We start from the raw sequence: 72,089 nt of genomic DNA on the forward strand, positions 1-72,089 counted from the left end.
AGAGAACGGAGTAATGTGAGAGTGCTGAGAGAATGGAGTAATGTGAGAGAGAACAGAGTACAGTGAGAGTGCTGAGAGAATGGAGTAATGTGAGAGAGAACAGAGTACAGTGAGAGTGCTGAGAGAATGGAGTAATGTGAGAGAGAACAGAGTACAGTGAGAGTGCTGAGAGAACGGAGTAATGTGAGAGCGGAGTACTGCAATAGTGCCAATAGAGAGAGCGGAGTACTGTGAGAGTGCTAATATAGAGAGCGGAGTACTGTGAGAGTGCTAATATAGAGAGTAGAGTAGTGTGAGAGTGCTTATAGCAAGTACTGTGAGAGTGCTAATATAGAGAGTGGAGTACTGCGAGAGTGCTGAGAGAGTGGAGTGCTGTAAGAGTGCTAATATAGAGAGGGGAATACTGTGAGTGCTAATATAGAGAGCGGAGTGCGGTGAGAATGGAGTGCTGTGAAAGTGCTGAGAGCAGAGTACTGTGAGAGCGGATTACTTTGACAGTGCTGAGAGCGGAGTGCTGAGAAAGCAGAGTACTGTAGGGGGTTACAGAAACTGTCCTGAACCTCCAAACTTGCCCTGGTTTAGTGTGTGTATTTGTACAATTGTGTATATATTGTTGGCTCGTAATGATGTGTGCAAAATCTGTTATGTAGATATGTATATGATTAGGGAAAGTGTAGTGTACAAGTTTGGTCACTAGATGGGGGTATTATAGGTGCTTAGTGTAGGACAAGAGTTCATTTGTGTAAATGGTTAACTGTAGGAGGGGTTAGCTGGGTGTAAGGTAGAATCAGGGCTAGGTAGCCTGAAGTGCTCGGGCGGGCTAAATGCCCGAGCTACTCAGCGCCTCGCAACGTTTAAGTTGGAACCAAGCCACCCAGAGTCAGTGGGACAGCATAGCCCCAGATATAGCAGCGACAGCATCTACAGGAACTTGGGATAGAGGAGAAGTTACCGCAGCACAGCAGGGCAGGTCGCTCACCATGTGGCAGATCATTGCTTGGGCTGATGCCCTCAGAACAAGGGAGCTGTGAGAGTGCTGATAGAGAGCGGAGTACTGTGAGAGTGCTAATAGAGGGAGCAGAGTACTGCGAGAGGGCTAATAGAGAGTAGAGTACTGTGAGAGGGCTAATAGAGAGAGCAGAGTACTGTGAGAGTGCTAACAGAGAGGCTCTGGATGGATGGAGTTAACTGGCCTCACTCAGCTAATTTGCTAATAAAATTTTTTAGGTTTCAGTAACCAAATGAGTCTCCCGCTGTCTATCCTTGTGTCACTCTCTGAGATTTCACTTGTCCAAGCTGTCTCCTCTGTGGATGTCTCATGTATGGAGGCCCCTATCACTAGTCGTGGGCTGACTCCAGGGGCTTCTGTGCAGTTATTGACATTTCTTGTTCCTCTGTCCTCTGACGGTGTGAGCCGTCCTTCTCCTTGTGCGTCTCTGCTGGATAATCTCTTTAGTGTAATCTGGTGGCTTTTGCTGCTGTCGTCCGCCCTCCACACTCACAATCCAGTGTGTTCGCTATGAGGCACGAGACGCGTCACACATCATGTACAGATCTAAGTACGATATGAACGCCCAAGAAAGTGCACCACAAATCAGATGACAAATGTACCTCTAAAGTAAGAGGGTCCTCTGTCCCTGAGCTATTTCCTAATTATATGTAGCTGGAGAAAATGTGAGCCAACAGCTATGGCTACCACAAGAATAGTTACCCAACAAGTAATCCTGATCCTGAGTTACATCCTGTATTATACTCCAGAGCTGCATTCACTATTCTGCTGGTGCAGTCACTGTCTACATACATTACATTACTGATCTTGAGTTACATCCTGTATTATTATACTCCACAGCTGCACGCACTATTCTGCTGGTGCAGTCACTGTGTACATACATTACTGATCCTGAGTTACATCCTGTATTATTATACTCCAGAGCTGCACTCACTATTCTGCTGGTGCAGTCACTGTGTACATACATTACTGATCCTGAGTTACATCCTGTATTATTATACTCCAGAGCTGCACTCACTATTCTGCTGGTGCAGTCACTGTGTACATACATTACTGATCCTGAGTTACATCCTGTATTATACTCCAGAGCTGCACTCACTATTCTGCTGGTGCAGTTGTGGTATTTGCAGGTACGCAGGATGCAGTGACGAGTCGCGAGACAATTTGGTGCCTTCTAAAATAACGTTTATAAGACTAGAGGTAACTTTCCTCCGTCACGGCCTGATCACCAACAGGGGTAAAACGGGTTGCCCTCGCAGGGGCTCTAAACAAGTAAACACAAATAGGTAGAACATGACTACTCCCGGCAATAGCCGGTCACTATAGGGCCGCGGTATGGCTGACTACGGGTGCTTAATGGTAAAGTCAACTTAGCTGTCCAGACGTCCCTCGCCGTTCGGGTTGGTAGTCTTTCGGCGTAGAAGTTGCTGAGGCGTTGACGGAGTCTTCGCGCCCTCCCGCGTGCTGGTGATACCGGAGCCCCACAGGCCCCGGCGGAGTCCTTGGACGGGTGGTCCGCAGACCCCGGCCTGGGGCAAGCAGTAGCGATGAGTGGTGGCGAATGACAGGCCACCTGTGCAGCTAGCGGCTGCGACGGGGAGTCCGCAGTCAGCCGGGTCCCGGCCCCTGCTGCGGACCGGAGCGGGACAGTGGTGACCGCCGACGGCACGGTACTTGCTGGGGCCACGCGCGAATATGGGGCGGCTGCGGGCGGCGAGGAACAGGCCGCAGCCGCAGGCTGAGGGGTGGCGGCAGCGGCCGCAGGTAGGCTACAGCTACGGGCTGAGACGAGGCGGCAGTGGCCGCGGGTTGAACTGAGGCAGCAGTGGCCGCGGGCTGGAACGGGGCAGCAAGTCTCGGCCGGTCGCCTTGGCACTGTCCCACTGGAGTCCTCTGTGCGCGTCCTCTCTGGCACTGGTGGGTCGGTCTAGCTTCCAGTCGCTCCCACGCTCTCCTGCAGTCTCTGTCCCGGTCTGCTGACTCATCGCCTGGGGAATTCCCCGCCTCTTTTATACTGGTCCCTCCCCCAGCCCATCTGTCTGTCAGAACGGTCCGTCCCCGAATTCTGTCCTCCGGGGACAGTTTCCCCCGGAACCCAGATGACGGCTCCTTTGGTTCCTGCCCGGATACTCGACGGGGGCCGTTCCTCCCACACTCCCCCACCCTGTATGCTCGCCAGTCCTCGGGCGAGGGTTTTTGTAGACTTGGGTTAGTCTTTTGAGAAGATAGTCCTTGCCGCCATACGAACTGGTCCTGTTTGTAACGTTCAGGGGGTTTTCCAGCTGTTGACCGCTCGGAGCGTCGAAGCTCGGGTGTAGTGGAGTCCTCTGGGGTGGTGGCGGGTGGTCGACTAGTTGATTCTGGTGGAATTTCCGGGTCTACTGTAGTGCCACTACTGGGGCGCCCCGCAGATGTGACGGGGAAGTCCTCTTCGTCATCCATGTCCCAGACCGTAGGCAGCGGGTCAAGGACCTGGAGGGTCGGTTCGGGCCGTGGGGGATCGGTAGACGTACATGGTCGCAACATGTTACGGTGCACAACCAGAGTGAGAGGTGCGTCGTTTCCTTCAGATTGTATTTCGTACACAGGCCTGTCGGGGCTCACTCGGCGCAACACCCGGTACGGGTTCGCCTCCCACTGGGGTTCTAACTTGTTTTGGGGGCGTTGATCAAGTACGAGTACCCGATCCCCAGCTTGAAAGTCAATGGGTGGGGGCAGTGATCCCCTTGGTGTTCTAAATCCTGGAGCTTCGTGTGGACGATACTGTGGAGGGTCTACAGCCGATGTCGGTGGCTTCGAACCCACTAGGATACCCCGGTCCAGGGTTGTGGTTCCTCAGGGTTCAATTCCACCTCCGTAATTCCTTTGCCTTCTCGTCCGAATAGCAATGAGTAGGGGGTGTAACCAGTCACTCGATGCACCCGATTGTTATATACCCACACTAGCTCGGGGACATATTCAGGCCAGCGGGCCTTGCGGTCGCTCTCAAGGGTGCGCAGCATTTGGATTAGTGTACGATTGAATCGCTCGCAGGCTCCGTTCCCCTGCGGGTGGTATGGCGTAGTCCGCGATTTATCGATACCGTAAAGATGGTGTAGCTCTTCCATGACTTTTCCTAGGAAGCACGCTCCTTGATCCGAATGTATTCGTTGCGGACAGCCGTACACTTGAATAAAGTTCTTACAAATCGCATAAGCGGCCGACTCCGCTGTTTTGTCTCGGGTGGGGGTGACCACGGTGAACTTGGTGAAATGGTCCACCATAACGAAACAATGTTCATACCCCTGATAGGCAGGACCTATGGTCAGATAATCCACCGAAAGAAGCTCCAGAGGGGCTGATGTGACAATCTTTTTCACCGGGGCTCGCTGCGCAGGGGGTTTAGCGAGCTCGCACAGGCGGCAGGTTCGACAAGCTTCTTCTACGGCATCGTGCAAGCGTGGGTGGTACACCGTCTGCTGCAGCCATTGTAAAGTCTTTTGAGCACCAAAGTGAGCCCCTTTTTCATGGGCATCCCGGGCCAGTTGGTTGAGATGAGCTCCGGGCACAATGACATGTCATATCGTAGCTGACGTGGTTCGTGACATGGCCTTTCAATATAAAAGTCCCTTTTTGATGACTAGTTTTTCCCACTGCCGCAGCATCAGCAACATATCTTGGGTCAAATTTTGTCTCTGCGAGCCCGTGGGCAATTTACCAGTGGCCACCCATCGGCACAGGAGTAAAATTTCTGTATCCTCTTGTTGCTGCTGGATCCAGTTGTCGCGGGGTTGTCCCAGGATGTCCTTCTAGGAGTCCTGGATGAGGCACTTCTTGCGTGTTGACTGTAAGCGCGGCGGTGGTGAGGGCGAACGGCGTCTCATCTGCTTCCAATTTGTCGTCTCGGTTCCTTCCTGGGGTGCTGTGTCGGATTCTGGAGAGCGTGTCGGCGTGCACGTTTTCAGCTCCCCGTTTGTAGATGATCTTATAATTGAATTTGGCCATCCGAGCCACCCACCGCTGCTCGAGGGCCCCCAGTTTGGCATTCTCCAAATGGGCTAACGGGTTGTTATCGGTCCGCACAACTACTTCGGAGCCCGCCAGATACTCTGCGAATCGCTCCGTCATTGCCCACACTACCGCGAGGAGCTCAAGCTTAAAGGAGCTGTAATTGTCCGGGTTGCACTCTGAGTCGTGCAGCGACCGGCTACCATATGCGATCACTTTTTCCCGGCCATCCTGCACCTGTGACAACACAGCTCCTAGTCCCTGGAGGCTCCCGTCGGTATGCAGGATGAACGGTTGTGAAAAATCCGCATATGCCAGTACCGGGGCGTCCGAGAGAGCAGCTTTGAGGTCTTGAAACGCATCCTCTTGCAGTTGCTGCCACTGGATCTTCCGTCCATTCGCCCCGGCGGGAGTCCCCTTCAGCAGGTCTTGCAGGGCTCAGGCTCGGCGTGCAAAATTCTTCACGAACCGACGGTAGTAGCTGGCCAACCCCAAGAAGGCCCGCACATCCTTCACTGTCTCGGGGGTAGGCCACCCCTGGATGGCAGCGACCTTTTCCAGGGATGGTCAAACGCCCTCTGCCGAGACGGTATGCCCCAGGTACTCGATCTGGGTGCGGAACAGGTGGCATTTCTGGGGCTTTACCTTTAACCCGTACTTCTGCAGTCGGCCGAGCACCTGCCCCAACCGCCTCAGGTAGTCCTCGAACGTGGCGGATTAGATAATGATATCGTCCAGGTATATCAATGTGGCTTCAAAGTTGAGGTCTCCTGTACACCGCTCCATCAACCGCTGAAAAGTTCCGGGGACATTGGCGAGCCCAAACGGCATCCGATTGAACTCGAACAGACCCATAGGAAGGATGAATGCCGTCTTGGCTCTGTCTTCCTCCGACATCGGCACTTGCCAGTAGCCGCTGGCCAGGTCAAAGGTCGAAAAGTATGTTGCGTTCCCCAGGGCGGACAGAGACTCTTCTATGCGGGGCAGTGGATACGAATCCTTGATGGTGCAGGCGTTCAACTTCCGGTAATCCACGCAAAAACATAGAGTGCCATCTTTCTTCCGAACCAGGACAAAAGGGGCCGCCCAAGGGCTTTGGCTCTCTCGTATGACCCCCTTCCGGAGCATTTGGGCTAATAGAATTTTCACGTCCTGATATAGCTGCGGTGGTATTTGCCAATACCGCTCCCGGATGGGGGCCGCTCCTGCCGTGGGGAACCCATGCGTGATGGCCGTGGTACATCCAAAGTCGTCCTCGTGGCTGGCGAAGACACTGTAATATTGCCCAAGGAGTGTCTCTACTTGGAGAAGCTGGGCTGGCGCTAGGCCGGAAAGTTCAGCACGCATTCTCTCCAGAATGACTTGACCTTTTTCTTGGGCCGCGGACGCGGCAGCCTGTTGGGTTCGTACCGTTACTGCCCAGGGATCTTCGGGTTGCACCTACAACTGGACTGCGGGGTCCGGCAGCAGCTCCTCCAATGGCCTTACTAGTTTGGCCATTTCGGCCTGGGGCTTCAGGGTGATATCCTGATCTTCCAGGTTGACACAACGTACCAAGACGGTCCCCTCCCGCACTGTGGCCAGAGAGCAGGCCAACAGGATGCCAGGGTGCAGGCGCTCTGAGTAACATGGTTCCACCTGCACCTCCACGCCCTCCAGTGGTATCGGGGCACGGATCGGCAGAGCCACCACCATCTGCGCCGGAGGAAGCACGAGCGGGGGGCCCGCCGGCGCGATGACCTTGCCCAGCGCCTCACCCTCCTGACACTCCTGGAGCACTCGTGCCTCCCACACCAACCGCTGGAAGACCTGCCCCTGGGCCGTGCGAGAACCCCAATGACAGAGTCTCCTGAGTGGAATCGTTGAGGAGTAGATTGCCGAACTCCCACAGTACATTCATGCCCAAGATGATCGGATGACGGTCGTTAGTCTCTCCTTGAGTCAGGACCACTCCCCGGCGACCGAGGGATTTACCACACAATGTCATCTGAAGCCACACCACCCCGTCGACAGGTACCGGCAGTTGGTTTGCGGCCACTAGTCGTATCATGGGTCCCCACTGTGGCCTTGCTGCTTCCGGGAAATGCTGCCGGAAGTACGTTGCCGGCATGGTCGTCACCTGCGACCCCGTATCCACTAGGCACCGCACTGCGCGACCCTCAACTTCGGCCCATACTGTTGGGCACTTAGCGACCAGTTCTTCGGGACTTCCACCACCCCTCGTTGTGGCTTCTGGCTCCGAACGGCGTCCCCCATGCCCGGAGCCCTCTAGTTTAATGTCCGCCGGGGTGGGTATCTCCCACCCTGCGGACACTCCCGTGCGAAGTGGTCCAGTTCTCCACACTCATAGCACCGGGGCGGTGAGGCTCGGCCACCCTGGGTATTGCGAGGCCCCCAGGGCCCGGAATTGTAGCCAGGTCGGCCGGGCGCGGGCTCCGTTCTTTTCTTCATTTCGGCTAGCTCGCCCCGGATACTCTTCAGTTCTTGTCTCATTTCCTCAATCCATTGAGGTTCTTCGACAACGCTCACGGAGGACTCCATGCTCCGGGCCTTTCCCACAGGAGCCGTCATCCCCTGCTCTTGCTCTTGCACCCGGGCCTGACTCCTCACTTCGGAGAAGGCTAAACGTGGGTTCACTCGGACCTGCATGCTTAATTAGTGGGTCCCGAAGTCCAGTAACTAGGAGGTCACGCAGGGTAATGTCGATGGGCCCTACCCCTTTTCCGTCCTTCCTTTCTATGGCGGTGTGTAGCTCCTGGAGGTCGTTCATATATTGAGTGATGGTCTCCCCCTCCCCCTGCATCCGACTGACAACCGGGTTCTCAACTCTCCCACTTCCGTGGGTCTCTTCCAGGATCTGTAGGACACTGGCGAAGGTGTTACGACGCCCCGGGGGTCTCAACATTACCGACTTCCGGGCCTCCCCATCTAGCGCCATAAGGGCCACCTCAGCCTCTAAATCGGGGGTCATGGGGTGCATGCGGAAAAGGCCCTGCATACGTTCCGTCCAGCTCCACAACAGCGTATCGGAGCCAGAAACCCGGAGCAGGTTACTCAGCATAGCCCCTAGGGAGATTCTGGAGCGGGGACCCCTGTCATCCACCCTGCTCGCAGCCCCACTCTGATCAGGTGCACCACCGTCTGCGCTCGGAGACTGCATCCTGCCGACTATGCCAAATGTGGTATTTGCAGGTACGCAGGATGCAGTGACATGTCGCGAGACAATTTGGTGCTTTCTAAAATAACGTTTATAAGACTAGAGGGAACTTTCCTCAGTCATGGCCTGAACACCAACAGGGGTAACATGGGATGACCTCGCAGGGGCACTAAACAAGTAAACACAGATAGGTAGAACACGACTACTCCCGGCAATAGCCGGTCACTATGGGGCCGCGGTATGGCCGACTACGGGTCCTTAATGGTAAAGTCAACTCGCCGTTCGGTTGGTAGTCTTTCGGCATTGTAGTTGCTGGGCCCAGTTGCTAAGGCGTTGACGGTCTTTGCGCCCTCCGGCGCGCTGGTGATACATGAGCCCCACAGGCCCCGGCGGAGTCCTTGGACGGGTGGGCCGCAGGCCCCGGCCTGGAGCAAGCGGTAGCGATGAGTGGTGGCAAATGAGAGGCCGCCTGCGCAGCTAGCGGCTGCAACGGGGAGTCCGCGGTCAGCCAGGTCCCGGCCCCTGCTGCGGACCGGAGCGGGACAGTGGTGGCCGTCGACGGCACGGTACTTGCCACGGCCACGGGTGAGTGTGGGGCGGCTGCGGGCGGCGGGGAACAGGCCGCAGCCGCAGGCTGAGGGGAGGCGGCAGCGGCCACGGGTGACCGCGGGTAGGCTACAGCCCCGGGCTGAGTCGATGCAGCAGCGGCCGCAGGTTGAACTGAGGCCGCAGTGGCCACGGGCTGGAGCAGGGCAGCAAGTCTCAGCCGATCGCCTTGGCACCGTCTCACTGGAGTCCTCTGTGCACGTCCTCTCTGGGACTGGTGGGTCGCTCTAGCTTCCAGTCGCTCCCACACTCTCCTGCAGTCTGTGTCCCGGTCTGCTGACTCATCGCCCGGGGAATTCCCCTCCTCTTTTATACTGGTCCCTCCCCCAGCCCATCTGTCTGTCAGAACGGTCTGTCCCCGAATTCTGTCCCCCGGGGACAGTTTCCCCCGGAACCCAGATGACGGCTCCTTTGGTTCCGGCCCGGGCACTCGATGAGGGCCGTTCCTCCCACACAGTTACTGTGTACATACATTACATTACTGATCCTGAGTTACATCCTGTATTATACCCCAGAGCTGCACTCACTATTCTGCTGGTGCAGTCACTGTGTACATACATTACATTACTGATCCTGAGTTACAGCCTGTATTATACTCCAGAGCTGCACTCACTATTCTGCTGGTGCAGTCACTGTGTACATACATTACATTACTGATCCTGAGTTACATCCTGTATTATACTCCAGAGCTGCACTCACTATTCTGCTGGTCGAATCACTTTGCACATATATTACTAACCTTATTCGTCAAAACCAGTCAAAAAACTAATGGGGGAAGGGCACAATTATCTGATGTAAACATAACAGTCCTGAGAATACAAATCCGCATGCTTTGTGCTTACACTGACAAGTAGGGACTGCACAATTGTGAATGCAGCTCTGGAGTATAATACAGCCTGTATTTCATTCCATATTGTGCTGACAGTTCTTCTAGACGCATCAGGTGATTGGGGTTTTGCCCACATCTCTGCAGGGCATCGTCATTATTGACACTAATAATACCATTATGTTGGGGTGTGAATATTTACGCAATGCCCTTAACCTTTACTTTCATTACATTTCAGTTTGAAGAATCTACATCCCGGCGTGAGAAAGAAAAGGATCCATTGATGAAACAGGTTTTCCTCCTTTTCTGACAGGTCTTACTCGGTCTGAAGAACCAGTTATTTCTGTCCTGCTGCAACCCCACAGAAAACACATTTTGAGGAATTTTCTAAAGGGCGTCCAGTGTCAGAGATCTGAGATTTACCTCTATATTAGTATTGATTAGGATGCTGAAAACCCCTGTATAGCGCTTCTAGGAGCACACTATACTGCGTGTCAAAGAGGCAGACCTTGGTAATAACTGAAGAGAGGGTAGAAGAGCAAAACAGCACCACTCTTGTCTATAGGCTCGGTCTGGTAGTGCAGGTTTAGTTCCAAAAGGGTTTTCTTTCCAAAATAGTAATTTATCTTTTATCAATATTTATTCTTTATCAATAGGGTAAAAGATAAAGGACTGATCACTGTGGGTTGTGAGCGCCCTCTTCTGTATGTGGTCACTAATGGCTGGTGATATGGAGGTTTGCTATTAGGGAATTAGTGATGCCAGGAAGAGTTTGCAGAAGAGAAGCAGAATAGGGCACTGACAATAGGGGAGTGTGGGGGTGCTATTAGGGAAGCCATGATGCCAGGAAGAGTTTGCAGAGGAGAGGCAGAACAGGGCACTGATAATAGGGGAGTGTGGGGGTGCTATTAGGGAAGCCATGATGCCAGGAAGAGTTTGCAGAGGAGAAGAGGCAGAATAGGACACTGATAATAGGGGAGTGTTGATGTGGGGTACGCTGTTAGGGAAGCCATGATGCCAGGAAGAGTTTGCATAGGAGAGGCAGAATACAGCACTGACAATATGGGAGTGGGGGGTGCAGTTAGGGAAGCCATGATGCCAGGAAGAGTTTGCAGAGGAGAGGCAGAACAGGGCACTGATAATAGGGGAGTGTGGGGGTGCTATTAGGGAAGCCATGATGTCTGGAAGAGTTTGCAGAGGAGAGGTGACAGGACAGGGCACTGATAATAGGGGAGTGTGGGGGTGCTATTAGGGAAGCCATGATGCCAGGAAGAGTTTGCAGAGGAGAGGCAGAACAGGGCACTGATAATAGGGGAGTGTGGGGGGTGCTATTAGGGAAGCCATGATGTCAGGAAGAGTTTGCAGAGGAGAGGTGACAGGACAGGGCACTGATAATAGGGGAGTGTGGGGGTGCTATTAGGGAAGCCATGATGCCAGGAAGAGTTTGCAGAGGAGAGGCAGAACAGGGCACTGATAATAGGGGAGTGTGGGGGGTGCTATTAGGGAAGCCATGATGTCAGGAAGAGTTTGCAGAGGAGAGGTGACAGGACAGGGTTGCTAGTTGGTAGAGATGTAGGACAATCAGTGCTATTATTGGCGGTAGCGCCAGGAAGCGCTTGTAGAGGAGAGGTAGGACAGAGCAGGCAATCCTGGGGTTATGGAGTATTATCTGCTTTGCTCAGGATAACAGCAGGTTCAACAGATGCAGCTCAAGAGGATTTACCAGAAGCTAAATTCAGAAAGCAGAGATCGCAGCGCCGCAGACGTGTTCTCCGGAGCGGTCCAGTAATAGCCGTATCTTCTGTCACATCCTGGTCCAGACCCACCAGAGCCGCAATCTCACCGCATCACCTAATGATCAGTGCTGATCGATCCCGATCGTGGTGCAGAGACAGGAGGATCGCCTCCATTATCACTGATATGACAGGCAGAGGCCTGGGGGCACGGAGTATAATCCGGAACATTCATTTTCTATTAATGGAGCATTTCATTGTGTCTTTACTACAGGGTCATGAGATTAGTGACAACCCACAAAGCTACATAAAGTAGCGTCATACAAAGCCCTGGCCATCGCTCCCAGAACTAACAATGGGGTCTGTATGGATCCGTAACATCAGCATGAGACAATAGCTATAGGGCGCCGCATCCCGGAACTGATCATTGAGGGCCCCAAGACCCCTAATAAGTAGACAAAAATTATGGGATGAGCAAACGGAAATATCTCCCTAGGTGCAAAAAATCCATCTTTGCATCTATTTATTATCAATCACAAATGATACGGGGTCCTATAAGAGATTTTGCTTTGGTTCCAGGGATAGTTCGATCTGATGATAGCTTTACTCCTTATTGGCTTTTTGAAGCAGCATCATCATAGAGTCCCCTGGAATGGCTTCCAATGTCACCACACTAAGAAATAATTTGTGGAATCACCGGCCCTCAAAGGTGTTTGAGACGATCCGGAGGATTTTGTAGACACAGGTTTAGCACACAGCTCCAAACATTGCTGAGCCCTATTCCACAACTATTTTAAGTCAGAACATGGTAAGAACCACTCAACTTAGTAAAGAGAATCATCACACCATCATTACTTTAAGGCATGAAGGTCAATCAATCTGGAAAATTGCTAGAGCCTTGAAGGTATCCTCAACTGCAGTCAAGAAAACCATCAATTGCTATGGTGAAACAGATTTTCATGAAGACCATCCCAGGAAAGGATGAACAAGAGTTACCTCTGCTGCAGAGGATAAGTTCATCAGAGTTACCATTCTCATAAACCAAAAATTGACAGCACCTTAGATAACAACCTTCATAAATGATGCAGAGACATCAAGTGGCAGACACAACTCAGCAGCAGTTGTCCAGATGAGAATCAGGCCTTTATGGTCAAATTGCTGCAAAGAAGCCACTACTGAGGACCACAGACAAGAAGAAGAGACTTTTATATGACAAATTAACAGAAGGACCGAACATTTAATTAGTGGAAATCTGTAATGTGATTCAATGAGTGACAATTAGAATTTTCTTGCAAGTCTTTTGAAAGATGCAGAAACGTTGAGTGTATGGTTTGCACATGTGTGGTGCTCGCAGAGGTGGAGGTATGATGGTGCGGGGTTCTTTGCTAGTAACACTGTTGGAGATTTACAGTGGATATAAAAAGTTTACACACTGCTGCTACAGTCTACACACTTTTAATGTCATCCAAAATCTGAACATTTAAATTGAAAAACAATCTGAATTTTTTTCCGGTAGAAACAAAAAATAGAACTAAAATAATGAGGTTGCATAACATCTGCTCATCCTTACACTAATACTTTGTTGAAGAACCCTTTGAATTTGACAGCATTCAGTCTCTTTGTGTCGGAGTCTATCAGTAAGACACGTCTAGAATTGACAATCTTTGCTCCCTCTTCCTTGCAGTAGCTCCTGGTGGGGGCACCTCCTGGGTACAGCGCCCTCTTCAGGTCAACCACAGATTTTCTATTGGACTCATGTCTGGGCTCTGGGTGAGCCATTCCAAAACTTTGATCTTATTCTGTTGAAGTCATTATTTTGATGATTTGGAGGTCGCTTAGGGTCGTTGTCGGGAAGGTGAAATTCCTCTTCATTTTGATCTTCAGCTCTTTAGCAGAGGCCTGAAGAGTCTGATCCAAAATTGACTGACATTTGGAACTGTTCATAATTTCCTCCATCTTGACTAAAGCACCAGTTCCAGCTTCTGAAGAACTGCCCAAAAGGATAATGCTGGCTCCACCATGCTTCGCTTTAGGTATAGCGTTCTTTTCCAAAAAGTTCTATCATCAGACCAGAACACGTTTTCCCACATGCTTTTGCAGACTTGATGTAGGCTTTGACAAAATATAGCCAATCTTGAATGTTTTCCTTTGTAAGAAAAGGCTTCTGTCTTGCCACCTTATCACACAGATCGGACATATGAAGAATATGGGAGTTTGTTGTCACATGCAGGACACAACCAGAAATTCCTGGGGCTCCCTTGCTATAAGCTTCTTGGCAGCCTACAGGCCAATTTTCCTCTTCACTGTTCATCAGTTTTTGAGGGACGTCCAGTTCTTGGTAATGTCACTGTTGTACCAAATTTAAGCCATTTTTTGTGACGTCTTCACAGTGTCCATGATAGGTCTAATGCCTTGGATTTTTTTTGTACCCTTCCCTTTTCCTGACTGATGACTTTCCACAATGAGATCCCTTTGCTGTGTTGCCAGCTGTTTGCAGTCCAAGGCTTTTGCTGTAAAATGCAACTGAGAAAATGTCAGGAAAATCCTCCTAGAACAGCGACAATTTCTTTGGGGTTCATCAAAATCCATGTAAATGACGACAGCCGTGCACTGACTACTATGTAACATGAGGGTAAATGTGATTGGCTGATTCTGAACATAACTCCATCCCCAATTATATGAGACGGTGTTCACACTTCATCAACCACATTATTTTAGGTTTGTTATTTTTATTTTCCCTCTCTAAAAGACTTCAGTTTGATTCTCAGTGGATTTGTACAGATTATGGGCAGCATGTTCTGAAATGATGCTTCTTGATACTATTCTTTTATATGTCATAAACCCGGCATTTTCATAGGGGTGTGTAGACTTTTTATATCCACTGTACAGTACACACATACATACACTAATCACCTACATACACACACGCTCGCACACGCAGCCTTTGATTTCCTGGCTCCTGTTCTCCCATTTGCAAACTGCTTTGCATTTAAGCATTTAACTCCAAATCGGCTTTTAGCCTCATTCCTTCTCCTCCTCCAACACCAGCCCCCTCCGTCTGTCTCCCCCTCCCCGGGAGGACTCTCTCATACCTCCACAATCCACAGGGCAGGTGGGAGAACTAGATTACCAGGAGAAAGGGAAGGGAAGAGAGTGGAGGGGAGCGATCCCACTACTTCGGAGTAAAGGGAGACCCCCTCTAATAAGGTGTAAGGGTCTGACGCGCAGACCCAAAGTGGAGAAAGGAACAGAGAAGAATTGAGGCATCAAACAGGAGTAAAAGAGAAGACAACTGGGAAGAAAGAAGCAGAGACATAGGAAGAGAAGGACCACCTGCGAGGAGGACCACTCCAAAAGTTTCATGATAGAGGAGTAGAAGAAGAGCAGAGTCAGAGCCACAGAGAGAAGAGGGATCCTGCAGCCACAGGTAAGATGTTCTGAAGACATCTGATAAGACGGGTCATATATGGAAGAGGGGACAGATATAGAGGACAGCTACTAATGGAAAGGGGGACATTACTGTAAGTGATATCTGTAATTTGTATGTAACCCCTTCTCAAGTACAGCACCATGGAATCAATGGCGCTATATAAATAAATAATAATAATGTGTATTACAACCACAAATATGATCATCACTACACCTCTCAACATGATCGGACCACTGGGTGAGACCAAACAATACTCAATACATAGAAGACTACAACCCTCACCATGACCATATTTCTGGTCCCGATCATAGTATAATCATATTATTGACCTACTTTATCTCTGCACGTACAGTACTACACCTCCCAACATGACCGACCCTCTGGGTGTCATTAAAATGACATTTCTATTATACTCTATACAAAGAGCACTACTACTCCCAATGGGAACAAACTACTGCACAGGACCATTATATATTCCATTGTATTTAATATATAAAATACCACAGCCCCCCAACATGACCCGACCACTGGGTAAGATTATAATGATATTCTATTATTCTCTATACGAAGAGCACTACAACCCCCAACATGACCCGACCACTGGGTAAGATCATGATGATATTCTATTATTCTCTATGCATAGAATACTACAACCCCCAACATGACCCGACCACTGGGTAAGATTATAATGATATTCTATTATTCTGTATACGAAGAGCACTACAACCCCCAACATGACCCGACCACTGGGTAAGATCATAATGATATTCTACTATTCTCTATGCATAGAATACTACAACCCCCAACAAGACCCGACCACCGGACATGATCACAATGATATTCTATTATTCTGTATGCATAGAATACTACAACCCCCAACAAGACCCGACCACCGGACATGATCACAATGATATTCTATTATTCTCTATGCATAGAATACTACAACCCCCAACAAGACCCGACCACCGGACATGATCACAATGATATTCTATTATTCTCTATGCATAGAATACTACAACCCCCAACAAGACCCGACCACCGGACATGATCACAATGATATTCTATTATTCTCTATGCATAGAATACTACAACCCCCAACAAGACCCGACCACCGGACATGATCACAATGATATTCTATTATTCTCTATGCATAGAATACTACAACCCCCAACATGACCCGACCACCGGACATGATCACAATGATATTCTATTATTCTCTATGTATAGAATACTACAACCCCCAACAAGACCCGACCACCGGACATGATCACAATGATATTCTATTATTCTCTATGCATAGAATACTACAACCCCCAACAAGACCCGACCACCGGACATGATCACAATGATATTCTATTATTCTCTATGTATAGAATACTACAACCCCCAACAAGACCCGACCACCGGACATGATCACAATGATATTCTATTATTCTCTATGCATAGAATACTACAACCCCCAACAAGACCCGACCACCGGACATGATCACAATGATATTCTATTATTCTCTATGCATAGAATACTACAACCCCCAACATAACCCGACCGCCTCACATAATTATAATAATATTTTATTAATTATACTCTCTGCATGAAAGACTATAATAGATGTCATCATTATAGTAATGCTCCACTGAACCAGTCCTGACATTAGCAGCCATTTTTGGTCCCAGTGAGCGTCGTATACACACATTTTCGGCCCAGTATATTTGTGTACTGCGCTACGGAGCACGTTGGCGCCATATAATAATGGCTGTAGTGATGTATCACCGTTCCTGGATGCGTTCTTGCCTCTGTTATATTCCATTGTATTTAATATATAAAATACCACAACCCCCAACATGACCCGACCACTGGGTAAGATTATAATGTTATTCTATTATTCTCTATGCATAGAATACTACAACCCCCAACAAGACCCGACCACCGGACATGATCATAATGATATTCTATTATTCTCTATGCATAGAATACTACAACCCCCAACAAGACCCGACCACCGGACATGATCACAATGATATTCTATTATTCTCTATGCATAGAATACTACAACCCCCAACATGACCCGACCGCCTCACATAATTATATTTTATTAATTATACTCTATGCATAAAAGTCTATAATAGACGTCATCATTATAGTAATGCTCCTCTGAACCAGTCCTGACATTAGCAGCCATTTTTGGTCCCAGTGAGGGTCGTATACACACATTTTCGGCCCAGTATATTTGTGTACTGCGCTACGGAGCACATTGGAGCCATATAATAATGGCTGTAGTGATGTATCACCGTTCCTGGATGCGTTCTTGCCTCTGTTAATTTCCTATGCATTGGTCATGGGGATTATCGCTGCACCCCTTGCCTCTGCTTTGCATGTGCGGTGTGTTATGGCGGCGTTTACCTGCTGCCTGTTGCAACGTATTTGTATATTTTTTACTTGTCGTATTATTAGCGCACCAAGACAACGTCGGTGTAGAACTCATACAGTACAATGGCCGGACTCGTTCATCCATACTGGTGATGTCAGCGGTATACAATATGCGTAAATATTGCTGTCGCTTGTGTTGATAGAGCTCCATACTCAAACACAAGCTAAAACCGCAAATATTTGCTGGAGATCCCTGCCCTCCGGAGCCTACAGTCTGGAAAATAGCTACATCATCCCAAGTGACGGTGCTCACCTTTAAGAGCTGCGTGGATTTTCTTGACCCTTTTGCTATATACAGGATATACATTTTTTTCATGCACTTAAAGGTTAATTCCATTTTTACCAATTTTTTTACGGTTGTAATCTTTACATCGTACCAAGTTACTTTGTAATTACATCACTGTGCTGTTTTTGCACAGATTTTGTGTTATTTCGAGTCTTTTTAGCCACTTGCGTACGGATCTGCTGGCAGCCATTGAAAGTAGACACTCTTCTAGCTCTGCCCCTCTGGCAGTCATGTGACCTAACAACTGTGTAACTGCCACCCGAGCTCCCACAATGCACTGCTTCCTAGAAATTAAAGGGAAAATCCTGAATTTTGCTTTACACCTGAATAAAGGCGAAAATATTATATAATTAGATTGTGAGCCCCATCGGGGACGGTGCCAATAATGTCTGTAAGGCGCTGTGGAATTAATAGCGCTATATAAATGAGTAAAATAAATAAATTCAGGGTCAGAGCAGGAAAGATATAAGTGACACGGCTTAAAATTAGTGATCTAAGGGCGTAACAGTAGCACTTAATGCCCCCACAATCCTCTTAAATGGCGTAAAGTCAGTCAGCTGATCATTACTGACCAATTAGCTGAGAGAAATGCATTTGCATACTCCACATGCTTCCTTTCAGTGCCGCCCTTTTGTCATATTATTAAGATTTTGGAAAAGTCTAATTGACATCCAGTAGGGCAAAGCCACCATTACTGTCCCATACAGGCTAAATCGGATTACACAGGCCAACCCGGTATTACTCAAAGTGAGGCAAACGGAAGCGATTTTGGAAGTCGCCCTTCTTTATAGCAACCAATCACAGCACAGCTTTCTTTTTACCAGAGCTGTTGAAAAGATGAAAGCTGCGCCGTGATTGGTCGCTATGGGCAAATTGAGCCATGTCCATTTCCTGGTTAGTCTTACCTTCATATATAGTGAAGCAGACATTTATATCCCACTGCTACAGACTAGTATACAGATACAGACACATATACCGTAGCTTAAAATATACATATATCATATATATAGACTGTTTTCTCTTCAAAATCACAATTTCCCAGTTAGACCCAATTCAGACATGGATAAATTACTGTCCGATCATGGACCGCGATGTTCGGCCTGGCCGTGCGTCTCAGAACTCGACAGCCGGAGAACCACGGCCGACCTGAAGATCATGGTCCCTGCTCGGATTGTGCTTTGCGGGTGTCTAAATTGGGCCATATGCTCACAACAAGCTGAGCTCTAGGCTGCTGTTTGCGTCATGTCCTGACAGACTGTATTAGCTAGCCCTGGCAAAATTGTGAAAAGCAAGAAAAATCTAGTGATCCGGAGGAGCCGCTGTTTGTCAGAATCCATCATGTCAGACTGAGGCTTCTTTTACACTTCCTGTGATTTTTGCGGCCCGTTTTTGCCTCCGCCGTTTTTCCCTGTTTTAACAAGTTGGTGGGAAAAAATACGGCGTTCCTCAGATACGGTGTACCACAAAAACAAGCACCATTGACATCTATTCCGGTTGATATTTTTTCACGGCTGTATATACGGCCCTCGCGGATAGACGGCGCTCCGATTAATTTTTTGCGGGCCGTTTTTTGCTGCCCCATAGAAATCTATTGGGGCCGCAAAAACGGCCCGCAAAACCACGGCAAGTGTAAAAGAACCCTGAGGAGGAGGAAGGCATGATACAGGGTGCTGTGTGCCAGGACCTCACACTGTTCTCTATAGCATTTATATCACCTGTGAAGAGGAACCTGCAAACAGCGCCCTATATCTCAGCTTCCAGCATAGAAATTGGATAAAGCGGTTACCTCATGAAGACAACCCCTGGCCATATGCTCTATATTGGTATACGGACATGGTAGAAGGGAGACCCTGGCTTGGGACCCCACTGCTATAGGCCAGGACATAAAGCGGAGCCATACAAGCAGCTTTCATCCTTGCATTACATAGACGTCCATACGTATAAATGGCCCTATGTAATTTATTATTTCACCTGATGGTTTGTGTTTTGAAAAGGGACGCACCGTCTTTCTGCCCATGCCCTATGCTGAGGACGGCGCTTTCCCTCCATTTTTCTCCATAAATTTAGCACAACTTTGTCTTCTAGAACTAGAGTCCCTCCATGCTGTGTTGTTACAGATCTACCTGAGTTGAGACTGTCAGATGCACAGTGCTTTCTCTGTATTGCGATCGTTACGATTTTACATAGGACTGCTGTTAACTCCTTACGTCACACAGCCTCGGAGCAGCAAGTGACAAATCGAGCTCTGCTACCTCGCTATCTGCCCCTGATCCTCCCTCCTGTCCCCTATTCCTCCGCTGCAGATTAGTCTTTGTCTCACTGTTGTGTGACGTCTGGCATCGCATACACGTCTTCATATCACACCAGTTCCTACATTTGCAGCTTTAGGAAATTGCGAAATTCATTTATCTGCTTAAAGAGGCAGAGAGGCCACCATCTGTCGGGTCTTGTGAGCGTCACAGAGAAAGTTTATAGAGCCGGCGACACTGGAGAAATCGCAGATTTTTTTTTTTTTTTAAATAAGCTGCTTCCAAATGGGGGGGGAAGAGGCGGCGACATGGGAGGAAAACGGCAACGGTGGCAAAATTGTTATATGAAAATCACGAGTGATTGACAGGAGAGGGATTTAGTAATTAATGGAGGATTTACGCAGTTATCCGGGAGCAACTGATGCCATCCGAACAGCCACTTCCAGGAAAAATTAAGAAGAGAAATTAAGAGGCTCAAAAAACAAAAGATTAAACGGGTTGTGTTTACTAGAGGGGCAAGCATGGGATGGGTCTACACACCATTTTAGGGATTATATTATTATATTATTGTATTATATCCCAGAGCTGCACTCACTATTCTGCTGGTGCAGTCACTGTGTACATACAATACATTACTGATCCTGAGTTACATCCTGTATTATACCCCAGAGCTGCACTCACTATTCTGCTGGTGCAGTCACTGTGTACATACATTACTGATCCTGAGTTACATCCTGTATTATACCCCAGAGCTGCACTCACTATTCTGCTGGTGCAGTCACTATGTACATACATTACTGATCCTGAGTTACATCCTGTATTATATCCCAGAGCTGCACTCACTATTCTGCTGGTGCAGTCACTGTGTACATACAATACATTACTGATCCTGAGTTACATCCTGTATTATACCCCAGAGCTGCACTCACTATTCTGCTGGTGCAGTCACTGTGTACATACATTACATTACTGATCTTGAGTTACATCCTGTATTATACCCCAGAGCTGCACTCACTATTCTGCTGGTGCAGTCACTGTGTACATACAATACATTACTGATCCTGAGTTACACCCTGTATTATACTCTAGAGCTGCACTCACTATTCTGCTGGTGCAGTCACTGTGGACAAACATTACTTATCCTGTACTGATCCTGAGTTTCATCCTGTATTATACTCCAGAGCTGCACTCACTATTCTGCTGGTGCAATCACTGTGTACAAACAGTTATGCTCCAAAGTTTAAGTACCACCACAGAATTTTTGCTTTCTTGGCCTTATATCAGAGAATATGAATGATAACACCAAAACTTTTTCTCCACTCATGTTTAGTGGTTGGGTGAAGCCATTTATTGTCAGCCTACTGTGTTTTCCCTTTTTAAATCATTATGACAACCCAAAACATCCAAATAACACTGATAAAAAGTTTACATAACCCATTTCTTAATACCATGTATTGCCCCCTCTAACATCAATGACGCTGTCTCTTGACGTGTTTTGTGGTAGTTGTGGATGAGGTTATTTTCTCAGATAGTAAAGCCGCCCACTCTTCTTGACAAAAAAACTCCAGTTCCTGTAAATTCCTGGGTTGTCTAGCATGAACTGCGTTCTTGAGATCTCCCCAGAATGGCTCAATGATATGGAGGTCAGGAGACTGAGATGGCCACTCCAGAACCTTCACTTTGTTCTGCTGTAGCCAATGACAGGTCAGCTTGGCCTTGTGTTTTGGATCGTTGTCATGTTGGAACATCCAAGTACGTCCCATGCGCAGCTTCCAGGCAAATTGCAAATTGATGATGATGATGATTGCAAATTTGCCTCCAGTATTTGCTGATAACATGATGCATTCTTTCCTTCAACTTTGACCAAGTTTCCTGTGCCACACATCCCCAAAACATCAGCGATCCACTTCCATGCTTTACAGTAGGAATGGTGTTCCTTTCACCATAGTTCTTTTTAGCCTCTCTCCAAATGTAATGTTTATGGTTGTGGCCAAAAGGTTCAATTTTGGTCTCATCACTGCAAATTACCTTGTTCCAGAAGTTTTGAGGCTTGTGTCTGTGCTGTTTTGTGTATTGTAGGTGAGATACTTTGTGGCATTTGTGCACTAATGACTTTCTTCTGGCAACTCGATCATGCAGCCCATTTTTCTTCAAGTGCCTCCTTATTGTGCATCTTGAAACAGCCACACCGCTAGTTTTCAGAGAGTTCAGTATTTCAGCTGATGTTATTTGTGGGTTTTTCTTTGCATCCCGAACAATTTTCCTGGCATTTGTGGATGTCCGTGGCTTTTGTTTTTACAGAGCCCCTGATTTTCCATTTGTTAATCACAGTTTGAACGCTGTTGACTGGCATTATCAATTCCTTTGATATATTTTTGTATTCCTTACCTATTTTATACAGTTCAACTACCTTTTCCCATAGATCCATTGACAATTCTTTTGCTTTCCCCATGACTCACAATCCAGAAATGTCAGTGGCTTGATGAAAGATGCAAGAGTCTATCTGGATCCCAAAAACTCACTCAGCTTTTATGCACACACAAACACACACACACACGCAAACAGGTCACATGTGAGGATGTTACCTTTAGTAGCTATTCAAACCCATTTGTGTCAACTTCTGTGCATGTTATCAGGCCAAATCACCAGGGTATGTAAACTTTTGATCAGGGTCATTTGGATGTTTTGGGTTGTCAGTATGATTTAAAAAGAGAAAACACAGTAGTTTGACAATAAATGGCTTCACCCAACCACTAACCATGAGTGGAGAAAAAGTTTTGGTGTTATCACTCATATTCTGTGAAAAAATGCCAAGAAAGCAAAAATTCTGCTGGGGTATGTAAACTTTTGAGCACAACTGTACATTACTTATCCTGTCCTCAGTTACGTCCATTATTATACTCCAGAGCTGCACTCACTGTCTCTCATCAGAGCTTGCATCATAGATTAGCATTCGTAGCAGTGTAGAAAATAGTTAGGAAGTCAATTTAGCAAACAGCGTCTTATATCTCAGCTTCCTGATCTGTGATTTCCATGTCAAGGAATGGGATATCTGAGAGTTACTCTCATTTGATAGATATTGCAATAAATGAACCAATGACTTTACTCAAAAGTTATATTTTGTTACCCCTGAAAACCATCCACTAGATGTCTCCCTTTTGTGTAATTTGCTGGCCACTGCCTGTTGCGAAGTGTAATCCAACAACAGCGAAAACACCAAGACAGATTACAGGAAATGAGGCCGGATCTTTATCTCTCTACAGGAAGTGGGGATGGACATTTCTTTCTCTCTGCTCCTGCTCTTATGCAAATATATGACATCAAGTGAAGGGAAATGACATTCCAGCACCCATAGTGCTGGCAGAATACTGATGAAAAAGAACTACCCATTCAAAATGAGAGGGTGCCAAACCAGAAAGCACAAGAATCGTGAGAGTTCCCATACATATTAGACTGGAATGTGCTTAAACATTTACGCTTGTGATGAATGAGGGTAGGTGCGCTTTACCGCACTGATTGGTATTGCAGACATACGGTATTACATTTATTAGTAAAAAAAACCCTTTAACACCTTTCTGCCATGAAACATACTGGTACAGCACCATCTTTATACGCACAGTGATATCCACCTTGTAGCTGAAATTCAGACGATCGCAAGTTCAGGTCCTCTGAAAGGACTAAAATATAAAGTAAAATAATAAAAACATTTAAAAAAAAAAAACAATTTGAATCACCCCTCCGACACGCACATCTTTTACCCAATTAATATTAAAGAGGAAAATAGACGTTTGGTATCGTTACGTCCGTAAAAGTCTGATCTATCAAAATGTAATTTGACACAAATGGTGAACACCATAATATCAACAAAAGTTACAGGAAAATTACTGATTTCAGGCAATGGAGACACAAAACAAACTTTTTTTGTTAAGAAAATTCCACATTTTTTTGTACCACTTACTGTAAGTGAAATAAAAAAAAACAAAACTATACAAGTGTGAAATCAACGCAATCGGACAGACATGGAGAATCATGTTGCAAGTCCTTTATAGCACAAAATGGTAAAAAAAGAAAAAAAAATGATAGTGGAATCAGATGTTTTGTTATTTTTTTTATTTTTTATTTTACTGCTCTTTATTTTTTTCCCCCATTTTCCAGTACATTGAATGGTAAAATTAATGATTCCATTGAAAACTCAACTAGTCCTGCAAAGGAAAAAAAAAAAAATCCCTCATCCGACTATTTTGGACAAAAAAATAAAAACTTATGAAGCAAGGGGAAGAAAAAAAAAAAAAAAAAAGAGGCTCAAAGGTCATGAATGGGTTAAGTTTTGGCGCATATCTTGCTTTTAGGGATGCATTTAATGTAAAGGATAAAATTACTATTATGCTTGTGAAGTTGAGGGTGAGGTGGCCAGAGGGCCGATGGAGCCGGTCCCGGTCATGACTATTATTCCATACGGACCCCTCCCTATTCCATTATGTACTGGGTGCACGGCTTCGGCTATTTATAGTGCCGTTCAATGCAGTCTATTGTTCTCTGCTATCAGCTATTTAGGGTAGAGAGATGCTGACCATTGCACATCAGTGCAGATTCAGACATTTGTTTTCAGTCTGTGAGGATTCATAAATCTGCATGTGAGATGTAGACACAAAACCGACATTTGCTATCAAGACAGATAACCTGGAGCAATAATAAAGGATTGCAAAAGTTTCCATACCTTTTAGGGTGTGTGCACAAGGTGCGGATTCTGCTGCGGAACCGCAGAGGATTTGCCTCTGCTCCATTGTACTGGTGTCAAAACACGGGGCAAACCGCAGGCAAATCCGTAGGTAAAACGCAGGTCATTTTACATGTGGATTTACCTGCAAATCCGCTTGAAAAAATCTGCAGCACAATCCGCACTGTGTGCACTCACCCTTATAGGGTAGAAAGTGATTGCAAATCATTAGGTTGGTTCATCACTTCTCAATTTATTAGGGTACAACTTTCAGGACCCCGCCAATCCTTATAACAGAAGGTGTTACATTGGGAATGGATACCCCACACAGCGGTCGGCCGGAAGCATACCAGTGCAATAGGTGTGCCAAAGGGATGCCAGGCTCTTCTTTCTCTGGATCTCCACATATCCTCGTGCACAGATTAGGAAAGAAATAAGGAGAAAGAGACTCAACCGTTTCCAACCTCTGCTCATCTTTGACCTTATGGGACAGAAGGGCGATTTGACCCTTGAACAAGTACCCCACTCACTATTAGAAATAGGTAGTTTCATGCCACCCATGCAGAAGCGGACCGTGCCAAGCTAGGCTAACCTGTCACCAGTGGCCCCATAGAACATGGGTACATAAGTTCTGGCTGCCAAATGGACCAGAACGGTCCTTGCATGATTTGTCTCTGTGGGAACAGAAAGTGTCTCTTGTGCCTGGAGCTCAAATTCAATGGGTAAACTAGGCAAATCCAGGAGGCTTTAAAGTGCACGATTTGCATAGTATTAATGGAGCGACCCGTCGTTGCGTGCAGTCCTCTCCTGCTTATTTTACTCGCTTTGACTGAAAAGGATGAACTGGGGCTGTGAGTCCATAAATGAAGCTGTAGTAGACATCAAGATGGTCTAGACCCCCACTGATCACACACTGGTGGGCTAGGATAGATCATTGACATGCCATATATCTACGAAGCCATAGATGATGGTCTCAGAAGATCCCAAGACCTAAGAAAATAGAGGATCCACTGAATGTTTACCTGGACCTTGTTCGACAGTATCCAAACAGTAATGTCCTCCCCAATGTGGGTGCCCAATATTAGAAATCTCCTGATAATGGCTGTCTATTGTTCTTGTTGAGTCAAGGTCTCGATCTGCTGGAGCCAAGTTTTTTCATAGATAACTTAGATGACCAAATGTGTAAACTGCACTGGGTCCTCAAGATAAGGGGACCACAAATACCTTACTAGTCAAATACTGGACTTACCCATGGGATGGTTTTCTAGCAGCCCAATTTTTTTCACATTGAGTGTGGTAAAAAAAAAAGGCAAGGAGTAAGGCATTAAATCAATGGACTAATAAAGCACCAGACACCAGGGATTAAGTCACTAAATTATAGGACATCAGGGACTAGGGCACTAAACCAATAGACCGGCAAGCCCTTGCACATCAGGGTCTGAGGCACTAAAATACTAGGTATCAGGGACTCAGGAATTAAATCATTGGGAAAACATACCAATGGATAGCAGGGATAAAGGCATTAACCAACTAGACTTCAGGAACTAGGTAGCTAAACAAATGGGGTAGTGAACCATCGAACACACCGGCACTAAACCACTGGACACCAGAGTATAAGGCTAGAAACCAGGGACTAAGGCAGTATTAAACCAATGGGCTAGCAAACAACTGGACACTAAGGACTAAGATACTAAACTACGTAGCACCAGGGTCTATGGCACCAAAAAAAAGGGTAACACATCACTGGACACCTTTGACTAAAGCATTAAGCCACTAGACAGCAGGGACTAGAGCACTAGCAAACAAGACACCAGGAACAAGCAGGCTCGGACTGGCCCACAGGAGAACAGAAGAATCCTCCGGTGGGCCCCTGTGCAGCAGTGGGACACCACCTTCACGAATGAGCAGTTCTTGGACTAATGCACTTGAGTCAGCATGGGTTTGTAACTAATAAGTCATGTCAGACTAACTTAATTTCCTTCTATGACGGTATCACTGATTGGGTGGATCAAGGAAATGCTGTAGATATAGTATATCTTGACTTCAGCAAAGCATTTGACAAAGTCTCTCATACAATCCTTATTGAAAAAATGACTAAGTATGGAATGGACAAGGCAACTGTTAGGTGGATTCATAACTGGCTTAGTGATCGGACCCAAAGAGTGGTCGTAAATGGCTGCACATCCAGTTGGAAGAATGTCTCAAGTGGGGTACCACAGGGCTCTGTCCTGGGCCCTGTATTGTTCAACATCTTTATCAACGATTTAGATGAAGGAATTGAGGGTAAACTGATTAAATTTGCTGATGACACAAAGCTAGGAGGGATAGCTAATACTAGAGAAGAGAGAGAGAGGATTCAAAAAGATTTAAATAAACTGGAGAAGTGGGCAGCAACTAACAGAATGGTTTTTAACAGGGAGAAATGCAAAGTACTACATCTGGGCAATAAAAATGGAAAAAGCATATATAGAATGGGAGGAATAGGGCTAAGTGACAGCACATGTGAAAAAGACTTGGGTATACTAATAGATCACAGACTGAATATGAGTCAACAGTGTGATGCAGCAGCAAAAAAGGCAAATGCAATTCTAGGATGTATTAACAGAAGCATACAGTCTAGATCACGTGAAGTCATTATTTCCCTCTACTCCTCTTTGGTCAGACCTCATCTGGAATATTGTGTCCAGTTTTGGGCACCACATTTTAAAAAAAGACATCAACAAACTGGAGCAAGTTCAGAAAAGAGCGACCAGAATGGTGACCGGTCTGCAAACCCTGTCTTATGAGGAAAGGTTGCAGGATTTGGGAATGTTTAGTTTGCAAAAGAGAAGACTGAGAGGAGACTTAATAGCTGTCTACAAATATCTAAAGGGCTGTCACATTGTAGAAGGATCAACTTTATTCTCATTTGCACAAGGAAAGACTAGAAGCAATGGGATGAAACTGAATGGGAGGAGACACAGATTAGATATTAGAAAAAACTTTTTGACAGTTAGAGTGATCAATGAGTGGAACAGGCTGCCACGAGAAGTGGTGAGTTCTCCTTCAATGGAAGTCTTCAAACAGAGGCTGGACAGACATCTGACTGGGATGATTTAGCGAATCCTGCTTTGAGCAGGGGGTTGGACCAGATGGCCCAGGAGGTCCCTTCCAACTCTACGATTCTATGATTCTATGATTCTATGATTCACTTCATAAAAATAAAGGCAGCATTTTATTTATTCAACAATCACAACAATCAACCCATTTTATTGCTGTAGAAATTTGTAAATGAAGATAAAGTCATATTTGTATGCAGCTAAAAAGTGGGGCCCTGGAGTTGATGTTACTGGTGGGCCCTTAGCACTCCAGTCAGACATTGGGAACTAGTATATTAAACTAACGGATACCAGAAACTGGGCATTAATGTAATAAAAAACAGGGACTAGGGCATTAAACCAACAGAAACCAGTAACAGGGCACAATATACAACCTCAAATGCCACTGGGCCACTGTGTAAAATGTAAAGAAAACAAGAAGGCAATAGTCTGGAAATCTCTTATCGCCATATCTTATTCACTACAGAAAATAGAACAGATCAGAAGATGAATGTTGGACATTTCATTTTTTTAAAAATAGCTAATTTAGAAATTGATGGCAGGGACAAATCTCAGAAAAGTTGGGAGAGTGCTAATAAAAGGCTGGAAAAGTAATAAAAAACATCCAGAGGGTCAATTTATAACTACCGTAAATGAAATGACTGCATAAAAAGAGAATGGTAGAGAGGCAGAGTCTCACAAAAGCAAAGATGGTCAGAGGTCAACAAGTAGCTTATATCAGCACAATCCAGGCAAAGATCATTAATGATGGGCTGAAAGAAAATGGAAAATTGTCCTGTGGTTGGATCAAAATGTGAAATTCTTCATACAATGAAACGGTGCCCAGTGGCCTCAGGAAAAGAAGGACTATCCAGCTTGTTATCAGCGCACAGTGCCTGTATCTCTGATGTATGGGGGCATTAGTGCCTATAGCAGGGGAAGAGCACACATGAAAGGCGCCATCACTGCTGAGCATTATATAGTGGTGATAGACCAACATCTGCTTCATCCAACATGGAAGGACTTGAATATTTCAGCAGAACTGACTGCCTCCATTACAGAAGAGTTTGGGTGATGAACCTGCCGCCTGCAGTCTGGACCTTTCAAACTGAAAACATATGGGGCATTATAAAATTAAAAATCTGGCAAAGACCCCAAACTGTGGAGCAGCGAGAATCCGACCTCAGACAAGAATGGGACGTTTCTCTCCAGCACTGTATCTTCTTACTTCCAGGATGTCTAGGGACTGTTGTAAAAAGAAGAGGGGACGCTACACAAATGAAATGGAGAAATGTCCACCATTCACCTTCTGATTTCTCCTGTGTTCTGATGTGACTAAAATATGGCCAAAAGAGATTTCCAGATCACTGCACTCTTGTTTTCGTTATATTTTTTCAGAGCGTCCCAACGTTTTTTGGAATTGCGGTTGCGTTAAACCAATGGATACCATGGGCTAGGACACTAAACCACTGACTTAAAAAAACACTGCACAACAGATACTAGGGCACAAAACCTATAGACCTTGGGGTAACAGGGGCACTAACCACTAAATATCAAAGATGAGAGCAAAAATAATCCTGGGCCCATACAACAGGGATTTGTGCACCCATAAATGATCTGCTAGGGAGCGTCAGCTGCTAGATAGAAGGGTACCAGATCTTCTGTCTCTGGGTTGGGTCCACCAGATATCTGTGTAATGGAACTGATGAGAGACTGTTACTTTCTCGCCGTGGCTGGCTGACACCACTTTCCCTGATCTCCGAATATTCTCAGTCTCCTTCCCTGTTTGTGTCTGCAGAGTTGTCAAGATGGGGGAGCTTGAGGAGCTACGTCAGGAAGCAGAAGCGCTGAAGAAGCAGATTGCGGTAGGTCCCCCTCCTCTTCCCAGCCTACGTCGCTTTTGGGTTTTTTAATCAATTTTTATTTAAAGCTGTGAAGATGCCTCCATACGCATTAGAGATTTGGCCGGAGCTGTATTAGCCGTGTACGGGCTCCTTAAGAGCAATGTGTTGTCAGAAAATTACCTATGGTTTAAATCACGTTCTTGTGTTATGTGTATTTTTAAAAATTGTTGGCAATGCATTTTTCTATATCATGAACTTTGTTAAAATACTAAGTTAGTAATCTTGCAATTTGCACATTGGCCACTAGGGCTTTTTTTTTTTTTTTTAGACTTTTACTTCCTGTCCTTTCAAAAAGAGTTTCCAGGAGGCTTCTTATCATCAGAGGCAGGATTACAATGACAGGTATTACCTCTATACACAACTGATAACACAGGATCCACCAGTGTATAATAATAATAATAATAATAATAATAATAATAATAATAATAATAAATACAGTGGGTACGGAAAGTACTCAGACCCCTTTAAATTTTTCACTCTTTGTTTCATTGCAGCCATTTGGTTAATGCAAAAAAGTTATGTTTTTTCTCATTAATGTACACTCTGCACCCCATCTTGACTGAAAAAAAACAGAACTGTAGAAATTTTTGCTAATTTATTAAAAAAAGAAAAACTGCAATATCACATGGTCTTAAGTATTCAGACCCTTTGCCCAGACACTCATATGTAAGGGTACCGTTACACCTAGCGATGCACCAGCGATCCCGACCAGCGATATGACGCGGTCAGGATCGCTGGTACATCGCTAAGTGGTCGCTAGTGAGCTGCCACACAGGCAGATCTCACCAGCGACATCGCTGGGGTCGGGGGTCACTACTTACCTGTCAGACGCGGCGATCCTGCATCCTTCCTCCCGGCTCCACGCGTCGCTCGTCGGCGCCACAGGAAGCCCAGCAGGAAGTGGCCGACGAGGAATGGTCCAGGAGCTTCTCGCTTGATCAGCGATAACCAGCGGGGGAGTCGGTCGGAGGTAAATATCACATGCAGCGATATCGCTAGCAATATCGCTGCAACGTCACTAAATCGGCGACTTTACAGCGATATTGCTAGTGATATCGCAGTGTGTAACGGGGGCTTTAGTCACATGCTATCCATTTCCTTGTGATCCTCCTTGAGATGGTTCTACTCCTTCATTGGAGTCCAGCTGTGTGTAATTAAACTGATAGGACTTGATTTGTAAAGGCGCACACCTGTCTATATAAGACCTCACAGCTCACAGTGCATGTCACACCAAATGAGAATCATGAGGTCAAAGGAACTGGCCAAGGAGCTCAGAGACAGCATTGTGGCAAGGCACAGATCTGGCCAAGGTTACAAAAGAATTTCTGCAGTACTCAAGGTTTCTAAGAGCACAGTGGCCTCCATAATCCTTAAATGGAAGAAGTTTGGGACCAGCAGAAGTCTTCCTAGACCTGGCCGTCCAGCCAAACTGAGCAATCGTGGGAGAAGAGCCTTGGTGAGAGAGGTAAAGAAGAAACCCAAGATCACTGTGGCTGAGCTCCACAGATGTAGTAGGGAGATGGGAGAAAGTTCCACAAAATCAACTATCACTGCAGCCCTCCACCAGTCGGGCCTTTATGGCAGAGTGACCCGACGGAAGCCTCTCCTCAGTGCCGGACATATGAAAGCCCGCATATGTGGCGCCCCTGAGGATTCAGTTGCCACAGAGGTACTGCACCTCCTCCTGACGTGTGGTGCCACACCATCCAGGTAGGTTGGAGGCTCCTGACCACGCTCCAACACCTCCATCCCACACAACACAGTAGTTCAGCAAAGCCACAAGGTTTCGTGGTGCTTGGAACACGAAACGTGCTGGGAGGCGGGTGGAGTTAGAATACATAAAAGAGCGGGAAGGTTTAGGATTTCAGTCAGTTCAGTTCAGTTCAGTTGAGGTGTGAGGAGAGAAGATCCCTGGGAGAGGGATGGAGGAAGGAGGTGCTGCAGCAGATCTGAGTGACGTGGGTCTGCTGGCATGGGAAAGGAAAGAAGGAGAAAGACATTGAACAGAAACCTGATCTTCCATAAGAAGGAGAGACTAGTACGGAACGAAGGAGTAAAAGGGAACAGAGGACGTGGGTTAGGAGAGAACCCTGCCTAGAAGTTCTACGCACAAGGCCGGGGCCCGGTCCCCGAGGTTGTATGGATACTAAGGGCCCTAAAGCAGACACCGGTGGAGTAGTGAGCTGTAAATGCACTACTCCCATCTCAGAATTGAGGGCACAACAGCAACTTGGATAGTGAGCCAGGACTTAGGAGCAAGGAGTCCCCGAAGCAGGCTACAGCTGTCTGCCATACAAGTAGAGTTCTTGGGAACATCTGTCAGGAGGAACTCCAGTGTAACTCAGTACTAGGAGTACTTCACACCAAAGGCGCTATAAGAGGAGACGTTCAGAAAGGCACATGTTGGCGGAGTGTTGGAAGGGAGCCTTCCATCTTGCTTGGAGGTTGACTGAGTCCCTGACCCGGAGGACACGGCACGGAAGCGGGCACCTGTGTGTACTACAGACTGTGAGTAAAGCTTTGGAACTACAAGCCCTAGTGTCCTCCACTTATTCCGGCGCCAACCTGCCCAGCACTGCTACATCCCTTGCGCCTGAAACTACACCATCTACGTGTCACTTCACCTACTCTGCCCTGGGACTACAGCCTTGCCTGTGGAGGGCTATAACATCACTTCTGCACCACACCATCTGTCCTAGAGGATCTGTCTGCAGCGTCGGCTTAACATCTCACTTGCCAAACACCACAGGTGGCGTCACGACTTACACATTGACACTGAACATTTACAATGGGCGCCCAGGGCCACGGGCTGGGTTCCAGCTACCTTGACATCTCCCATTGAGGACCATCGGGCCCGGTACCGAGTACCCCACAGCCCTGGGTGTGAGGGCGACCCACATAGAGTTTGCTAAAAAGCACATGAAGGACCCTCAGACTATGAGAAATAAGATTCTCTGGTCTGATGAGACGAAGATAGAATGTTTTGGTGATAATTCTAAGCGGTATATGTGGAGAAAACCAGGCACTGCTCATCACCTGCCCAATACAATCCCAACAGTGAAACATGGTGGTGGCAGCATCATGCTATGGGGGTGTTTTTCAGCTGCAGGGACAGGACGACTGGTTGCCATTGAAAGAAACATTAATGCGGCCAAGTACAGAGATATTCTGGGTGAAAACCTCTCCCAGAGTGCTCTGGACCTCAGACTTGGCTGAAGGTTAACCTTCCAACAAGACAATGACCCTAAGCACACAGCTAAAATTACAAACGAGTGGCTTTAAACAACTCTTTGACCATTCTTGACTGGCCCAGCCAGAGCCCTGACTTAAACCCAATTGAGCATCTCTGGAGAGACCTGAAAATGGCTGTCCACCAACGTTCACCATCCAACCTGACAGAACTGGAGAGGATCTGCAAGGAAGAATAGCAGAGGATCCCCAAATACAGTTGTGGCCAAAAGTATTGACACCCCTGCAATTCTGTCAGGTAATACTCAGTTTCTTCCTGAAAATGATTGCAAACACAAATTCTTTGGTATTATTATCTTCATTTAATTTGTCTTAAATGAAAAAACACGAAAGAGAATGAAGCAAAAAGCAAAACATTGATCATTTCACACAAAACTCCAAAAATGGGCCAGACAAAAGTATTGGCACCCTCAGCCTAATACTTGGTTGCACAACCTTTAGCCAAAATAACTGCGACCAACCGCTTCCGGTAACCATCAATAAGTTTCTTACAATGCTCTGCTGGAATTTTAGACCATTCTTCTTTGGCAAACTGCTCCAGGTCCATGATATTTGAAGGGTGTCTTCTCCAAACTGCCATTTTTAGATCTCTCCACAGGTGTTCTATGGGATTCAGGTCTGGACTCATTGCTGGCCATCTCAGAAGTCTCCAGTGCTCTCTCTCAAACCATTTTCTAGTGCTTTTTGAAGTGTGTTTTGGGTCATTGTCCTGCTGGAAGACCCATGACCTCTGAGGGAGACCCAGCTTTCTCACACTGGGCCCTACATTATGCTGCAAAATTTGTTGGTAGCCTTCAGACTTCATAATGCCATGCACACGGTCAAGCAGTCCAGTGCCAGAGGCAGCAAAGCAACCCCAAAATATCAGGGAACCTCCGCCATGTTTGACTGTAGGGACCGTGTTCTTTTCTTTGAATGCCTCTTTTTTTCTCCTGTAAACTCTATGTTGATGCCTTTGCCCAAAAAGCTCTACTTTTGTCTCATCTGACCAGAGAACATTCTTCCAAAACGTTTTCGGCTTTTTCAGGTAAGTTTTGGCAAACTCCAGCCTGGCTTTTTTAATGTCTCGAGGTAAGAAGTGGGGTCTTCCTGGGTCTCCTACCATACGGTCCCTTTTCATTCAGACGCCGACGGATAGTACGGGTTGACACCGTTGTACCCTCGGACTGCAGGGCAGCTTGAACTTGTTTGGATGTTAGTCGAGGTTCTTTATCCAACATCCGCACAATCTTGCGTTGAAATCTCTTGTCAATTTTTCTTTTCCGTCCACATCTAGGGAGGTTAGCCACAGTGCCATGGGCTTTAAACTTCTTGATGACACTGCGCACGGTAGACACAGGAACATTCAGGTCTTTGGAGATGGACTTGTAGCCTTGAGATTGCTCATGCTTCCTCACAATTTGGTTTCTCAAGTCCTCAGACAGTTCTTTGGTCTTCTTTCTTTTCTCCATGCTCAATGTGGTACACACAAGGACACAGGACAGAGGTTGAGTCAACTTTAATCCATGTCAACTGGCTGCAAGTGTGATTTAGTTATTGCCAACACCTGTTAGGTGCCACAGGTAAGTTACAGGTGCTGTTAATTACACAAATTAGAGAAGCATCACATGATTTTTCGAACAGTGCCAATACTTTTGTCCACCCTCTTTTTTATGTTTGGTGTGGAATTATATCCAATTTGGCTTTAGGACAATTCTTTTTGTGTTTTTTCATTTAAGATAAATTAAACGAAGATAATAATACCAAAGAATTTGTGTTTGCAATCATTTTCAGGAAGAAACTGAGTATTATCTGACAGAATTGCAGGGGTGTCAATACTTTTGGCCACAACTGTACAGGGGTGAAAAATTTGTTGCATCATTCCCAAGAAGACTCATGGCTGTACTAGCGCAAAAGGAGCTTCTACTCAATACTGATCCAAGGGTCTGAATACTTATGACCATGTGAGATTTCAGTTTTTCTTTTTTAATAAATTTGCAAAATTTTCTACATTTGGTTTTTTTCAGTCAAAATGGGGTGCAGAGTGTACAGTAATGAGAAAAAAATGAACTTTTTTTTAATTTACCAAATGGCTGCAATGTAACAAAGAGTGAAAAATTTAAAGGGTTCAAATACTTTCCATACACACTGTATAATTCATGAAATAACGCTGCATGAACCGGCCATCTGCCAGGATCTATAAGTACAGACACAAAGTGCTACTGAGTGCATGAAGGATGTGGGAACAGATGATAAGAGGGACCACATTCTGATGAAAAGTTTAAATAGTTATCGCAGATTAGTGAGGAGCATCACCAATCACAATGGCAGATGTCACAGCTCTCCTCCTCTTGCTGAATTCACAATGACCGTGGCACATGCTCATTAGACGCTTCAATACAAAAGATAGGGTCGGTGGTCAGTCTATTGCGGCTAATGTACACGTTATGCTTTCTGAAAAATATAGACGAAAAAGTCCAATTTGCCGGTATGAAAATTGCAAGATTTCTCATTTTTATTTTGAATAAAGATAGTGATATGCAAAAAAAAACAAAAAAACCCTGATTTAAACAATACATAATTTTGTGATCACCCATTTACTTTGAGTTAAAATATCTTCACGATCAGTACAGCATAAAAATGATAAAATGGTCTTGGCTGAAGTTAACCTTTGACTTTTTTTTAGATACTGCGACAACCAAATTATTCCCAATCATGACTAGTCTGAGACCCTTTCTCAATAATCCCATGTCCTACCATAGGAGTGGACATGAAATTGGTGCAGCCTGTGCAGCTCTACATTGGCCCAAGGGGTAAGGGTTTGTGCATTAAGAGCTATTGGACTGGAAAAGGGCCCATATATTATACTGCACAGGGGCTCTCTTCTGCCTGTGTCCGATCCTGTCCCACCTGGTTCCAACCTTGTCTACTTGGCCATATCTAGAACGTTTGGCTCCTCCAACCTTCCCATAAGATCTATGGGTTTCCACCAAAGAGAATACTCACTAGGTGGTCTGATGGAGAATCTTGGCTGACGGTAGACCTTGGCTTACAAGTACGTGGTCATATGGCCAGATGACATAACACTATTTGGATCCATAGAAGGACACTAGTCTTCTACCTCTGGTCATTGCATTTTGCAGCAGTAAGGTCGTCCTTCCGTTTCTGCCGTCCTAATAGATCTTCATTATTTGCTTTCAGGATGCCAGAAAACAATGTGCAGACACCACCCTGGAACAGGTGAGTCCTTTTTTGGGGAAAAAAACCCATTTCTGTTGTGTTCCCTAAGTAATGACCGCATACAACTTCTCCCATCAGATCACATCCGGGATGGAGGTGGTTGGACGTATACAGTTACGCACCAGGAGAACGCTGCGTGGTCACCTGGCGAAAATCTACGCAATGCATTGGTCGACTGACTCAAGGTACTGACTAATAGTCTTATGGTCATGTCTAGTGGTCAGGTCACGTTGGGGTTGGAGTATTCTATATAAAGTTTTATAGAGTTGTTTACATTTTCTGAAGTTTCTCTATATGATTGTGTGGTCTATCGTGTCATACAGGCTCCTGGTCAGCGCCTCCCAGGATGGAAAACTGATTGTCTGGGACACATACACAACAAACAAGGTGAGTCTGGGATAAGTGCCACCGTCTACAATGAAACAAAAGTGGCAAGTGATGAGCTTCAAAGGAGGCTTCTGGTGGATCTGATGGACGCTTGTGGTGCAAAGTCCTCATTATAGGGCCGACCAGGAAATTCCATGATAATCTGATCAGCATTGGTGACGTTGAACATTGCATTTAGAGTTATTCCCATCTTCACAGATGGATATTGTTGGATAGACTTTGTAAATACAAGCACTTTTGCCGTTTACTGTGTATTAAAATTTTCAGCCGTTACTGAGATATTAACACTTTTCTTCTGTTTCCATCTCGTAGCCAAGGAAACCGACCACCGGTGGTGTAGCTTATAAGCAGTGCACTGATGCTGGATTAGTAGGTAACAGCGCACTCCAATTATCTTGGCCAGCTTCAAACCAGCGCGACCAGCTCAGTAAAAAAGGGCTGGTAAACACTGTACATGTCCTGCTGTCTAGCAGCGGTGGTCGGTCTCCAAGGCAACAATATGTAAACAAAAGAATGGAAATATCTCAAGAACAGATGAAAATTTTAGTAAGCAGTAAATTGCAAAAGTGCTTGTTTTTGCAAGCTCCATCCGACAATACCTATCTATTAAGACGGGAATAACCCTTTAATTCATAACTAATGGGACCTAATATGGAAAAGATTATCAAACATTCCAGATTGTTGCAGTAATATTTTTAGCGATCGTCCAAGGAGAGGAAAAAAGCTTAAGAGATTTTCCAATTTTAGGTTAATAAAGTTTAATCAGTGCATAAATGAAAACTCCTTTAACAGTCTAATATACTTTGCTGCATATTTATCACTAACTCTTATTAGTTGGCTTACTCTGTACCAGAAATTTCCGCCACAATTTTGGTCACTGTCTCACAGTATGCTACGCCCTCCCCCCCTTTCTGCTAAGACCAAGTTCCCCTCTGAAACACAAAGTTTTCACCAGTTTTGGCATAAAACTGCTTAGAAAGTTGCATATATTTTGCGCAACCTATAATTGCACAAAAAATATATGACTTTTAGTGATTTACACCAGTCCTGGCCAGGTGTGACCCCTTTTTGAAAAAGTGGGCAGAGCTTAGCGGAATGGAGGCATGGCCAAGCTCTGCTCACATTTCAAAAAGGTGACATAAAAACGCAAAAAAAAAATCACAATATTCCTGCAATTGTCCTAAAAATCCAGCCACACCTTACGCCAGAAAACTAGTGAAAACTGCTTGATGAATCGTGCCCAAAATAAATGATGAGGTGCAAATCATAAAACATTTTTTCTCCTATTTTTTAAGCCAGAATTAGATAAAGATTGATAAATCTCTTACCTTTGAGTTTCAATCCTTCACCATTTTCAGGATTTCTGCTTGCTGTCAGTGAATGAGAAAACTCTTTCTTGCACCTCCATCCATTCTGCTCCATCTGTGCTGCATCCAATTGAGCTGTGACCATCCCAAACCTCTTCTTATGATGTATTGCGCCCACCATCTTCATCCTCACGGCTTCCGTCCTCTTCTAGGTCCATGCCATCCCCCTGCGATCTTCCTGGGTGATGACCTGCTCCTATGCGCCCTCTGGGAACTTTGTTGCCTGCGGTGGTTTAGACAACATGTGCTCTATCTACAACTTGAAGACGCGCGAGGGAAACGTTCGTGTTAGCAGGGAGCTGGCGGCTCACACAGGTCAGTGTCCCCCCATTATACTCCATGTATGAGACTTGGAGAAAGCTGCAGACAATTTATTAGGGAGTGTTCTAAAACTTTTGCAACTTTTGTAACTCTGCAGCTCATTTTCTCAATATCTTACAAATTAGAAATTCTTTCCTTGCTGTCAGTGATTGGAAACATTCTTATATTGGGGTTATAGTGTTGCAAATCATCCTCACTTCTTTGTTGCTGTAATCCACAGGTTATCTTTCCTGCTGTAGATTCCTGGATGATAACCAGATTGTAACCAGCTCAGGAGACACCACCTGGTAAGTGCTGAGGGTTGGAAAAATAACACTGAGAGCCTCTGTGCCCCCCATAAGGCTATTCCGACCCCCATTATGGTTCCTAAAAAATCTTAATGGCTTTATTTTATAATCCACAGGAAGCAAGTCAGACAGACATCAGTGCAAAATCTGATGCGTTTTGGATCAAATATGGCCCGTATCTATTTGATCCAAAATGCGTCAGAAATTGCACTGGTGGCGACATTTACAACACTGTTATGATTGAGTCACCGTAGGAGGCAAAAACAGAAATGCTAGCTAAGTCCAGAAAACCAGAGAAGTTGGCAGCTATCGGATTGCAGACCCCTGAACCTATCAACACAACTAGCAGTAGCCGTGGGGGGCTCCTACGATGCCCTAGGCCCCTCGATCACAGCCGGAGGACTACATAGCCTAAAGACAGAAAGGGAAATCTAAACTGCCCCAGAGCAGACCCCAAAGCAAAAGGCAGCCCCCCACATATAATGACGGTGAAGCAAGAAGAAAGAACAAAACACAGACAGAAAGATAGACTGAGCAAAGATGGGGCCCAAGCTAGCTTAGATAGGAAAGGACAGGAAGGCTGCTGTCTGCAATCCGTGAAAAACCCTATGAAAATAAGAGCTAACAAACTGACAGTAAAAAAGGCCCTGAAGACTCTAGGCTTCAAAAAAGGCTATGTCAGTACTCAGGAATATTCTGAAAACAGAGCAACAGGCAAAAGGAGATTCAGCTCACCCCAGCAGGGAATGGCAGAATCCAGAAAAGCAAGGAAAACAAAACACTAATGCAAAAAGGCAAAGCAGAAATCTTAGCTTTAGATGAGCAGGAATCAGACTGGTTTCCTAGAAGTCCACAGAGAAATCACCCGCAGGCCAGAAGGGCGTCGGCAGCCTTATATCCAGTCATTAACTCCACTCAGCCAGTCATCATCATCAGCCCCAGGTGTTTGACAATCAGGCTCACTACCTTTCTTCACCAGAAGAGGGAGTTCCTCGGGCCTCAGTAGTGAAGGGGAAAATGAACTCACAACACAACACCCCTTTAATAGTGACAGACCCAGTGGCCCCATAAAAGAGACAGCTATAGGGCCCTCAGGACCAGTGATTGCTGCAGAACCTCATTATATTGACAACGATGTCCCCATAAACATGACATATTCAAGGCACCATAGTGTCCCCATAATAGCAATAGCTGTATTACTTCCATAACAATGAAATCCCCAGTGCCTCCATAACGAGTTACATGAAGACAGCCCTAGTGGCACCAAAACAATGAAGGCCCCAATGCCCTTATATCAGAAACAGTCACAGTAGCTCCATAGCAATAACAACTCCTGTAACTCTATTACAGAGAAAGGTACATTGACAGCTCCAGTGACCCCGTAAATCTGCCTGTAATGGCATCCCCAAAAAAACAACGAACAGTAATGGGGGTCTGAATAGTCTTAATGCGCCCCCCATCCAGCAGAGACAGATTTTGTACATTCACAGACTAAGTACAACCATAAATCTGCCTGTAATGGGGCTCCTAATAAAGAAAGAACACAATTGATCTTATCAGAAAAAATATCAGTGTAGTCTCTCATGTAGCAGTTTATCATAGAAAAAAGACCTATAATTACCGTATGTTTATTAGATATGTATTAAAGGGATGAAGTCACAATTGCCTCAAAAAAGAAATCAATGATGGGGGTTCAACTAGTCCCAGTGCCCCTACAGCATAAACAGCTGAAATGCTTTTATATTAGGGATTTTGTACTTTCATAGACCCAGTGGAACCATAAATATGCCTGTATTTGGGTCCCCAATAAAGAAAGAACACAATTGACTCAAAAAAGTGACAGGAATGGGAGTCCTATGTAAAAATATGCAAAACACAAGCCGCGAAGACACCATCACATGTTTCTCAACGCAAGCAATGACTAGCCAGGACTTTCCCCGGGAAGGAACAACCACGGGAAGGGCAGTCTCCAATGAAGGAAACCACCTATGCCAAAACATGGTATCCATCCACAGACAGCTGTTTCGGGGTATTGCCCCTCATCAGTGTGGAGTAGGAAACTGGCCAGTAGGAGCAATGCCTAGTAGAAGACTGTGAAAAATGAGGATGAATGAACTCATGGAGATCAACATCCAACACTGCGGAGACACCATCACATGTTTCTCAACGCAGTGATTCTAGAGCAATGCCCCCATCCCTTATGGGTAATATGTAAAAATATGCAAAACACATGAGTTCATTCATCCTCATTTTTCACAGTAATGGGAGTTCAACTGACCACAGTGTCCCCCACAGCAGAGACAGCTGCAGTGTTTTTATATTAGGTATTTTCCACATTCACAGCCCCAGTGCTACCATAACAATGAAAGCCTTAATGCCCTTATATCAAAAAACGGTCATAGTGCCTCCATAACATTAACAACCCCAGTGACTCTAAACATACACACATTGACAACCCTAGTGCCCTTATAAATCAGCCTGCAATGGTTTTCCCAATAATGAAAGGGAACTAGTTTCTCAAAAAAGAGAACAGCAATGGGTGTTCAACTAGTCCCAGGGCCCCAAAAGCATAGACAGCTGCAATACTTTTTTATTGGGGATTTTGTACATTCACAGACCAAGTGCCACTATAAATCTGATGTTAAATGGATCCCCATTAAGAAAGGCCACAAGTGACTCAAAATAGGGAACAGTGATGGGGGTCCAACTAATCCCAGCGCCCCATAGCAGAGACAGCTGCAAGTACTTTTATATAAGGGATTTTGTACATTTACAACCCCAGTGCTACCATAACAAAGTCATCCACATTGTATATGTTCCCCTCATTTTCACTCAGTGCTTTGTGGGATATTGAGACTGGGCAGCAGAAGACAGTGTTCGTGGGCCACACAGGAGACTGTATGAGCCTGGCTGTGTCTCCCGACTTTAACCTCTTCATTTCTGGGGCTTGTGATGCAAGCGCCAAGCTGTGGGATGTTCGACAGGGCGAATGCAGACAGACATTTATTGGGCACGAGTCAGACATCAATGCCATCTGTGTGAGTATGGGAATGGGCAGCAGAATGGGAAGTCATGTAAAAACGTGCAAGCAAAAAAAACAAGGTGTCTTACTCCTAACCCCTTTGCCTGCACAGTTCTTCCCCAGTGGCCAGGCCATATGCACGGGTTCTGATGACGCCACGTGTCGCTTGTTTGATCTGCGTGCTGACCAGGAGATCAGCGTCTACTCTCAGGACAGCATCATCTGCGGCATCACCTCGGTGGCGTTCTCCCGCAGCGGCCGTCTCCTCCTGGCTGGATACGATGACTTCAACTGCAACATATGGGACTGTCTAAAGTGTGAAAGAGTTGGTGAGTCCCATTCGTACCCCATGATATAATTTCCTGGGTTCCTAATAGTCCAGAACTACTGATGGTCCAGAATGCAAATGTACACACTAAATTGCACCAGATCAGGGGTGCCTGGTGATTGGGGTCCTGAACTTAGTATTTTGGGATGCTCAAAGGATATTTAATGCACATGGATGAACAATCCCATCAACTAACATCTCGCCAGGAGAAAAAAAATAAGCAAAAGTGTGAGTTTCTGCTGAGATAAGCTGTTCCAGGGAAATACTGATCTTTTTCATGCCATTGAGTTGAGTGAGCCCCCCATATTAACAGGACAACTTATCTGCCAGTCACAATATATTTTGGGTGACCAATATACACTCACTGGCCACTTTATTAGGTACACCATGCTAGTAAGGGGTTGGACCCCCTTTTGCCTTCAGAACTGCCTCAATTCTTCGTGGCAGAGATTCAACAAGGTGCTGGAAGCATTCCTCAGAGATTTTGGACCATATTGACATGATGGCATCACACAGTTGGCGCAGATTTGTCGGCTGCACATCCCTGATGCGAATCTCCCGTTCCACCACATCCCAAAGATGCTCTATTGGATTGAGATCTGGTGACTGAGGAGGCCATTTGAGTACAGTAAACTCATTGTCATGTTCAAGAAACCAATCTGAGATGATTCGAGCTTTATGACATGGCGCATTATCCTGCTGAAAGTAGCCATCAGATGTTGGGTACATTGTGGTCATAAAGGGATGGACATGGTCAGCAACAATACTCAGGTAGGCTGTGGCGTTGCAACGATGCTGAATTGGTACCAAGGGGCCCAAAGAGTGCCCAGAAAAAATTCCCCACACCATGACACCACCACCACCAGCCTGAACCGTTGATACAAGGCTGGATGGATCCATGCTTTCATGTTGTTTACGCCAAATTCTGACCCTACCATCCGAATGTCGCAGCAGAAATCGAGACTCATCAGACCAGGCAACGTTTTTCCAATCTTCTACTGTCCAATTTCGATGAGCTTGTGCAAATTGTAGCCTCAGTTTCCTGTTCTTAGCTGAGAGGAGTGGTACCCAGTGTGGTCTTCTGCTGCTGTAGCCCATCTGCCTCAAAGTTCGACGCACTGTGCGTTCAGAGATGCTCTTCTGCCTACCTTGGTTGTAACGGGTGGCAATTTGAGTCACTGTTGCCTTTCTATCAGCTCGAACCAGTCTGCCCATTCTCCTCTGACCTCTGGCATCAACATGGCATTTCCGGCCACAGAACTGCCGCTCACTGGATTTTTTTTCTTTTTCGGACCATTCTCTGTAAACCCTAGAGATGGTTGTGCGTGAAAATCCCAGTAGATCAGCAGTTTCTGAAATTCTCAGACCAGCCCTTCTGGCACCAACAATCATGCCACGTTCAAAGGCACTCAAATCACCTTTCTTCCCCATACTGATGCTCGGTTTGAACTGCAGGAGATTGTCTTGACCATGTCTACATGCCTAAATGCACTGAGTTGCCGCCATGTGATTGGCTGATTAGAAATTAAGTCTTAACACACAGTTGGACAGGTGTACCTAATAAAGTGGCCAGTGAGTGTAGTTTGCCCATAGCTTGCTTAAAGGGATACTCCAATTTCTGAAATATTTTCTTGATCCTTGCAGTTAATTACAATAGGATACCTGCTGATCATGCATAAGATGCGATGGCGGGTTGCCCGGGGGCTGTTATGGCAGTCAGCAGCCTGCTGAAAACACACATTGCCGCCATCTTGGGACTCCTAAAAAGTCCACTCATAAGCCACAGGTCAGGCTTTACAAGAGACTGGCACTTTGAACAACTGTAATGGTTGATAGCAGACGAATACTCGATCGATGATCGGCCATCGCCCTTCGTCTAGTGCCCAGATAATAGAGGATGAAGAGTGATGGCAACATTTTCTGTCAGCCATCTTTGATACGAGGCCTTTTGTGTATTTGACCTCCATTCCCCGCTCCATTGCGGTCAGTAAGGAAGACTAATGTCTCCTATTACGTCATAAACTGGTTTCTCTTCTTATAATTAATGTTTCATATTCATTAACGATCCTTGATGAGGTCGGAGACAGAAGCTCCATGTTGTCATTCAGCCTTCCATAACGGCTCGTTATACGCCGGTGATCGCAGTGATAACTGCCCAGTGGGAATGTGGGGAAACTTCACCCGCGATGCCGTAATCACTATCCATACTGGAGACTGGGCTATAATATGTAAACGGTGCCGGAAATAACATTATGCATACGACAGCCATTGCTCTTATCAGAGTTGTTGCTAGGCAACAACTACACACCTCATCTGACAGGAATGAGTTAATGTCTCCCTCCCAAGCAGCGATGGGAATCCACCGGATCATCGTCCTCACTGATCGTTAGGTCTCATTTCTGGGAGCCAATATGGCTGCCAATGGAAACCATGATGGCGGCCAGGGCCGGTTCGCCTCATGTCTGACGGATCCATTCACTATAGTTAGACTCTGTACGGTGTCTGTCCGCCTTTCCAGCAGAGCCGACTTTTGACACCACCGTAATGGACGCCAGATGCAATGCAAAGTCTGATTATAGGGAACGGATCCAGTGTCAGATGGATTCCACAATAGAGTCAAGAAGTCGGCCTAAATGTGGTGTGAACAGGCACTTAGTTTACCCAAGAATAGAAGTAAAAAAACTGCTGAAGCCATCTCAGAAACAACTATGGAAAAACGTTAACCAAAACACTTCAGAGCAAAAACAGAAACCCCTAGAAAATTGCCGCGCAGAAGGATCACTGCTTCAAGTGGTCTCTGCTTAAAAAAAGTCATTTTACCACCCAAAAACAGGGAAAAAAAACTATGTTCATTACATTTTCCACAGAAAATATCAGAGACATGTCCGATTGTGATCAGAAAGTCAGCTCAAAATCAGCAATGCAATCAATGGGTCCGTGAAAATAAAAAAATCAGATTGCACTCGGATGACGTCTAAGTGCAGCCCAATTTTGACGGACTGTCAAAAGGAGAAGTTTTTTCGTTTAAATCATGTTTATTGAGTTAACCATATTAAAATAAAACATTGCTTTCAACAATATCATGTCTGGTCCTTGAATGAAAAGCAAATTGCAGATTAATTCCATTGTTGCGTACTTAACACCAATATTATCTTCTAATTGGGATAACAACTATTAATACCATTCAGTAGGAGAAGTTTTTTTTTATCTCTCCACGTACAAGAAAATCGAATGACACACATGGCAACGTCTGATCACACTGATCAGAATTATTGATCCGATTTTCTTGTATTCCGAAAAAAAAAAAAAATCGGACATCTGACTGAGCTAGGCTAAGTTCACACGTACCGGAACTCTCGCGGAAATTACCGCGAGAATTCCGGAATTCCATTCTGCGGGAAAATCGCATTTTAAATTCCCGCGATTTTCCCGCGGAAAAACTAGCATTTTGCAAGCGTATTTAGCTTGCAAAATGCTAGCGTTTTCCAAGTAATCTGTAGCATCGCTTGGAGAACTGATTGACAGGCTGGTCACACTCGTCAAACATAGTGTTTGACAAGTGTGACCAACTTTTTACTACTGAGGCCGCCTATGCGGCTTCAATAGTAAAAGATAAAATGCAAAAAATAATAAAAAATGGTGTTATTCTCACCTTCCGACGTCCCGCGCAGCCGTTCCCAGTAATCCTTTGCGAAAATGCCAGCGATGACGTCCGTTCTTGCGGGATCGCGATGTCTCGCGGTAATTCACGATGATGTCGCGCGAATGACCGCGAGACTTCGCGATCCCGCAAGAACGGACGCCATCGCGGGCATTTTCGCAAAGGCTTACTGGGACTGGGAGCGTGGAGAGAGGCGGGAATGCTTCGCGGGATGTCGGAAGGTGAGAATAACAATATTTTTTATTTTAAATTCTATTTTTTACAGGGATATGGTACCCAAAGCCCGGAGGACAGTCTCCTCTCCTCCGGACCGTGGGTACCATCCGCAAATGTTCTGCTTACTTTCCGCATGGTGTGCACAGCCACATGCGGGAAGTAAGCGGAACAATACATTCCTATGGGTGCGGGATCGCCGCGATTCCGCAAAATTAATGAGCATGCTGCGGTTTTTACTGCGAAGTGATTCCGCCTCGGTAAAAACCGCAGCATTAGCACAGCATTGCGGAATCCCATAGGAATGCATGGGATGCTTATTTTTCGCGGCAAAATCACACGGTTAAAACCGCCGCGGAAACGCGAAAAAAACGCCACGTGTGAACTCAGCCTTACAGTTGCATGAGACGTGACCGCTCCGTCACCCGGCTATCCCGGATGTAGCCAAGAAGCTGCTACATAACTTCTTACCTCTATATTATACTTTTTTTTCTCTAATTTTACAGGTGTGCTCTCCGGGCACGATAACCGCGTCAGCTGCCTCGGCGTCACCTCAGATGGGATGGCGGCCGCCACAGGATCGTGGGATAGTTTCCTGAAAATCTGGAACTGAATTTTTTGCAAGATACTTCATGCAGCGGAGAGAGGGGCACCTAAACTCACCTCCCCTGCCCCTCACAGTCCATTTATCAATGCCCCAGATTATACCCTAATTAGCGTCTTATCCCACCAGTGCAGGGCTGCACCAGCATCCCCCCTCCATACCAGGCACCTTCTTGGATTTGCTGTGTGACACTTACTAGCTGCAGAAGCCCCATAAACAAGCAAAATGCAAACACTGCCTCCTGGTGGCTGCTGTTCACACTGCACCCATATGTCTGCTGCTAATTGGATGCAGACTTTAGATCACCCCCCAATACAGCAGCTGTTACTCCCCCCCCCAAAATCAATCCTTTCTGATCAAACTCCCGCACCTCCCCACTTTTGTTTTCCACTCCTGCTGCATACAACGTTGACATCTGTGTGCATATCTACTTAATTTATTATGCTGAAGCCTCTCCCCCCCCCCCCTTTTCTGTCACTTTTTTTTTTTCAAACAGGTTTGTGTTTTATAGAAAGAGGAAAATAAAATCTATTTTAGGTCATAGAAGCCGAAGATTTTTGGCATCTTCCGGACATGTTACTGATTTTATTAAATCTCAGGTTTGCAGACACTTTGGACTCAGTCTTTCTAGATGTCTCCATATATGTCAGTACGACATACAAGATGTGTGTGTGGAGAACATATTATAGCAGCTATATTCCTGTACATAGGGCCAGTAATTATAGCGGTTATATTCTTGTATATAGGAGCAGTATTATAGTAGTTATATTCTTGTAAATAGGGGCAGTATTATAATAGTTATATTCTTGTACATGGGGCAGTATTATAGTAGTTATATTCTTGTACATAGGAGCAGTATTATAGAAGTTATATTCTTGTACATAGGAGCAGTATTATAGTAGTTATATTCCTGTACATAGGGGCAGTATTATAGTAGTTATATTCTTGTACATAGAGGCAGTATTATAGTAGTTATATTCTTGTACATAGGAGCAGTATTATAGTAGTTATATTCTTGTACATGGGGCAGTATTATAGTAGTTATATTCTTGTACATAGGGGCAGTATTATCGTAGTTATATTCTTGTACATAGGAGCAGTATTATAGTAGTTATATTCCTGTACATAGGGGCAGTATTATAGTAGTTATATTCTTGTACATAGGGGCAGTATTATAGTAGTTATATTCTTGTACATAGGAGCAGTATTATAGTAGTTATATTCTTGTACATAGGAGCAGTATTATAGTAGTTATATTCTTGTAAATAGGGGCAGTATTATAGAAGTTATATTCTTGTACATAGGAGCAGTATTATAGTAGTTATATTCCTGTACATAGGGGCAGTATTATAGTAGTTATATTCTTGTACATAGAGGCAGTATTATAGTAGTTATATTCTTGTAAATAGGGGCAGTATTATAGTAGTTATATTCTTGTACATAGGGGGCAGTATTATAGTAGTTATATTCTTGTAAATAGGGGCAGTATTATAGTAGTTATATTCTTGTAAATAGGGGCAGTATTATAGTAGTTATATTCTTGTACATAGGAGCAGTATTATAGTAGTTATATTCTTGTAAATAGGGGCAGTATTATAGTAGTTATATTCTTGTACATAGGGGGCAGTATTATAGTAGTTATATTCTTGTAAATAGGGGCAGTATTATAGTAGTTATATTCTTGAACATAGGAGCAGTATTATAGCAGTTGTATTCTTGTACATAGGGGCAGTATTATAGTAGTTATATTCTTGTACATAGGAGCAGTATTATAGTAGTTATATTCTTGTACATAGGGGGCAGTATTATAGTAGTTATATTCTTGTATATAGGGGCAGTGTTATAGTAGGTATATTCTTGTATATAGGGGCAGTATTATAGTAGTTATATTCTTGCATATAGGTGGCAGTATTATAGTAGTTATATTCTTGTACATAGGGAGCAGTATTATAGTAGTTATATTCTTGTACATAGGAGCAGTATTATAGTAGATATATTCTTGTACTTAGGGGCAGTATTATAGCGGTTATATTCTGTACATAGGGGGCAGTATTATTGTAGTTATATTCTTGTACATAGGGGGCAGTATTATAGCAGTTATATTCCTTTACATAGGGGGCAGTATTATAGTAGTTATATTCTTGTACATAGGGGCAGTATTATAGCGGTTATATTCTGTACATAGGGGGCAGTATTATAGTAGTTATATTCTTGTACATAGGAGCAGTATTATAGTAGTTATATTCTGTACATAGGGGGCAGTATTATAGTAGTTATATTCTTGTACATAGGAGCAGTATTATAGTAGTTATATTCTTGTACATGGGGGCAGTATTATAGTAGGTATATTCTTGTATATAGGGGTAGTATTATAGTAGTTATATTCTTGTACATAGGGGGCAGTATTATAGTAGTTATATTCTTGTACATTGGGGCAGTATTATAGTAGATATATTCTTGTACATAGGGGGCAGTATTATAGTAGTTATATTCTTGTACTTAGGGAGCAGTATTATAGTAGTTATATTCCTGTACATAGGGGCAGTATTATAGTAGGTATATTCTTGTACATAGGAGCAGTATTATAGTAGTTATATTCTTGTACATAGCGGCAGTATTATAGTAGGTATATTCTTGTATATAGGGGCAGTATTATAGTAGTTATATTCTTGTACATAGGGGGCAGTATTATAGTAGGTATATTCTTGTACATAGGAGCAGTATTATAGTAGTTATATTCTTGTACATAGGAGCAGTATTATAGTAGGTATATTCTGTACATAGGGGGCAGTATTATAGTAGTTTTATTCTTGTACATAGGGGCAGTATTATAGTAGTTATATTCTGTACATAGGGGGCAGTATTATAGTAGTTTTATTCTTGCACATAGGAGCAGTATTATAGTAGTTATATTCTTGTACATAGGGGCAGTATTATAGTAGGTATATTCTGTACATAGGGGGCAGTATTATAGTAGTTTTATTCTTGCACATAGGAGCAGTATTATAGTAGTTATATTCTTGTACATAGGGGCAGTATTATAGTAGGTATATTCTTGTATATAGGGGCAGTATTATAGAAGTTATATTCTTGTACATAGGGGCAGTATTATAGTAGTTATATTCTGTACATAGGGGGCAGTATTACAGTAGTTTTATTCTTGTACATAGGAGCAGTATTGTAGTAGTTATATTCTTGTACATAGGAGCAGTATTATAGTAGTTATATTCTTGTACATAAGGGACCGTATTATAGTAGTTATACTCTTGTACATTGGGGGCAGTACTATAGTAGTTACAGTGGGGAAAAAAGTATTTAGTCAGCCACCAGTTGTGCAAGTTCTCCCACTTACAAAGAAGAGAGGCCTGTAATTGACATCATAGGTAGACCACAACTATGAGAGTCAAAATGAGAAAACAAATCCAGAAAATCACCTTGTCTGATTTGGTAAGATTTATTTTGCAAATTATGGTGGAAAATAAGTATTTGGTCATCAACAAAAGTTCATCTCAATATTTTGTTATATATCCTTTGTTGGCAATGACAGAGGTCAAACGTTTTCTGTAAGTCTTCACAAGGTTGGCGCACACTGTTGGTGGTATGTTGGCCCATTCCTCCATGCAGATAGCCTCTAGAGCAGTGATGTTTTGGGCCGGTGGCTGGGCAACACGGATTTTCTTATCCCTCCAAAGGTTTTCTATTGGGTTTAGATCTGAAGACTGGCTAGGCCATTCCAGGACCTTCGTATGCATACGAAGCCACTCCTTCGTTGTCCTGGCGGTGTGCTTGGGATCATTATCATGCTGAAAGACCCATCCACGTTTCATCTTCAATGCACATGGGAGCAGTATAATAGTAGTGATATTCTTGTACAGTAGATAGAATCCTAGAATGGGAGAGTTGGAAGGGACCTCCAGGGTCGTCGCGTCCAACCCCCTGCTCAATACAGGATTCACAAAACCATCTCAAACAGATGTCTGTCCAGCCTGTGTTTGAAGACTTCCATTGTAGGAGAACTCACGACCTCTCGTGGCAGCCTGTTCCACTCATTGATCACTCTGTCTAAAAGTTTTTTCTAATATCTAATCTGTGTCTCCTCCCATTCAGTTTCATCCCATTGCTTCTCGTGTTTCCATGTGCAAATGAGAATAATGATGATCCCTCTACACCAGGGTTCCCCAACTCCAATCCTCAAGGCCCACCAACAGATGTTTTCAGGATTTCCTTTGTATTGCACAGGTGAAGCAATTATCACCTGAGCAATACTAAGGAAATCCTGAAAACATGATCTGTTTTTGGGCCTTGAGGACTGGAGTTGGGGAACCCTGCTCTACACGGTGACAGCCCTTCAGATATCTGTAGACAGCCATTTAGTCTCCTCTTAGCCTTCTTTGTTGCAAGCTAAACATTCCAAGATCCTTTAAAGGGAACCTGTCACCAGGTTTGGCCGATATGAGATGCGGCTATCACCTTTCAGGGCTGATGTATCTGCCCCAACCCGACCTGTAAGAGCAGAAAAATAACTTTTATTATACTCACCTGCGGGGCGGTCCGGTCCGAGGAGCATCGCTCTTTGTGATCCGGCGCCTCCCATCTTCATGCGATGGCAGCCTCCTGGTTGCTTCATGTCGTGCTCCTGCGCAGGCATACTTCTTTGCCCTGTTGAGGGAAGCGCAAAGTCCTGCAGTGCGCATGCACTGGGCCTCTCTGAACTTTCCCGGCGCCTGCGCACTGCAGTACTTTTCTCTGTCCTCAACAGGGCATAGAAGTACGCCTGTGCAGGAGCGCGATGCAGAGCAGACTGTGTGGCTGATGCAGGGACGTGTCATCCACAAGAAGCAAGAAGGAGGGCAGCATCGCATGAAGATGGGAGACGCAGGACCAGGACCAGCGACAACCCTCGGACAGAATCGCTCCGCAGGTGAGTATGATAAACGTTATTTTTCTTCTCTTCCAGGTCGGGCTGGGGGCAGATATACTGCATTACAGAATGCTGTATATCAGCCCTGAAAGGTGATGGCCGTAACTTATATCTGCCAAAACTGATGACAGTTTCACTTTAACCGTTCCTCATTGGACATACTTTGCACTCCGCTCACCATTAGGATTGCTCGTCTCTGGACTTGCTCCAGTTTTTTTGTCTTTTTTAAAATGTTGTGCTCAGAACTGTACACAATATTCCATCACACTGTTGACTCATGTGCAGTCTGTGATCAATTAGTATACCCAAGTCTTTTTTCACACTGGCTGTTGCTTAGTATTATTCCTCCCATTCTGTTTATGTAATTTTTGTTTTTTTTTCCCAGATGTAGAATCTTGCATTTCTCCCTGTTAAATAACATTCTATTAGTCACTGCCCATTGTTCAAGCTTATCTAGATCCTTCTGAATCCTGTCTTCACTAGTGTTAGCTATCCCTCCTAGCTTTGCATCATCTGCAAATTTGATTATTTTACCTTCAGTTCCCTTATCTAGATCATTTAATAATTTCTAAAAAATGTTGAGCAACACTGGGGCCAGGACAGAGCCTCAGGGTACCCCACTTGACCCTTAACACTTTTCCATTTGGATGTGCAACCATTTACTATGACTTTTTGAGTACGATCACTGAGCTAGTTATGAATCCAACTTGGTCAATTTTTTCAATAAGGAAAGTATGAGATATTTTATCAAATTCTTTGCTAAAGTGGAGATATACTATATCTACCGCGTTTCCCTGATCAACCCAGTCAGTGATTCCATCATAGAAGGAAATTGGATGTCTGTCATGACTTGTTTGCTACAAACCCATGCTGGCTCTGATTAATTACTGTATTCTTATCCAAGTACTTACATACATGCTGTTTAACAATTTTTAAAAAAAATATTTCCTGGTATAGAAGTAAGGCTCACTGGCCGCCTGTAATTTCCTGGTTCCATCTTCTTTCCTTTTTCAAGATAGGGACATTTGCCCTTCTCTAATCTTCTGGGACATCTACTGTTCTCCAGGATTTTTCAAAGATTCTGGTTAGTGGTTCTGCAGTTTCCTCTGCTAACTCGCTCACTGTACTCTAGGATGTAATTCATCAGGACCAGGAGATTTAAATTTATATTAGCTAATTGTTCCCTCACCAACTGTTTATGGATAGTGTGGATTATTTTATTCCTTTGATGGCAGTGTGAAGAACTGTTGATGTTGCATTTGCTTTATTAGAGAACACAGATGCAAAATAGGAATTTAAAAGTTAGGCCTTCTCAGCATCATTTTTGACTACTTCACCCTTTTCATCCTGTAAAATTCCTACAGCATCTTTACTTTTCTTTTGCTTTTGACATACCCCCAAAATCCTTTTTTATTGCTTTTGATCTCCCTTGCAAGCCTTACTTCATTACTGGCTTTAGCTCTTCTAACACTTGCTCTGCATTCCCTGCAGACAGCATTATTTTCTTCTTTAGATATGCCCCCTCTTTCCATTTGATACATTTCACTTTTCCTTTTTAACAAGTGATAAGCTCTGTGTTCATTCATCCTGATCTCTTTAAATGCTTCCAATTCTTCTTTCTTTTCGGGATTGTTACTAACTGTGCAAAGATAATTTCATTTAGCAAAATCTCCCATCCTTCTTGGACATTTCTGTCCTTTAGAACATCCAGACATTGGACCTTTCCTACCCTCTTTCTGAGTCCATTAAAATCTGCCTTTCTGAAGTCCAACTTTAAAGTATGAGTCCTCGCTGGTCTTCCTCCTCTTGTAATCCAAAATTTGAGGATAGCAGGATCGCTGCCTCCTAAATTTTCAGCAACCTTTGCTTCCTCAACCATTCCCTTCCTGTTCATAAGAATTAGGTCCAAGATTGCAGATAAGATAATGTAATCCTTTAATCATCCCACCATGGGGAAATTCAGAAGATCCCCTTGTTCTCTCTTCTACCTTTTGAGAGATAAAAGTTGTCAGAAAAGATAAGAATTTTCTGTACCCATTACTCTTGCCGGAGAGAGATTCCCAACAAATATCTTGGTAGTGATCATGGGAGATTTTAACTATGTTGTACTTTTTTGACAACAGAGACATCAGATATAATAAGAATTCATCCATATCTTCAGCCTGTCCAGGTGGCCCATAGTAAACACTTACAATAGTGTCCTTTCTGTACTCTCCTTGTATCCTTACCCAAAGTTTATACAGAGCTACCATTCTCTGAAGCTTGGATCTCTGTAGAGATGCATTCTATGTTAGGAAAATCTAACACCTCCTCCCCTAGGGTTAATCCTGTTTCTAATAAGTTTTAGCCTTCAAGGTTTGTCTTCCAAGCATGTGTATCATCCCACCAAGTTTCAGTGATGCCAATGACATCTCTCTTCCTGTGTTAGTAGCTCCATTTCTCCTTGTTTGTTTGTTTCCCATGCTCTGTGCATTTGTATATACACATTTTAATTTGTAGTCAGTTTCTCTTGCTCCTCTATTTTCATTCAGAATTAGTTTTTGTTCTTTATTTCCACTTCTATTAGCAGGGTTCTTAAAATAACTCATTAGCTGCATAATTTGTCCTGGCCATATAATTCCCATCCCATATTGCTCTAATTTAAAGCTCGCCTGATGAGTGTAGCAAGGTATCCGCCACATACAGTGGGGCAAAAAAGTATTTAGTCAGTCAGCAATAGTGCAAGTTCCACCACTTAAAAAGATGAGAGGCGTCTGTAATTTACATCATAGGTAGACCTCAACTATGGGAGACAAACTGAGAAAAAAAAATCCAGAAAATCACATTGTCTGTTTTTTTTTCATTTTATTTGCATATTATGGTGGAAAATAAGTATTTGGTCAGAAACAAGCAATCAAGATTTCTGGCTCTCACAGACCTGTAACTTCTTCTTTAAGAGTCTCCTCTTTCCTCCACTCATTACCTGTAGTAATGGCACCTGTTTAAACTTGTTATCAGTATAAAAAGACACCTGTGCACACCCTCAAACAGTCTGACTCCAAACTCCACTATGGTGAAGACCAAAGAGCTGTCAAAGGACACCAGAAACAAAATTGTAGCCCTGCACCAGGCTGGGAAGACGGAATCTGCAATAGCCAACCAGCTTGGAGTGAAGAAATCAACTGTGGGAGCAATAATTAGAAAATGGAAGACATACAAGACCACTGATAATCTCCCTCGATCTGGTGCTCCACGCAAAATCCCACCCCGTGGGGTCAGAATGATCACAAGAACGGTGAGCAAAAATCCCAGAACCACGCGGGGGGACCTAGTGAATGAACTGCAGAGAGCTGGGACCAATGTAACAAGGCCTACCATAAGTAACACACTACGCCACCATGGACTCAGATCCTGCAGTGCCAGACGTGTCCCACTGCTTAAGCCTGTACATGTCCGGGCCCGTCTGAAGTTTGCTAGAGAGCATTTGCATGATCCAGAGGAGTTTTGGGAGAATGTCCTATGGTCTGATGAAACCAAACTGGAACTGTTTGGTAGAAACACAACTTGTCGTGTTTGGAGGAAAAAGAATACTGAGTTGCATCCATCAAACACCATACCTACTGTAAAGCATGGTGGTGGAAACATCATGCTTTGGGGCTGTTTCTCTGCAAAGGGGCCAGGACGACTGATCCGGGTACATGAAAGAATGAATGGGGCCATGTATCGTGAGATTTTGAGTGCAAACCTCCTTCCATCAGCAAGGGCATTGAAGATGAAACGTGGCTGGGTCTTTCAACATGACAATGATCCAAAGCACACCGCCAGGGCAACGAAGGAGTGGCTTCGTAAGAAGCATTTCAAGGTCCTGGAGTGGCCTAGCCAGTTTCCAGATCTCAACCCTATAGAAAACCTTTGGAGGGAGTTGAAAGTCCGTGTTGCCAAACGAAAAGCCAAAAACATCACTGCTCTAGAGGAGATCTGCATGGAGGAATGGGCCAACATACCAACAACAGTGTGTGGCAACCTTGTGAAGACTTACAGAAAACGTTTGACCTCTGTCATTGCCAACAAAGGATATATCACAAAGTATTGAGATGAAATTTTGTTTCTGACCAAATACTTATTTTCCACCATAATATGCAAATAAAATGAAAAAAAAACAGACAATGTGATTTTCTGGATTTTTTTTTCTCAGTTTGTCTCCCATAGTTGAGGTCTACCTATGATGTAAATTACAGACGCCTCTCATCTTTTTAAGTGGTGGAACTTGCACTATTGCTGACTGACTAAATACTTTTTTGCCCCACTGTATCTGTTTTCCTGTTTTTGTTAGATACAACCCATCTCTAGTGATTCACTCCATGGTCAAGAAACCAAAACGTTGCTCACAGCATTATCGACATTTGTTCATTTGTAGAATCCTGTTCAATCTCCTTGGTCCATGTCCATCCACTGGGAGGATGGATGAGAAGACCACCTGCATTCCCAGTTTCTTCACTTTACGGCCTAAGTTTTCAAAGTCTCTGCATATAGTCTCCACGTCCCATAGTGGGCAGTATAATAGTATATTCCTGTACATAGGTGGCAGTATTATAGTAGCTATACTCCTTTGCATTGGGAGCAGTATTTTAGTGGCCAACGTACTCAGCACCAACATTAGAGTGTCTTTGTACTTTACTAACAGAACTTTTTTTTATCCTTTCCTACTACTGGGACCTCCAGAGATCGGGGCTTTAAAGGGAATCTGTCACCCCCTTGGATAATAATAATTTTATTTCTATAGCACCAACATATTCCTGCAGCACTTTACATTATAAGATGCTTTTAAGCTCCTACTATGGGTATACAGGTAATAGAATGGTGAAAAGTCTTACCTGTATGCCTGATAGCTGCGGTCTAGTTGTGGAGAAATAGTTTTAACCCCTTAAGCCCCAAGGGTGGTTTGCACATTCATGACCGGCCCAATTTTTACAATTCTGATCACTGTCCCTTTATGAGGTAATAACTCTGGAACGCTTCCATGGATCCCGGTGATTCTAACAATGTTTTCTCGTTACATATTGTACTTCATGTTAGTGGTAAAATTTCATTCAAATAACTTGCGTTTATTTGTGAAAAAAGCGGAATTTTGGCGAAAATTTTGAAAATTTCGCAATTTTCCAACTTTGAATTTTTATGCCCTTAAATCACAGAGATACGGCACACAAAAAACTTGATAAGTAACATTTCCCACATGTTTACTTTACATCAGCACAATTTTGAAACCAAAATTTTTTTTTATTAGGAAGTTATTAGGGTTAAAAATTGACCAGCGATTTCTCATTTTTGCAACACCATTTTATATTTTGGGACCACATCACATTTGAAGCCACTTTGAAAGGTCTATATGATAGAAAATACCCAAAAGTGACACCATTCTAAAAATTGCACCCCTTAAGGTGCTGAAAAACCACATTCAAGAAGTTTATTAACCCTTTAGGTGCGTCACAGGAATTTTTTGAATATTTAAAAAAAAAAAAATGAACATTTAACTTTTTTTCCACAAAAAAAAATACTTCAGGTTCAATTTTTTTTATTTTACCAAGGGTAACAGGAGAAATTGGACTGCAAAAGTTATTGTGCAATTTGTCCTGAGTACGCCGATACCTGATATGTGGGGGGGAACCACTGTTTCGGCACATGGCAGAGCTCAGAAGGGAAGGAGCGCCTATTGACTTTTTCAATGCAAAATTGGCTGGAATTCAGATCGGATGCCATGTCACGTTTGGAGAGTCCCTGATGCGCCTAAACAGTGGAAACCCCCCACACGTGACCCCATTTTGGAAACTAGACCCCCCAAGGAACTTATCTAGATATGTGGTGAGAACTTTGAACCCACAAGGGCTTCACAGAAGTTTATAACGTACAGCGGTACAATTGAAAAATCATATTTTTTCCACAAAAATGATCTTTTCACCCCCAATTTTTATTTTCCCAAGGGTAACAGGACCCTAAAAGTTATTGTGCAATTTGTCCTGAGTACGCTGATACCCCATATGTGGGAGAAAACTACTGTATGGGCACACGTCGGGGCTCGGAAGGGATGTAGTGACGTTTTGGAATGTAGACTTTGATGGAATGGTCTGCGGGTGTCATGTTGCTTTTGGAGATGCCCCTGATGTACCTAAACAGTGGAAACCCCCCACAAGTGGCCCAATTTTGGAAACTAGACCCCCCATGGAACTTATCTAGATGTGTGGTGAGCACTTTGAACCCCCAAGGGCTTCACAGTTTATAACGCCCGGGCGTGAAAATATAAAAATCTTTTTTTTCCACAAAAATGATATTTTTGCCCCCAATTTTTTATTTTCCAAAGGGTAACAGGAGAAATTGGACCCCAAAAGTTGTTTTGCAATTTGTCCTGAGTAGGCTGATACCCTATATGTGGGGGTAAAACACTGTTTGGGCACATGGCAGAGCTTGGAAGGGAAGGAGCACCATATGACTTTTTCAACGCAGAATTGGCTGGAATTGAGATCAGACGCCATGTTGCCTTTGGAGAGCCCCTGATGTGCCCAAACAGTGGAAACCCCCAATTCTAACTCCAACCCTAACCCCAACACACCCCTAACCCTAATCTCAGCCCTAACCCTAATGGGAAAATGGAGATAAATACATTTTCTTTTAGTTTTATTATTTTGCCCTAACTAAGGGGGTGATAACGGGGGGTTTGATTTACTATTTATGGCGGTTTTTATGTTTGGCAGCTGTCGCACGCTAAAAGACGCTTTTTATTGTAAAAATAGTTTTTGCATCACCACATATTGAGAGCTATAATTTTTCCGTATTTTGACCCACCGAGTCATGTGAGGTCTTATTTTTTGCGGGACGAGTTGACGTTTTTATTGGTACCATTTTCGGGCACGTGACATTTTTTGATCGCTTTTTATTCCGATTCTTTGGGACGCAGAATGAGCAAAAACCAGCGTTTCATGAATTTCTTTTGGGGGGTGCGTTTACACCGTTCCGCGTGCTGTAAAATTGATAAAGCGGTTTTATTCTTCGGGTCAGTACGGTTACAGCGATACCTCATTTAGGTCGTTTTTTTGTTTTGTCTGTTTTATGCAATGAAAACAATTTATAAAAAATAATTATTTTTGCATCGCTTTATTCTGCGAGCTATAACTTTTTTATTTTTTTGCTGATGATGCTGTGTGGTGGCTCATTTTTTTGCGGGACGAGATGACGTTTTCAGCGTTACCATGGATATTTATATGCGTCTTTGATCGCGCGTTATTGCACTTTTTGTTCGGCGGTATGATAAATTATTTTTTGCTTTTTATTTTTTAAGGCGTTCGCTAAAGGGGTTAACTAATGGGACAGTTTTATAGGGCAGGTTGTTACGGGCGCGGCGATACCAAATATGTGTACTTTTGTTTTTTTTCTTCCAAAAAATGGATTGGAATATTTTTTTTTTTTCTAATTTATTTGGCAATTTTTTTAAAAATTATTTTAACACTTTTTTTTTTTTTACTTTATTACAGTCCCAGGTGGGACATCACTGTCCTGTGACAGATCACTGATCTGTCACATCACAGATCACTGTGACAGATCAGCGATCTGTCACAGGCAGTGCTGCAGACTTCCTCATGCCTGCTCCCTGCAGGCCCCCGTCGCCATCTTGGATTCGGGGGCCTGCAGGGAAGGAGCCACCCGCAGCAGCGCTGCATATTGCGCTGCCGTTGGGGGGTTCAGGGAAGCACGGAGGGAGCCCCCCTCCCTGCAACCCCCGGTACACCGCGATCATGTTTGATCGCGGTGTGCAAGGGGTTAACGTGTCGGGGGCGGTCCGTGACCGCCCCTGACACATTGTGCCGGGTGTCAGCTATGATAATTAGCTGACACCCAGCCGCGATAAGTGGCGCTCACCACGTGGGCGCTGCTTATCTTTATGACGTACTATCCCGTCCATGGGAATTAAGTCCCAGGGCACATGGACGGGATAGTACGTCATATGGCAGAAAGGGGTTAAAGGTTTTATGCTAATGATTTCTCATTAGCTCCGGAGCGTGCTGTGTCTGGAAGAAATCTACCTCCTGACTTCATTATATCACCCCCCACCCATGCTACTGTGCAGTGACTCACCGGTGCCTGTATAGAAGGGCAGGAAAGGAACCCAGAACAGCACTAGTGCAGGGCGCAGGTGCGAGATTACAGCACCACAACTGCACGTCACAGGTCAGTGTGACTTGCATGGTAAGAGGGGGTTTATTATAATGAAGACAGGAGACAGATTTATTCCAGGCACCACACGCCCCAGAGCCTGGAAGAAATTGTTAAGACCCTATTTTCTCCACAACTAGACCGCAGCTATGAGCCACACAGGTAAGACGATTTTAAACATTCTATTACCTGTATGCCCATAGTAATAGCTTACAAGCACCTGGGGGGGGGGGTGACAGATTCCCTTTAAAACCCAGAGAACAAGGCCGGACGTGTGCACCTCTGCTCCATTCAGGAAGGGGCTGCGGAGCCTCGTTCTCAGGGGCACTAAGCTCTTTACATCGGGATTACTGGAGGGGGGTTATTTGGAGTATTAACCCTTTAGTACCTCTGGTTTGTATTCAGTAGGGATCAGTGCTCCCTGTGGAGAAAGGATGACATCACTATTAACGTTCAATGCAGAAAGCAGATTGCCTTTTCCTTACACCTGAATAACGCAATGATCTTAATCAGACATCACTAATATTTAAAAAGTCACATTTATTTGGTCCTACATACAACAGAAATATTTACAGTAGTAGTGTACGAGTATAGCGGCAGCAGCGGATGTAGAGGTGCGGGGGGCACGGTATGCCAAGTACACATATATACACCCATGCTCAATAATTGGGAGAGGTCGGCAGGGGCTCAGCTTTCGCTCTGCGTGTAATGTGTGTTCTCCTTATTATGAGACATTTCCCAGCTGGTGTGTGAGATCTTCGTGGTCCTGAGAGACGAGGACTGCTCAGACTGGAAGGGGATGATTTTCACCTGCAAACCGGAAAGACAATCCAACGTCAGCAGATTATCCCATATACCGAATTTCAGAAACTTTGAGACCCAAATTCATTTTGAAAATGTTGGTTCAATGTGACCTTACATAGAGCCGACTGCAGGAGGTCCGACCGACCAAACCAGACCCCAAACATATAGCACACGTTCATATATGCGCAAAAAAAAAAAAAAAAAAAAACACGCTGCTCCCCTCCTCCCACATAAGTTTTTCAACAGGTGCCGGCAAGTTTAGTAATGTGCCTTTCATGCAAAAATCACTGGGATTTTTACATGTATTTTTTTTTTTGCGCATCACAAAAGCCTATATGGAAAAACTGCATGACAAACGCACAGTGAGCACGAGGTTCTATGAAGTCACATCCACTACCCTGTTACTAGCATCATTTACACTAATGGAAACATGGCCTCTCCTGATTATATCATTTTTGCTTGCTGCACTCCCACCCCGAATGTGTGTCCCCCCCCCCCCATCATGTACAGAGCAAAAAAGCCACAAAGGAAATGGATATCAGGTCATGCTGGGATTTCCGGCCTAGGGCACGGCAGAGAGCGGCTTCATTAACTGCACACAGCATGAAGTTAAATGAGATTTCCCCAAGATTCAACGTTGTCCCCCATCCATAAAATAGGAAATAACCTCCTGATCACCAAGGAGCCGACTGCTGTGATCCCCCCCGGATCCCGAGAGCAGGGCTCCACCTAAATGTAGCATCGCTCTCTATAAGGCCGGGATCACACATGCGAGAAACATGGCTGAGTCTTGCACGTTAATACCCGGCACTCAGGAGCGGAGCGTCTGGCTCCATGTATTGCTATGCAGCCGCATGCTACGATCCGAGTGCCGGGTATTAACATGCAAGACTCGGCCATGTTTCTTGCATGTGTGATCCCGGCCTAACACCGATTTAACTACTCCATTTAGGCGCAGCTTTGCACAGCCCAACTTTCAGGGTCGTTTCAGGTCCCAGTGATCAGACCTCCAACCCCATATCCTACTGATTAAGGGGCATTCTCAAGATATCAAAATATCCTTCAAGGAGGATTTCCCAGGATCAAACCAATGGCTAAAAACTCCACCACACGCACGGTTTTGTTTGTGACCATCACTTTAGGCACATGATCTTAGATTTGGGGGGGTGACCCCTGGCCCCGACACCACCCTGGCGGTCCCCACGTCACGTCATCATGGGACTCAAAGCGCCACAGACATAACATTATGTGTCTGGTTTATGCAGACCCCATCAGTGAATAGTGGCACTGGATTTCGGCAGTTTTGTATTTTCTGGTACTTTGAGCAATCACAGCTTTACCTGTCGGTTTTGCGCCGCCATGCTGGGTGAACAGTCTTCCTGCAGGATTTTCAATGGCGACCGGCCATGGGCAGGGGAGACCAACGCTTTCCTGGGTCGCTGGCGAACATTCTTTGTACCTACAAGAGGAGAAGACACAGTGACACGAGCACAGCAGAAACCCTACAGAAAGCCACAACGTCTGCACCAGGTTATAACTAAAGTTTGGCTCAGTGGCATCACCTGTGGCATGTGGAGATTTGCCCCTTGGTTTCTGTTGCTGCACGGTGGGCGGAGGCGGCTCTGGAGACGTCACAGGTTCCGCCGCAGGCTCCGGCTCCTTCTCTTCTTCCTTGACGGGTGGAGGGCGCGCGTCACTCGATGGTTGGTCGTCTGGGGACTCAGCCGGAGCTTCATTATTGGCTTCCGGGCTGCCCTCAGTCCCAGAATCCTCAGAGACAAACACCTCACTGAGCTGCTTAGCCAGAAGGTTCAAGGAAGCTGGAAAAGAAAAGACAATTAGAGGGTTAATAGCAGCTTAACCTATAGAGTTCCCTGAAAATAGAAGTCCTCAAGTCGTCCTCCGCCGCTCCATGCCCTAATTACCATGCTAAGGGAGAGCTGGGTGACAAGCAACATGACTGCTGCTACAGCCCCGCTTTCTTAGAGCCGGAACGACACATCTGGTGTGATCAGTGTCTAAGGCAGCAAGCTGGGTAACAACCGACTGACTATCAGGACCGTCACCCCTATATGCAGCCGTCACAACCGTCCCTACACACAAGGATGTGACACGCCCCGATCAATCATCGGTGACTTTCCAAAATGCGCTCTGCTTGCCATCAGTGATTGGAAACATTGATCGTTTGCTAGTCCTGAGTGTGCTGCATTGCACCGGTATAGGTAGGCGCCATGAGCTGGGGAGTCTCACCATGTAAAGAAGCGCGCAGGGGGGTGCGTGCAATGCCCTGTGTGGGGGAGCGTGGGTCACTTGTTCTGGGGGGCTCTGCTGCTTCTTCCTCTGCTGCCACTACGTTGCGAGAACTCTGTGGAGACTCCACAACCTGTAGGAGCAGACGGATGGGATCAGACATCTCAGGGTGAAAGACAACAGAAATAAGCGGGCATCACAAGTACCCACCTCGATAGGAGTCCTGGGGATCCCCGCCGTAGGGGAACGGGGGTCAATCACGCGCAACAGGTGGAGGTTTCGTAGAGGACGAGATGGTGTCACCTGCTGCTCTCTAGAATCTGCTGCACCCATCTTGGAAAAACCACAATCCAGAATCACTGACCTGAAGGGGACGAGATTATTACTAGGATTACAACTTCCAACACTGCAGCAATACAGACACATCATCTATAAAGTACAGTCTCTGCAGCACCTCATTACTTCCTCTGCCCCCATGTCTGCGCAGCTCCCTGGCCCCTCCAGCCCACCGTAACCCCCCCCGAACGATTCCCCGGCCACTTCCCCTCCATCCAGCCGTACCTTCCCCCGCCCTCCCCTTCCTCTCCAGCCCGCCGTACCCCCCCAAGCGGCTCCTTCCCCTCCAACCCGCCATACCTCCCCCCCAGCCCGCTGTACCTTCCCCCTTCCCCTCCAACGCGCCGTACCCCCACCCAGCTCCTTCCCCTCCAACGCGCCGTACCCCCACCCAGCTCCTTCCCCTCCAACGCGCCGTACCCCCACCCAGCTCCTTCCCCTCCAACGCGCCGTACCCCCACCCAGCTCCTTCCCCTCCAACGCGCCGTACCCCCACCCAGCTCCTTCCCCTCCAACGCGCCGTACCCCCACCCAGCTCCTTCCCCTCCAACCCGCCGTACCTCTCCCCATCTCCTTCCCCTCCAACCCGCCGTACCCCCCCCGTCTCCTTCCCCTCCAACCTGCCGTACCCCCCCGTCTCCTTCCCCTCCAACCCGCCGTATCCCCCCCCAGCTCCTTCCCCTCCAACCCGCCGTACCCCCACCCAGCTCCTTCCCCTCCAACCCGCCGTACCCCCACCCAGCTCCTTCCCCTCCAACCCGCCGTACCCCCACCCAGCTCCTTCCCCTCCAACCCGCTGTACCCCTCCCCAGCTCCTTCCCCTCCAACCCGCTGTACCCCTCCCCAGCTCCTTCCCCTCCAACCCGCCGTACCCCCACCCAGCTCCTTCCCCTCCAACCCGCCGTACCCCCCAGCTCCTTCCCCTCCAACCCGCCGTACCCCCCAGCTCCTTCCCCTCCAACCCGCCGTACCCCCCAGCTCCTTCCCCTCCAACCCGCCGTACCCCCCCGTCTCCTTCCCCTCCAACCCGCCGTATCCCCCCCAGCTCCTTCCCCTCCAACCCGCCGTACCCCCACCCAGCTCCTTCCCCTCCAACCCGCTGTACCCCCACCCAGCTCCTTCCCCTCCAACCCGCTGTACCCCCACCCAGCTCCTTCCCCTCCAACCCGCCGTACCCCCACCCAGCTCCTTCCCCTCCAACCCGCCGTACCCCCACCCAGCTCCTTCCCCTCCAACCCGCCGTACCCCCACCCAGCTCCTTCCCCTCCAACCCGCCGTACCCCCACCCAGCTCCTTCCCCTCCAACCCGCCGTACCCCCACCCAGCTCCTTCCCCTCCAACCCGCCGTACCCCCACCCAGCTCCTTCCCCTCCAACCCGCCGTACCCCCACCCAGCTCCTTCCCCTCCAACCCGCTGTACCCCCCAGCTCCTTCCCCTCCAACCCGCTGTACCCCCCAGCTCCTTCCCCTCCAACCCGCCGTACCCCCCCGTCTCCTTCCCCTCCAACCCGCCGTATCCCCCCCAGCTCCTTCCCCTCCAACCCGCCGTACCCCCACCCAGCTCCTTCCCCTCCAACCCGCCGTACCCCCACCCAGCTCCTTCCCCTCCAACCCGCCGTACCCCCACCCAGCTCCTTCCCCTCCAACCCGCCGTACCCCCACCCAGCTCCTTCCCCTCCAACCCGCCGTACCCCCACCCAGCTCCTTCCCCTCCAACCCGCCGTACCCCCACCCAGCTCCTTCCCCTCCAACCCGCCGTACCCCCACCCAGCTCCTTCCCCTCCAACCCGCCGTACCCCCCCCAGCTCCTTCCCCTCCAACCCGCCGTACCCCCACCCAGCTCCTTCCCCTCCAACCCGCCGTACCCCCACCCAGCTCCTTCCCCTCCAACCCGCCGTACCCCCACCCAGCTCCTTCCCCTCCAACCCGCCGTACCCCCACCCAGCTCCTTCCCCTCCAACCCGCTGTACCCCCCAGCTCCTTCCCCTCCAACGCGCCGTACCTCTCCCCCGTCTCCTTCCCCTCCAACCCGCCGTACCCCCCCGTCTCCTTCCCCTCCAACCCGCCATACCCCCCCCGTCTCCTTCCCCTCCAACCCGCCGTACCCCCCGTCTCCTTCCCCTCCAACCCGCCATACCCCCCCCCCCCAGCTCCTTCCCCTCCAACGCGCCGTACCCCCCCCCCAGCATTTGCAAGCAGTTTGTATGTTCTCCCCGTGTTTGTGTGGGGTTTCCTCCGGGTTCCTTGGATTCCTCCCACATTCCCAAGACATCCTGATGGGGAATGTAGATTGTGAGCCCCAAAGGAGACAGCGATGATGTCTGTAAAGCGCTGAGGAATTAATGGCGCTATATAAGCAAAGCATAATAAACAATTTGCGCCACCCTCAAGGTGCGAGTGCGCGGAGCCCGCTGACATTGGGAGCGTGTACGGTGCTCACTGCGCCCTCTCCCACCCCCGCTGCCACCATCTTGGGGCTCCAGTGTCTATGAGATCCAGCAATGTACAGTGACCAGACACCTGCACGTCCCCAAAATGAAGATTAAAACCAGCGGGACACCAAGTCCACAAACAAAGAAGTTATGGATCCTGGAAGAAGGAGAGAAAACAGCCCCAGCCCGGCCCTGTAAGGGTTACAGTCCCCCCTAAAGCCCCTGCGCTCAGGCCGCGGCCTCCTCAGCCCCACAGTCACCGGCGCTCCCGGCCGCCATACTCACGCGTCCCAGCTCCGCTCTGCGTCCGCTCTCCCGGTGTCCAGCACCTACTGAGCCAACAACTTCCTAACCGCAACATTCAAACTAAGCGCCTCAGCCAATCACAATAGTGATGTGTCGTTCGTGAACGATCCGATACAAAGAGCCGGCTCTCTGCTGTGAACGAAATGAGCCGGCTCTGCAGGGTAAATGAGCCGTTGTTTTTTTTTCTGGCGCCTGGAAGCAGTGAAGCCTGCCTGTGACTCATCTGGGGGGAGGAGCGGTCAGGAGAGGAGGAGCTGTGGGTAAATGCAGGGGAGTTAACCCTTCAGTCCGGAGTATATCCTGCCAGTTCCTCCATATATAGTGTGTGACTGTGTGAGAGGAGGGACGCAGCACATTGTCCTCATCATCATCTGCAGTGAGCTGTGTGTCACCTCTAGTCCCGAATAAAGCTCCACTCTCCTGGCCCCTCCCCCCTGGCGTATACACACAGTATATGGTGTGCAGGAGGAGAGGCTCCGCACATTGTCATCATCTCATAGTGTTAGGCCGGGTTCACATTGCGTTTATGGCCTGCGATCACCGGGATCGTCACATAGCGGCACCAACGCTGTAACGGAGGAGTTAGCGCCCCCATTGGCCGCAATGAGACTAACGCATCCAAAACCGGCCTGATGCGTTACTCCATGGCGCCCCCTGGAGCGCGGTCTGCAGCATTTGTGGGGGCGCCATGGAGTAACGCTTCAGGCCGGTTTTGGATGCGTTAGTAGCATTGCGGCCAATGGGGGCGATACCTCCTCCGTTACAGCGTTAGTGCCGCTATGTGACGATCCCGCTGATCGCAGGGCCAGGAGGATTCAGGACGACACTGCCGGGAGGAGGAGAGACGGTGGCTGCTAACGGCTCACACTCACTTGTGAGAGACGCACGAGATTCTTGTGCATGGAAACCCGGCACTGCCGCCAGCACTGGGACCGCAGCGTGTGGATACATGTACTTCTATGCAGCCGCCCCCTCCGGTCCCAGTGCCGGCGGCAGCGCCAGGTTTCCATGCGAGAGACTCACACGAGAATCACGCGACTCTCTCGCTAGTGAGTATGAGCCCTAAGGGTGGGGGAAGTAATGTAAAGTGATTTTAGGTAAAACCTGTGGAGAGATCAGGTCCAGCCCCAGTCATTATATAGGGGTAAGCTGGTGTCACACTTGCATATTTCGGCTGCACACGGATCCGTTTTCGTCTCCATTGACTCTCAGTGGTGACGGATGGGACTGTGCATCCAGGTGTCACCGTTTTCCCACAGATCGCTGTGTCTGCATATTTTATCAGATGCACAAAAACGCAACTTGTTGCAGTTTTGTGTCATCTGAAAAACACGCAGGCACAGGGAGACGCACGGATCCGCGGCTACACGTCTGGAATTAACATGGAGCTCTATGGAGCACGGATCCAGGAGAACACGGATCCAGGAGAACACGGATCCAGGAGAACACGGATCCAGGAGAACACGGATCCAGGTGCTTCCATGTGCAGGAATCCGTTCTGCGGCACTGAGCATGCTCGGGAGTGAGGGATGTGCTGTATGGGACCAGTCTGCAGACATAATACAGACTATGCCCGCATGCTGCTCTGTCATACAGTGATCTTTCCCCCCTCACTAGAAGGGCTGGTGCCCTGTGCTATGCTGTGGTAATGATAATAAAATGTATAGGGAGCATGTATATAACATGGGGGCACCTGGTTAGGGGCTGCACGAGCGGGGCTGCGTTCAGACTACTGCAGGGGCGGACATAGACTGTAGTGGGCCCCTGTGCAAGAAATTTTTCGGGCCCCCCTTCATAGGGCAACAAAGTTATTTGTTATTTGTTATCTAATATTGAGTCTATGCAGGGCTGGATATAATATCTGTATAAAATATAATGTAACCCCCCATAGAATATAATGCAGTCCCCCCCATATAGTATAATGCAGCCCCTCCATAGAATATATGGCAATCCCCTCATAGGATATAATGCAGCCCCTTATATAGTATAATGTAGCCCCTCCATAGAATATAATACAGCCCCCTATAGTATATAATGTAGCCCCCCCATATTATATAACACAGCCTCCCCTTATAGAATATAATGTAAAATGTACCCCCATGGTATATAACACAGCCGCATAGTGTATAGCCCAGCAACACATGGTATATAACCCACCATGGTATAATACAGCCCAGCATGGTATATAGCCCCTCCAGCATAGTATAATACAGCACAGCATGGTATATAGCCCCCCCCAGCATGGTATATAGCCCCCCCCAGCATGGTATAATACAGCCCAGCATCATGGTATATTCCCCCCAGCCTGGTATTGTTAGGCGTCGGATTCCTGACACTGCACGGCAGGAATCCAGAGCCAGACATCCTGCGGTCTCCCATTCTCCTCCGACCGCTGCTCAGCAATCACGGCGAGCCAGGCGTGCTGCTCAGACTCGCTCTGACAGTCTGGATGTTGCTGCCACCTCTGGTGCAGCAATGGTAGCGCAACCTGCTCTGCAGGGAACCGCTCCAGAGGCTAAGTCCTCATGCCGTGCTACTAGGCATGCCCGTAAGGTGACCTCTCACTGGAGAGCAGGGGTCACATGCTCAGGTCCTGCGTCTGATCTGATTGGTCCTTTCCAGGGTACTGGAAGGTCCCGGAAGCGCATGGCTATAAAAAGCCCGCATGGCGGCTCGTCCGTGCGCTAGTGTAAGCATATTATGCTGTGTGTGTATGGTGATGGATGCATGGACTGGTGTCTGACTTATTATGAAACCCCTTCCCTTGGATACTACGAATGGTGACTTTGTGTTGGGTTAGGCTAGTTTCACATTTGCGCTTTATAGCGCAGCGACGGGTTGCGCACGGCCGCCCTAAGCCCCACCCCCTGCCCGCCCCTTCCGGTAATTGCCGCCTTCTAGCGCACATGGGCACTTGCGATCTGCACACCCTGTCATTAGCATGACAGGGTGCGCAGATCGTGCGCTAGCAGGATTTTGCCCTGCGTTGCGCACTTTTGAAGGTGCGCCCGTGTGCGCCGAACGCAGCATAGTATAATACAGCACAGCTTGGTATATAGCCCCCCAGCATGGTATATAGCCCCGTCCCCCCAGCATGGTATGATACAGCCCACTCGTGTTTTGGTACGATGCGTGGTGATGTGTAGCAATCCTGATGCATCCTGATCCAGATTAGATCCTTTGGCCGGGATCACACATGCGAGAAATACGGCCGAGTCTCGCATGGTAATACCCGGCACTGCTGTCAGCACTCAGGAGCGGAGCGTGCAGCTCCATGTATTGCTATGCAGCCGCACGCTCCGCTCCTGAGTGCTGACAGCAGTGCCGGGTATTACCATGCGAGACTCGGCCGTATTTCTCGCATGTGTGATCCCGGCCCTATACTTAACATAGGGACGCACGGAGCTGCGTTTGCATCAGGATCAGGAGGCATCAGGTGCACCGACACATATCACAGCACTTCCTAATTCACAAAGGACATCAACAAAAAATGTCACAATACAGGGTAAGACTACAACCGAGGAGGAGGCGGGGCCTGATCACAAGAGCTGACACTCTGAGGAAGCAGCAATGCTGAATAACAGTCTGCACTGCGTCACACAGGGGGAGAGCGAGGCCCTCACTGCACAGGCAAAGACCTAGAACCAGGACTGCGGAAAACGGATTTCTATTTAAAAAAGAGCCGTTTAAAGAGCCGGCTCTTTATGGTGAGCGGAGCTGAATGAGCCGGATCACAAAAAAGAGCCGAACTTCCCATCACTAACTGAGCCAACAACTTCCTAACCGCAACATTCAAACTAAGCGCTTCAGCCAATCACAAGCATTGCCCATCGCTGATTGGCTGGGAGGAAAAACCATCCCGCCCCTTACGTCCACCAGTTGGGTTAGCTAAGTGATTGGCTAATTTAGATGTCATGGTAACAGCTTTGAAACATGATTGGTCGAATTCCATTGTGCATTGTGTCACATAAAGTAGAGCGCACTTACCTACTCCTAGTCGATGGCGGCCATTTTGACAGGGACGATAATTAAAAGTGTTTAAGGCAATTGTCAACAAAATGGCTGCTACAATGCGGACACAAGTTTAAAGAGCGTGGCCTGCTCACGTGGATCGTGTCACATGATTGACATTAATAAACAGCTGTTTAGTTTACTGCTATAGGCAATAGTGGGCAACAGACTGAACTCAGGGGGGCAAGTCCCCTGCACAGCTGATGGCCACTTTATTCATTATCATAGGTTGTAATCATCATGGAAAGTTCTTCCGATTGCAGGGAATATAATTTATGTGAATCAATAATCGCCTTTCCTGGAATTCTCGACTTTCTCAAGAGCTCTGCTTGCTGTCAGTGAAGGGATTTAAAAAAAAAAAAGTATAGCATTAAAAGTGCTGACAGCCCTGAGGGGCGACAGGAGGTGGATCCCACCCGGACTGCTCTTGCTCCTATTTCGCATCTTTCCAACTTTTCTTGTGAGAACTAATGGAAACACCGAGGAATTTACATACAGATTATTATTATTATTATTATTATTATTGTTATAGCGCCATTTATTCCATGGCGCTTTACATGTAAGGAGGAGTATACATAAAAACAAGTACAATAAACTTAAACAATACAAGTCATAACTGGTACAGGAGGAGAGAGGACCCTGCCCGCGAGAGCTCGCAATCTACAAGGGATGGGTGATAATACAGTAGGCGAGGGTAGAGCTGGTCGTGCAGCGGTTTGGTTGATCGGTGGTTACTGCAGGTTATAGGCTTGTCGGAAGAGGTGGGTCTTCAGGCTCTTTTTGAAGGTTTCGATGGTAGGTGAGAGTCTGATATGTTGTGGTAGAGAGTTCCAGAGTAGAGGGGATGCGCGAAAGAAATCTTGTATGCGATTGTGGGAAGAGGAGATAAGAGGGGAGTACAGAAGGAGATCTTGTGAGGATCGAAGGTTACGTGCGGGAAAGTACCGGGAGACGAGGTCACAGATGTATGGAGGAGACAGGTTGTGGATGTCTTTCTATGTCATGGTTAGGGTTTTATAATGGAGTCTCTGGGCAATTGGGAGCCAGTGAAGGGATTGACAGAGGGGAGAAGCTGGGGAATAGCGGGGGGACAGGTGGATTAGTCGGGCAGCAGAGTTAAGAATAGATTGGAGGGGTGCGAGAGTGTTAGAGGGGAGGCCACAGAGCAGGAGGTTGCAGTAGTCAAGGCGGGAGATGATGAGGGCATGGACTAGGGTTTTTGCAGATTCTTGGGTGAGGAATGAACGTAGGGGGCGCGGTGAGGAGGTGGTGTGTGAGTGGGAGACGCTGAATGTCCGGTCTGTTAGGTATGATGAGATCCAGGATAGGGCCAAGTCTGTGATGCCGAGGGATGAGAGGGTCTGTAATAATAGGGAATGGTCCACTGTGTCAAAGGCAGAGGACAGGTCCAGGAGGAGGAGGACAGAGTAGTGTCGCTTGCTCTTGGCGGTTAAGAGGTCATTGGTGACCTTAGTAAGGGCAGTTTCAGTGGAGTGGTGTGACTGGAAGCCAGATTCTAAGCGGTCGAAGAGGGAGCAAGAGGAGAGATGGGAGGACAGTTCAAGGTAGACGTGTTGTTCCAGTAGCTTGGAGGCGTAGGGGAGAAGTGATATAGGGCGATAGCTAGATACAGAGGATGGGTCAAGAGAGGGCTTTTTGAGGATAGGTGTGATGGAGGCATGTTTAAAGCTTGAGGGGAAAACACCAGTTGTTAGTGATAGGTTGAAGAGATGGGTTAGGTTTGGGATGAAGACTGTGGTGAGGTTTGGTATGAAGTGGGATGGGATCAGGTCGAGTGCACAGGTGCAGATCAGGCGCAATCAATTCACACGAGAACCGAACCAAACCCATCGCTGTTAGACGCGTTGTCCCATGGTCATTAAGGGTTAATATTGCAAAGTGCATGTAAAGACTAGCAACTTTGCAAATTATTAAAAATCCTCTCCGCTTTCAAGAATGGAGATATTTAACCTTTTAGGCCGGGATCACACTTGCGAGAAACTTGCGCATCAATACCCGGCACTCGGGAGCGGAGTGTTCGGCTCCATGTATTTCTCCGGTCCCGAGTGCCGGCGGCAGTGCCGGGTATTGATGCGCAAGTTTCTCGCATTGCACTCGCAAGTGTGATCCCGGCCTTACTGATATCCTCAGAATGTATACGGCACAAGTCAGGTGCTGGTATATACAGAGTAGAGCACAAACCATAACCAGCAGCTACTGACTGTGCTCCAACCACTGCTGTTAAACCCTTAGAATCTTGGTTCCTGGCGCAGTTGAAAAAAGTAAACCGGGCTTTATTCACTCTTCTCAGTCTAGCACTGAGTCTCTGCCGCTGATCCCGCTGTCTGCGGAACTAACGATATGTTGACAGAGCTGTAGCCAATGAGTGACCTCAGCGGCTCTTTGTGGGGTGCTCTGTCTACCTGGGCAGAGCGGCCTAGCTCAGTGATTGGCTGCTGCTCTGCGATGTGATGTCAGCATTGCAGATAGTACCAGACCCCAAGAGTGAAAGCGGAGGCCCAGGAAGGGTGAATAAAGATGGTGGCTTTTTTTGGGGGGGGGCAGGGGGGTTTATAGAAAACTGCGCCTAATGTTTGAGATTTTTTGAAAAGAGACAACCCCTTTAAGGCTGGGGTCAGACTTGCGAGAAACTCACACAAGTCTCACATCTTAATACCTGGCACTGCAATCGGGACTAGAGCGCTCAGCTGCATAGAAATACATACAATCCCGAGTGCGCGGGTATTAGAGTATGTGCACACGCTGCGGATTGGTGTGCGG

The 72,089-nt window shown here is 46.3% G+C and overlaps 2 protein-coding genes across 2 annotated transcripts; one reads left to right on the forward strand and one right to left on the reverse strand.

The window, feature by feature from the left end:
• Nucleotides 1-14,247: 14,247 nt before the first annotated feature.
• Nucleotides 14,248-46,677, forward strand: GNB3 (G protein subunit beta 3). The gene is made up of 10 exons (XM_073552964.1): nucleotides 14,248-14,745; nucleotides 29,304-29,370; nucleotides 35,839-35,877; nucleotides 35,956-36,062; nucleotides 36,201-36,264; nucleotides 37,784-37,946; nucleotides 38,173-38,239; nucleotides 41,076-41,277; nucleotides 41,374-41,590; nucleotides 45,970-46,677. Exons 2-10 carry the CDS (start codon nucleotides 29,314-29,316, stop codon nucleotides 46,074-46,076), a joined length of 1,023 nt encoding a protein of 340 aa, XP_073409065.1. The 5' UTR covers nucleotides 14,248-14,745; nucleotides 29,304-29,313; the 3' UTR covers nucleotides 46,077-46,677.
• Nucleotides 46,678-59,689: 13,012 nt separating this feature from the next.
• Nucleotides 59,690-65,580, reverse strand: CDCA3 (cell division cycle associated 3). The gene is made up of 6 exons (XM_073552965.1): nucleotides 65,277-65,580; nucleotides 62,434-62,587; nucleotides 62,224-62,356; nucleotides 61,536-61,793; nucleotides 61,314-61,432; nucleotides 59,690-59,979 (listed from the first exon to the last, which is right to left on the reverse strand). The coding sequence occupies exons 2-6, from the start codon at nucleotides 62,554-62,556 to the stop codon at nucleotides 59,857-59,859; spliced, it is 756 nt and encodes a 251-aa protein (XP_073409066.1). The 5' UTR covers nucleotides 62,557-62,587; nucleotides 65,277-65,580; the 3' UTR covers nucleotides 59,690-59,856.
• Between the last annotated feature and the right edge of the window lie 6,509 nt (nucleotides 65,581-72,089).

Source organism: Dendrobates tinctorius, unplaced genomic scaffold (assembly GCF_039654945.1).
Source record: "Dendrobates tinctorius isolate UK_male_01 unplaced genomic scaffold, ASM3965494v1 ptg000196l, whole genome shotgun sequence".
NCBI classification, from domain to species: Eukaryota; Metazoa; Chordata; class Amphibia; order Anura; family Dendrobatidae; genus Dendrobates; species Dendrobates tinctorius.

Excerpts from the sequence above, each read along its gene's own strand:
- GNB3 (XM_073552964.1), top strand. The coding sequence starts at position 29,314 with ATGGGGGAGCTTGAGGAGCTACGTCAGGAAGCAGAAGCGCTGAAGAAG. Across the intron at positions 41,278-41,373 it reads CAGACATCAATGCCATCTGT|TTCTTCCCCAGTGGCCAGGC; the intron begins GTGAGTATGGGA and ends TTGCCTGCACAG. Across the intron at positions 41,591-45,969 it reads TCTAAAGTGTGAAAGAGTTG|GTGTGCTCTCCGGGCACGAT; the intron begins GTGAGTCCCATT and ends CTAATTTTACAG.
- CDCA3 (XM_073552965.1), bottom strand. The coding sequence starts at position 62,556 with ATGGGTGCAGCAGATTCTAGAGAGCAGCAGGTGACACCATCTCGTCCT. Across the intron at positions 62,357-62,433 it reads TCCCCAGGACTCCTATCGAG|GTTGTGGAGTCTCCACAGAG; the intron begins GTGGGTACTTGT and ends CTGCTCCTACAG. Across the intron at positions 61,794-62,223 it reads CCTGCGCGCTTCTTTACATG|CTTCCTTGAACCTTCTGGCT; the intron begins GTGAGACTCCCC and ends TTTCTTTTCCAG.